The sequence below is a fragment of the Watersipora subatra genome, chromosome 9 (assembly GCF_963576615.1).
Source record: "Watersipora subatra chromosome 9, tzWatSuba1.1, whole genome shotgun sequence".
Lineage (NCBI taxonomy): Eukaryota > Metazoa > Bryozoa > Gymnolaemata > Cheilostomatida > Watersiporidae > Watersipora > Watersipora subatra.
In genome coordinates this window covers 54,723,741-54,795,829 of record NC_088716.1, presented here as the reverse complement: position 1 = coordinate 54,795,829, position 72,089 = coordinate 54,723,741, and the positions used below count along the sequence as shown (strand labels likewise).

The 72,089-nt window shown below is 35.7% G+C and overlaps 2 protein-coding genes and 1 long non-coding RNA gene across 3 annotated transcripts; 1 reads left to right on the top strand and 2 right to left on the bottom strand.

The window, feature by feature from the left end:
• Nucleotides 1-6,276: 6,276 nt before the first annotated feature.
• LOC137403775 (uncharacterized) lies at nt 6,277-15,586 on the bottom strand. Its single transcript, XM_068089813.1, has 5 exons — nt 15,427-15,586; nt 12,721-13,054; nt 10,728-10,906; nt 9,069-9,265; nt 6,277-6,663 (listed from the first exon to the last, which is right to left on the bottom strand). Exons 1-4 carry the CDS (start codon nt 15,533-15,535, stop codon nt 9,084-9,086), a joined length of 804 nt encoding a protein of 267 aa, XP_067945914.1. The 5' UTR covers nt 15,536-15,586; the 3' UTR covers nt 6,277-6,663; nt 9,069-9,083.
• A 9,132-nt stretch (nt 15,587-24,718) lies between these two features.
• On the top strand, nt 24,719-26,547 carry LOC137404556 (uncharacterized). The gene is made up of 3 exons (XR_010979704.1): nt 24,719-24,799; nt 25,255-25,413; nt 26,213-26,547. It is a non-coding gene; the product is annotated as an uncharacterized lncRNA (long non-coding RNA).
• Nucleotides 26,548-31,218: 4,671 nt separating this feature from the next.
• LOC137405231 (uncharacterized) lies at nt 31,219-55,152 on the bottom strand. The gene is made up of 6 exons (XM_068091461.1): nt 54,881-55,152; nt 47,281-47,463; nt 40,028-40,210; nt 35,099-35,325; nt 34,246-34,370; nt 31,219-32,046 (listed from the first exon to the last, which is right to left on the bottom strand). The coding sequence occupies exons 1-6, from the start codon at nt 55,150-55,152 to the stop codon at nt 31,921-31,923; spliced, it is 1,116 nt and encodes a 371-aa protein (XP_067947562.1). The 3' UTR covers nt 31,219-31,920.
• Nucleotides 55,153-72,089: the final 16,937 nt, after the last annotated feature.

The following is a 72,089-nucleotide window of genomic DNA, read 5'->3' as shown; positions in this document are numbered from 1 at the left end:
TGATAACTTGATAAAGAGGCAAGCACATGGCAAATGAGGTAAAACTTTGAAAATGTGTTTATCTTGAGTAGACCATGTTGCTATGGCAACTACATGTACTTTAAACTCTGAGCTAGACATGCTTAGTGAGTTTTGGGTTCAGTCTACCTTAAAGCAACAAAATAGTGATTGGTAGACAAGGCAGCCGCAAGCGTTGCATAGTCCATAACAGTTATTAGCAGACATATGTAGCTACCCATATGGGTCTGTTATTAGCAGACATGGTAGCTACCTACATGGGTCTGTTATTAGCAGTCATGGGTAGCTACCTACATGGGTCTGTTATTAGCAGACATGGTAGCTACCTACATGGGTCTGTTATTAGCAGACATGGTAGCTACCTACATGGGTCTGTTATTAACAGACATGAGTAGCTACCTACATGGGTTTGTTATTAGCGGACATAGTTAGCTACTTACCTGGGTCTGTTATTAGCAGACATAGGTAGCTACCTACATGGGTCTGTTATTAGCAGACATGGTAGCTACCTACATGGGTTTGTTATTAGCAGACATGGTAGCTACCTACATGGGTTTGTTATTTGCAGACATGGTAGCTACCTACATGGGTTTGTTATTTGCAGACATAGGTAGCTACCTGCATGGGTTTGTTATTTGCAGACATAGGTAGCTGCCCAGATGGAACAGTTGTTAGCCTACATAGCTATCTACTTCAGTGGTTCCCAACCTTTTTTTGCTTTTACCCCTTTGCAAAATTTTCAAATACAAATTCCCCCCTGAAAAAAGTGAAGTGTGCACCTATAGGCTTACTATATATTGTATTCACTGAAAGGGCTACACAGGTACATATATGTAGGTCAGCAGCATATATACATATATTTATTTGTTAAATAACTGAGAGTAGCATATATAGTAATAAATCACGTCAACATTATTGTTATTCCGGTACACTCAACGGGTGTGGGGTGAGATTGAGTTTTAACGAGACCGCTTCTGCTGATGCCTTTGTGCAAGTTTTCACAAATCAGGCTTTGTTTTTATAATGCACATCTCAAGTCCCTCTCAAGGTCAAGTCGATTTTTTTTCTCATTTTTAAGGTGCAGCATTGATGGAAATCCTACTACGCGTAGGGTTTTTATCAATGCTGAAGGATTTTTACGTGCAGCTAAATGGCATCAGAATCATTATTGCCTTTTTAGCAATGAGTAAAGAATTTTTTCTCGCTGAGAGCCAAAACTGGTCAATAGACATTGATCTGAGATCATCTTTCAGTGCAGAAATGTTAACCAACTCAACAAACTCCTATTGTAGCTCCTCTAGAATTTCTTCAACAGTGCGTTGAAATGGATTTCATGTGATGTTGAGCATCTTCTTTTTTTCTGAAGGTCAGGGAAGTAGCATCAAAATTCTGTTATGAGATCGAACAGGTGTTCAGTAATGGTTGCCACTAGACTACCAAGAGCAAGTTTTGTGTTCCAATAATTCAGTGAGTGTGGGAAAGGATACCGTGTTCCCAGTGCAGGTTCGTGTATGCCACAGTACCAGCTTTGCGTTGAAAGCATCAATGCTGTCATGAAAGGCAAAGAAATGATGATTGCTCCCTTGTAACTTCAAGTTCAACTTGTTTAGCTAGGCAAATGTATCAACCAGGTATGCAGTCTCAAATACATAGTTATCAGCTTTCATGGCTGCTAAAAGTTCATGCTGGCCTTTCCTTTCAAGAAATTTCATAACCTCGGACATATGTAGCTTAAAGAGCCTGCCTAACATGTTTCCCTTGGACAACCACCTCGCTTCAGTATGAAATAACAAAGTTGTAAACACGACATCACTTTCAGAACATAGTGCTGAGAACAATCTGGTATTTAGTGCTGATGCTTTGATGTAATTCACAACTGTTATGTTCACATCCAAGTTTGATTTCAACGCTTGTGGAAGAGTTTTTGATGCCAATGCTTCACGGTGAATGAAGCAATGCACTCCTTCTATATCAGGGTTCTTCTGCTTGATCTGTTTTACAAAGCCTGATCTACATCCTAACATAGCAGGTGTTCCATCAGTGCATACACTTATTAACTTCTCCCAACATAACTTGGCCTTTTCAAGGAAATTTTCAACTATTTTTAACACATCTCTTGGTGAAGTTGTTCGAAGCAAGGGCTGACAAAACAGAAACTCCTCTTCAATGGATGTGTCATGCACATATCTACCATCCACCAGTAGATGGGAAAGACTGGCAACATCAGTTGACTCATCAAGTTGTATGGCTCAAAATAGGGATGCTTTAATCTTAGCAACTAATTCCTCTTCAATACTTGCTGCAATATCATCAATGCATCGCTTCACAGTGTTGTTGGATGGTGGGATGTCTTGAAATTTTTGCCCAGCTAGTTTTCAAAGTACTATTGATGCGCAGTCTAACATACATGGCTTGATCAAGGTCTCTCCTATTGTATGTGCCTCTTTACACTGAGCAATACGGTAGGAAACAGCGTATGAAGCTGTAATAAGTGCATTACTATGAGCATAGAGATCTCCACTTGCATCAAGTCAACTTCTCTTTACTTGCCGCTTTTTGGACTAAAAGTAATTCCGGTCGTTCTCAGCTAGTGTGGAGTAATTTTTTTGCGAGTTTTGCTTCCACTGAAAGGATTTCATGGAATTATTTGAGAAAGTTTTCAGGCATATCACACATTGCGGAGGCCAACGACCGTTTTTCATAAGATACGAAAACCCATAATCTAAGTAACTCTCAGTGTAGGTTCGTTCCTTTGCCTTTGACATCTTGTACTAATTAGTAGTTATAAAAATAAAGTGGCGGCTAAAAATTATTATAAACGACCTAGTATCTGTTTGTACAATAATAATCATCTGGACTGTATTAATATTCTTTAATTTTATCTACTACTATAATAGATACATGATTATGTGACTTATTTGCAGAAAAGCAAGTAAGACAACATGAGTGATAATAGGAAACAATAATGTGAGCTTAGATATAATTACACTTGTACAAATAATCTTACAGATTTTTTTCTTTTACATGTGATGCAGTAGTTGACAAGTGAGTGTGTCCTTGTGTCAAATACATGTGTACTGTGAGCAGCACAATTTCAAACTAAGCCTTAGTTTGATCTTAGTTACTAAGGTCATTAATTAAGGTCAAGCTGGCTTATTGGAATTTTTCCAAATTGTTGGCAAAGATTATTACATTTACAGCACCTACATGCAGGCTGTATTACAATGAATGTACAGTAAAAGGTACTTGGTCTATTACCCCAGCCAGAATATACATGTAATAGAAGAGGAATGAGAACAGAAAACACATCTAGGATTTTGTTAAGGCTTAAAAGCGCGTTCGTAAAATGTGAAATTATAAAAACTAAAATTCTCCTTTAAAATGCGAAATTCTCTCCTAGGGGGGAATTCCCCCCAGGTTGGGAACCACTGATCTACTTGTAAGGATAGTTATCCATGTGAGATACTGACCATGTATATTGCATACATCAGACAATTATTGGAACACATGCTAGCTACATGTGCCATTACTCAACAAATTTTGCAACAATTCTATCTGTGACTTTGTAAGAAACGTAAGTTCAAGTTATTTAGCACTGTCGAATTGATTGATCGAGAAAGGAGAGTTCAATGTCATATCAGTGAACATCTGTCTCTATATGATCACTCTATTCATAGGACTTCCTATCTTATCCCCGATCTTCAAGACTGAGCAGTCATAATCTAAAGATGAGATAAGTTTCCTTTTGCTCTCAATTCCTAGTAACCCGCTTGACTGATCCTTTGGGACGAATACCATATCAACAACTTCAAGGTTGATAAAATACAGGTTATTTGTACAGCTGGCTAGTTCCTGTTGCAAGATTAATTACTAAAATATTGAGGTAGCTGTGGAGTACTCACAATATATATAGCCTGGCAAAGGCTGTATGCCATAGACATCTTTTAAGTTTGGTCACACTTACATGTATTTGCTGTGATGTCTACAAAGTTAGGTGCAGGCTTAATTTTACCAAGCAGAATGTTCCGCTACCACATGTTTTATGTTTTAGAGTTTGAATATTTTTGTCTGGGTTGTGCATCTCCTAGAAGCAAATCGTAATGCAGGGCCTTCATTTAGTTTTCATCTAAACCTCTTATATATATCTCAGACTGTTTAAACACATTCACCAGCTTATTGACTAAATGAAGAGTTGTCTTCCTTTAAGAATGCAGACAAGTTCTTCTAATGTAAATTGATTGCATGTTATTTGTTAATTTATGCATTTGAGCTATTATTAACTTCATCAGATGTTTTGAGCAAGGTTTACACTAAAACTGTATCAATCATTTGATTAATAAACAGAATTAATAAATATCAAATTACCGAAAGTTGTTAGTTATTTCAATACTTGATCACCATGCATTACACAAACAAAATACATTAGGTGAGCTAGATTTATGAAGACTTCATTGAGTAAGCAACTCCAAATGCATAAGATTTCATTGAGTAAGCAGTTTTTAATTCGAAAACCTTTATTGAGTAAGCAACTCCAATGTATGAGATTTTGATAAACTAGCAACTAGTCATGAGTAGTACCTTGGTTTTGATAAACTAGCAACTAGTCATGAGTAGTACCTTGGTGAGTTATCAGTCATGAGGAGTACCTTGGTGAGTTATCAGTCATGAGTGGTGCCTTGATAAGCTGTCAGTCATTAGTGGTGTCTTGATAAGCTGTCATTCATTAGAGGTGCCTTGATAAGATATCTGTCATAAGTGGTGCCTTGATAAGATATCTGTCATGAGTGGTGCCTTGATAAGATATCTGTCATGAGCGGTGCCTTGATGAGATATCTGATATGAGTTATGCCTTGATAAGATATCAGTCATTAGTGGTGCCTTGATAAGATATCTGTCATGAGTGGTGCCTTGATAAGATATCTGTCATGAGTGGTGCCTTGATGAGATATCTGTCATGAGTGGTGCCTTGATAAGATATGTCATGAGCGGTGTCTTGATAAGATATCTGTCATGATTGGTACCTTGATAAGATATCTGTCATGAGTAGTACCTTGATAAGAAATCTGTCATGAGCGGTGCCTTGATAAGACACCTGTCATGAGTAGTGCCTTGGTAAGTTATTTCATGAGCGGTGCCTTGATAAGATATCTGTCATGATTGGTGCCTTGATAAGATATCTGTCATGATTGATGCCTTGATAAGATATCTGTCATGAGTGGTGCCTTGATAAGATATCTGTCATGAGTGGTGCCTTGATAAGATATCTGTCATGAGTGGTGCCTTGATAAGATATCTGTCATGAGTGGTGCCTTGATGAGATATCTGTCATGAGTGGTGCCTTGATAAGATATGTCATGAGTGGTGCCTTGATAAGATATCTGTCATGATTGGTACCTTGATAAGATATCTGTCATGAGTAGTGCCTTGATAAGAAATCTGTCATGAGTGGTGCCTTAATAAGACACCTGTCATGAGTAGTGCCTTGATAAGTTATGTCATGAGCGGTGCCTTGATAAGATATCTGTCATGATTGGTGCCTTGGTAAGATATCTGTCATGATTGGTGCTTTGATAAGATATCTGTCATGAGTGGTGCCTTGATAAGCTATCTGTCACGAATGCTGCTAAAGCTACATTTCAGGATTTTGAAGTCTGCAAAAGTTAGCAATTGCAACATACGATTTCTTTCTATATAAACTATTGACTTATTTTTCCACTATCTGTAGTACTAGTTTTTAACCGTGTATGCGACGTTCTAGCATTTTTCTTTCTGCCCCATAGTCAGTTTTGTAAGTTGTGTGTTCTCCTTGCTGAAATATAATGTGAGCAAAATAATGGAGCAAAATCAGTCTGAAATTATTTATTAATTTTGATAAATGAAATTTGGCAAAATCAAATTTTGCTCATGCGAGAGGTTGATAATAAAATTAAAACATTGAGAATGGGTAAATGTTCTTTCATTATCAAAGGCGTTGGCAAGCTTTCCAAGTCCTTACACCTATTGAACAAGAACAAGTTACTGGTGGTTACCTTCTTGGAAAACTTATAAAAACAGACACTAGAATTATGATTGGCTCACTACTCGCGTTTAGAAAGTGAACAATTCATGTGTTGCTATGTGGTCCTAGGCAGACAACTTTAAGTCATAGTAACACCTTGAAGCGTGTTACTATGACTGTCTTTGTATTACCTTAAAGAGTCAGGGCAGTATTTGGCTCTAAGGTGGGCTAACTGATAGCCAATAATATAGACCAAGAGGTGAAAAGCTTTTCTCATTTATTGCAGACGATAACAAAGAAAGGAAATACTGTGACACAGAACATACATGTATACCGAACTACTAAGTGTACTATATTTACAACACAAATGTTTGCATGAAACATTGCAACGTAGTTATAGATTAGGTAATGCATCTGCCTTCAAAGACGGTTAATCCTAGCTACAGATATAAAACTAGGAATAAAACTCAAGTCTTATCCATTTCTTAAAAATTTTGTGCCAGCACTAAAATGATCATACATGCGTATAATTTGATAAAATGATAACGCAAAACATTGATAGTACTAAAGCTCATTGTTTGTACAAGAAAATGTACAGAGGTTTAAGACATCTTTGTACCAGATTTTCTGCAGCCACCTCCAGATTGCTAAAACAGAACAGTAGCTAATTATCAAGCAGAAAAAGACCATAGCTTCTTTTGACACAATTATTATATTCGGACAACAGATCAAGTTTACACTTTTTCTTTATGATAACAACAACCTTAATAAAAATATAGCGATGAGAGATAGTCAATTTTCTGATTTACATGTAGCATATGAAAATGCTTGCCAGCGATGACAGAATCTATCTAATAGGTTATCAACTTAGTTTCTGAATAAGTTACCAACCTACCAACTTTCAAGTACCAATTGATATTTTGACCTGATTTTACCAACTTTTTTATGCCTCACCTCAGCTTAGCAAGAATAGGCAACTCTTAATTCAAGAGTTTGATGAGAAATTTACTGTTTAATATTATTATATTTGTGTCTTCAAATGCACAGAACGTGTAAAATGGTTAGACGTATACTGTAGCCTAGCCTGTCTTGACAAGCTGTTGTTTTTGCGTAGTTGTCCCCCCGTCGAGCGGCGAGCAACAACAGCTTGTCACAAGACGTACTGCACCTGATGCATCAGCTGCACTTATAAGGAGTTGTTCTCTTCCGTCTATGCGGCTTGGCCGCGATGTTATGTCGGTCGCTTCGTTGGTAACCATAACGGATTTCACGCAAAAATTTATGTAGAAAAAAAACAAGATTACAACGTTTAACCAAAGACCAGTTTCTGTGATAAACTTTAGTAGAACTTACGAATAAAATAAACTCCAAATAAAATCCATAAGAGCAAATAAAACTGACTGATACAAAAATAGAAATAAAACTGACTGAGCGCACAAATAACGACATGTTTAGTCGCTGTTGTTGCCTAAGTTCTCAAATTCTAATAAAGTTTACTGCAGAGAGGGGTCGCCAGTTAAACGTTCTTATCTTAATTTTTCTACATAAATTTTTGCGTGAAATCCGTTATGATTACCAATGGAGCGACCGAAATAACATCGCAGCCATGCTGCGTAGACGGAAGAGAACAACTCCTTATAAATGCAGCTGATGCATCAGGTGCAGTACGTCTTGTGACAAGCTGTTGTTGCTCGCCGCTCGACGGGGGACAACTACGCAAAAACAACAACTTGTCAAGACAGGCTAACTGTAGCCAAATGCTTACAATCGTACTGCACATCAAATAAACAGGTAATCCTGAAATGTTTTTTCATAAACATGACAAAACAGGTGACTTTCAGCAATGAATATTGTTGTTAGAGTTTTGCCAAGTTGTCCAGCAGTGATTACATCAAGTGTTAATCAATTGAACGTACATAATCCTGCTGTAACAAAAAACTTGAAACAATTACACTAGAAAAGGGTAGTTGCTACAAGTACTCTCTGCCTTTGACAGTGTTTTTGGCATGAAGTAATTTTTGTTTGTATTGCTTATCTGTCAATTTCATTTCATAAAAGCTTCCTCCAACCCCTCAGTGCCGCGCCATGTCAAAAAATTTGATTATCTCACATCTATTAGTTATGGTAAGAGTTCAATATCAGTTGAACTAAGAACTAAAGTTTAAAACACTTCAGAGCCAAATATGAGAAAGTTATGCTTAATATGCTCGTTACAGCAATTACACTGAACATATATAAACACACTGCTGCAGCGCATGATATACTAGGTTCAATTTTACTCGTAACTGTTAACACTCTCCAACATGTTCTGTCTGACCTAAATGCATTTACTTGACTTTTATGTTTATAATGTTTACAATGTAGTAAAAGGTAGAATCCTAAAAGCTCAAGGCAGATATAGACATATCGAGTAGGAGCGTTCTATAAACAATTAATCGAGATAACAGTCAGTTTGATAAAATAATATATATGTATAAACAAAATAGTCCCATAATATAAACTGAATGCTACATGCATGCATATGAACACTAAAAATAAGCAGGTTTTCAGTAGGACAACAATACAACTTTTAGAGAAAAAAACATGCTGTTTGGATGTTTGAGATTTTTTCTAATAGCGATATCTCAACAAACTTTACACTCTTTATCAACAAACTTTATCTCAACAAAGTTTAGTACTACAGTTTTGCAAACGATTTTCTAACAGTAAAATACTAATAAAGAGGCAAGCCCATGGCAAATGATGTAAAACTTTGAAAATGTGTTTGTCTTAGACAAAGCAACCAAAGTTTGCAAAGAATAAAAAAACACATCGGAACTGTTTTCCGTCTTACGATTTCAATATTTGCAACCATCTATCTCGAATAAATAAGTTATTTATGAAGAAATCGTATGAAAATTGAAAGTTTCTGTTGCATCTCTCTTAACCAAACTGAACATCTGTTACTTTGCTGTTTCTTCCAACTGACGTTTTCAACGACAGCAGCCTCGCCTTAGCGACCAGTTGAAAGAAGCACCAGAAAGGTTCAGGGTGAAATGTATAGTTTACTGACCTATAAAAGATAAGCTTATATATGCTGGACCACTGTTGGATTGGCTGTAGGGTAAGAGGCACTGTCCTGCTCAACATCTTCGTAAGAAGGTGGTTTTGTGGGTGAAGCTGGCTCTGATGGTCCCGGACTCGCAGGCTGAAGGCTAACAAACATATATCTGATACGCAGAAACAAAGATCTCCCTCTCCTCGGTCTCGCTGAAAAGGTAACAACACGTGAGGTTGCTAATAACAGCTTTCCAACTTTAGTGTCAACCTAATGGGTAGTTTGTGAGAAAGCTAGAAAAAGGTATATACAGGTAACGCTAGAAAGGTTTAGCTACTGAAAATATCTGAATATAGTTTATTATTGTTTGGGTTGGCGCCTGATCAGACTTCTAGAACTGACCTTATCATAACTACTGCTTCGTCTAGTAACATTGACCAATAATTTGAGTGGCACGGAGTAAGGGTAACTACGTTAGAATTGATTTTAGTAACACTGAGTGAGGGTAATTGTTAAATTGAATTAAAATTCGGTAAGAATAAGTAGAACTGATTGGATTAAAATACTAACATGCCTTGAGAAGAAAATTTTTTTTGGGCGTTTTTTCCTATCACAATTGAAAAAAAAGAAATAGGTTTTTAAAAAATTATGATTTATTTGAATTGTGGGAATTCAACTTTCACTATCAAGAAAGACACATGAAACATTGGAGTATCATTATACCATAAAAAAGGTAAGCAGCATTACAAAATACTCGTTATTAATATTTTCCACTCCAAAGTTACAAATATTTTAATCTAGATGGAGTAACTTTTAAAAGAATATTTTAGACTAAGACAAGATAACTCTCTAAGACTGATATGTTCACCCCTACAAGCTAAACGGATTTGATCTTATCAAACGAATAAACCTCGGGTAAAACTAATCATAATATTTGATATTATTCTAACATAACATAACCATTTCAGTGCATATATTAGATATTATTGGCCTCCATTCTTTCACGAATCACGATGCATGCACATCAAGACCAGCTGACAGAGGTTTTATGAACTATTGTCTCTTGGCCTAGCTATGTAAAACTTTGCCAATTGTAGTAAACATGATGTCATCGGTTTACTACACAAAAGTATCTGCTCCGCTTAACAATAGCAGTAGAGGTCTTTGTTTACATTTGCTCAAATAACCTTGATTATCAAGAAAGTGGTATTTAACTCAGAGTCAGTAACCCGAGACCATTGAGGCAAGCCGTAGACTGTAGACCTTGATATACAGCATGTTTCTAACCATGCTGTATATTAAGTAAACAGACCATCACATGTCAAAATAAATTCCAAGTGACGTTTTAGCTATAAATATCTTTTTATTGTTTTGAAAAGTAGTCCAGCTAATTGGTTTTTTCAGGCTTCAATCAATGGCCCACATATAAATGCAAGTCGACAAGGAACTAAAAGGAAAATGTGCGAGTTGTTGTTAAAACGATGTCTCCCACCGCTGACAGAGAAATTTATTTATGAAATCGCTTTACCTATTGCCAAGAGATCAAGAAACTGTCATTAAACACACTTTATTAACCGTTTCATCTTCAATCTAATAGTCATCAAAATCATTTGGTCGTTTTTATCAGTTTACTTAATTGAGAAAGTAAACGGTTTCTCGCTATTAAGCACTCACTGTTGAGAATAGTACGGCGAGGTGGTGTTGGCAAGTCATCTGGGCCTATGAGAGAGTCAAGGTCATCAGGTCGGTTTTTGCAGCACGTGGAGCAGTTGCAGCAGCATATGATTCCACCTCCTATCAGCAAGACACCCGCTAGCACTGTCACTATGATGATGATAGGACTCACTGACACTCTGCAATCAGACAACGCTTCTCACTCAATGGTCAATTCATGATAAACTACACTTGGTCATTTTTAGTGCATTCAAATAAACAACCAATTTCACTATGCCTGCTTATAACTTTCATTTGTCTTTGATCGCATGATTAGCCAGTTGTTTGTTATTATTGTGGGGGCAGGTCTCAAGGGCTTCAACCTTAGCAACTATTGGTTAGACACTATCTCTCACAGAACTGCAACTATTGGCTAACTACTCAATAAGTTACTCCCCATCAATCCAGAGATAAACTGGAAAGAAGAAAAAGGATTTTCCTTAACTATCGTTGCTTCTTTTATCAGTTTCTGTGCAGTTTTATAATCAGCTAAGTAATTGATGCATTTTTTGTCGCTCTCATGGAGCTAAGGCTATGTGGTTGCTCCAGCGGAAACAATCTATAAATCTAATGTTAATTACAATACCCGGCAAGGTGATCGACATTACGCAGAGTTAGTAGTTATCATCTCCTCGGCCATGAAGAAGATATAATGCTTGCTGATTAGGAATTGGCTTGCCTAAAAACCCTCAAACGAGCTGACTATATGAGTGACACTCAGTTTCAAAATTCTTCTACAGAATTATTTAGCTCCCTTCACATAGATCTGTTGTTGAAGTTAATCATAGCCCTAGATGCACAGGCTATACTTCACCGATAAGGATAATTAAAGGAGCATTGGTCATCATGCAGCAGTATAAGCTAGTGTTTGATAGAAAACGTTGCAGTGAAATTCCCTACGGACAACACAGCCATTAAAGTGTTTGCCTAGTTCATAAATGTCAGCTAGTAAAAATGTGTCTATCCACGGTCATAAAAAGTCATAAGAGAACTTGAAGAGCTGTTAAACATGACTTCAATGAAAATGGCTTCTTTGAAAGAACTCTGTTTTATGTTAGTCATTGCAAACAGTTTTAATGCTGAGAAAATCTGTAAATGCCCTACAATTTGGTTCAAAAACTGTTGATTTCTTACTACAGTCAGAATTTTATTGCCTGTACTTTAAAATAAAAATTGGCTTGTTGCACTTATCAAGTTGTAACATCAATAAACTAGAGTTAAAAGGGGCTGTAGGGGGCAAGGCGTTAGCTGCTTAATGGTTTCTATATTATATATGATGACAGTTAGGTTTTATTATATAAAACTGTAGGTTGCAGGTAAAACTGGTGCACACTGAAAAGTTGATGTGAGTATTGCTAGGCATTCAATTCTTCAGTCAAACTGAATTTATGAGTTTCACTCAACGACCAATGCTTTCACCATTTGCTGCTAAATATTAATATGCTTATTGGCTAATAACAACTGCTACGAATGTTTACTGTGATAAGAATTGTGTTCATCTGTCCGTTCGTCTGTTCGTCGAAAGCCATGGTAGGATTTTGACAAAAAAATTCATTGTATGCAATTCGAACCCTCTACATCTAGCTTGGGGACGCTAATACCTGTAGGCTATCAATCGACCAACATCTAGCAATTTGGATTAATTGTGCTGATGGTCTATACACCTGACAACCCCTCACATCTGAGAATCTACCTCAACCTCAATGGCTAATACTAACCACTCAAGCTAGGTTAGGATATGTTATTGCAGAATCACTCGCTGATGTGGTGCAATATGATTACACTGAGTTTGGTACTGGCAAACAAGGAACTAAAAAGATAGTATGCAATACGTCATCGCATGTCATGTGCCAGGTTGTTTTCAACCACTGCCATGGATGAGCAAAGCTTACTAACGAGACCCAATTTAGCTGTTAGAACTACTGCTGCTACAAAGGAATTTATGCTGACTCACTTGCTGTCATCAGGTTCATCATAGCCTATCGTTATGATATCTTTAGGAGGAATAGTCGTTTCATCATAGCCTCTCGTTATGATATCTTTAGGAGGAATAGTCGGTTCCAGGAATGGGTTAACAGGCTCATCTGTGTTGGCAGGTATATATTCTCCTCCGTCATGACAATCTCGTCCTTCGTGAGCGCAAGTTAGTCGTAAGCCTGCGTCATCGTGATGCAGGCAGCAACCGAAGCTGTAGTCGAGAGTCTCGGTCTCCATTAGGCAGCCGTCAACCTCAACCCATGGTTCCGCCGGCATCCAGCATTTGTATGTCACTTCCCATTCCCCTTGATCTACGATTGAAGTATTCAAGACATGATGCCTTTGCCATCGTACTCCAGCATGGTATCATGACAAACAAAACTTACATCAGTTTTTGAATCAAGAAAATATTTGTAAGACCGGTCTAAGACATTGGAACACAAATGAGAATGTTTGATTGGAGAGTAGCGACTGTGTGAGCATGCTACACTCAATTCACCTATACAGCTACGGTATGCTAAACCATCACACGTCCATTTCCTTAATGCTTTTAGAAACCTAATAATCATTGCCGGACTGTAGAACAGCTTTGATGAGATGCGTAGCTGATCTGTAGCCTAGATATTTGCTATGGCTACACACATGATTCTACAATGCTATGCATTAATAATACATTGACCAATGAGAAATGTCATCAATTGTGTAAAGTCCTAAAATCTTTTCCAGCGTGATGGGTGTTGTCAGCTATTCATAGCTAAATATAGAACATCAATGATCCTTGATAACAATATTTCGGTGACAAGTGAGAATAGCTTTATCCGTGAATAATTATTTGTGTAAAGCCCCGTTGTCAGTGCCGTTCCAAAAATAATTCAACTCTAAGTCAGCATGTGCTAGAGGTGAATAAATTGGGATGCAGGTTATGCTCATAGGGAATTAACTCTTTTGTTCAATAACAGATGCATTCATTTTGTTCTATCAAAATAGATAACCAGGCTCCTTTTAAAACGAAGCATCGATTACCCATTGAGTCATCGACAGCGCAGTTACATTACGATATAAATGACCCATTTTATCGGTGTGCATAGCTAATCATTTGCTCTGTTCTGTTACAATGTACAACAATCAATGCAAGTACAATAACATTTACTGTTCGTATATGGCCTAGCAGGAGGCGAGCCAGATTTGCGTAACGAACTGTGGTTGCCATATAAAAACACTTTTCGTGAGCATTCCAGGATTGAGCTGGCTGAATCAGATCAGCTAGACTGCTAACAAGCTGCTCTATACAAAAATAAATAGGTGAAACGCAACAATGCTCTTTAGTTGGTAAGCAAATCTGTTCGACGATCGCTTGCGATTCACAGTTAGGAAGACAAAATCGCTGAAAGAGTAAAAGTCTACAGAAAGAGTAAAATTATGGACGATATGTTTTTAGGATAGAAAACCAAGTAAGAAGTATCTCTAACCATTACACCTGACATTTACCCTCAAAGCAGCTCCATGTAATTGACACAGCTTGCTAAAAATTTATTACAGGCTCACGCCAGATAAGAATTCACTAAGTAATGGGTCGATCAGGCATCTTCTGGCCGCGACAACCCGGAGAGCATCTTGTAAAACAGTAGTGAGCAGGCTGGAGCTGGTTATTGTTTTTCTAGAGAGAAGTAAACATCGCTAAAAGCAGAAGTAAAGCTGTCAATGCTATTTTAAGTGGCAGTTTGGCCTGGCTGTAGAAATGATTACTCACCCCCATCTATAATCATATGCTGCTAATAACACTGGAGCTGCTTCATCAAGCATACAAAATGGCGTCGAAAGAAGGGTGAACAAAGAAATACAAGGAAGTTAAAGAAGGAAGAAGGGTGGCTAAGCCAGCTCATGATAAAAACATGAATCTAAGACCACAAAATCTATAAAAGTTGTTAGCGAGTCAACAGATTACATCATTGAAAACACTTTGAAGGCGATTGTGGTGCAAGAGTTTTACAGTCAAGTCATCTGCTTATTCATGTGAATTTGTTTACATTTGACGTTGAGTAATACAGCTCATTAAAAAACAGCCATTTGCCAAAAGAAAGTAATGCTGGACACGTACAGTTTTTACTAAAAGTTAATGATTAGAGTGCCAAAATATGCATGAACAAAATGGCTACCAGGTCTCACTGATAGGAAAGTGTAATCGTGATATCATTGATCAACTGATTGTATCAAGTTATTTTCCCTCAACACAGACAGACTGCCAGTCATTATGGCAGATACAGCCAGCACAACATATGATTTTACTAGCAGATGATTCAAAGGTGCAAAATCATTCAGTCCGAACATATCTTAACCTTTATCCAAAAACTGGCATTCTACAAAAATATGGAAAGAATTTTAAGATATTTTGTTTTGATGCTTGTAGCCATTTGTAATTAACTTTGAGCCCAACTCTTCTCCATTGCCTTTTTTTCATGTAGATAACATTTAGTTAGTTTCAGATGTTGTTTATTTTTGTCCAAGCAGTATCTTACCTCTCTGAATCCTAAACGAAGATAGAGAAGATGTATTTCTATACACTTAAAAAGAGTTGTCAAGGCAAAAGTCTTCTCCTACGAAGAAAAGAAACGATTTGGTTTGCTCATAATTTCTATGTCACATATATAGAACAGCCAAGCAAATTCTACAAAACTTTACTTACAGTTAGGATCTATGTTGTAGTAGGGGTGATATTCATACGAGTCGTCACCGGTAGCAGCTGAAAGGCCGCAGAGCGCAAAGATTGCTACTAAGAATCCTATCTTTTCCATTTTTGCTCTCAGCACTCGTCGTGGCTGTCACAATTTTAGGAATGAGCTATCTTTCAAGCAGTAGTGCTTATTATGAGCACTTGCGCAAGCAGTGATAAGCGTCCAATCATACCGATAGAGAGCTCTTCAGAGGCGCATAATAACTGTTATGACGTGTGAACTTGATGCTATCTTGTTGACAATACAAGCCTAGTAATGCCTAACACGGTTGTAGAACTTGTCATACCAGGTTATAAAGTTCGAGACTTGAATTTCCTGTCACAGTGCTAGTTTACAGACATGAAGACAACAACATAGTGTTTAGGTGCAAGCGATGGTAACTGCAGGTTGTTTGCTCTCTGATGAGTAAACACTCTGTAAAAAGGTTTGGTTTAAATAAACAGCAAAGAAATATGGCTAAACCCTACAAAATGCATAAAACCGGTTTTTTTTATTCACATTACAAGGCTCAGTCTTATCAAATTCTTAAGCACTGCTTTTGACATTTTTAGTCATATTTGTAAAATGGACATTATGGAAATTCTGACCAATTTGCTGAATTCCCTAGTTTTATGGCTTTAAAATTTTTGCTTACGCCAGCAGTTTAAACGTTACATGACTGCATTTTACAATTGTAGTTATTTATAAGACTACTAGGTGAATGCCTGGCATTGCACAAGTAATAAAATAATTACCCAAAAAATTTGAGTAACATAGGCTAGTAACTTAAACCATAACTGCCACGTACAACTTTTATCGCATTTACTAGATAAAGCAGACACGCTGATTCCGATTTTGTACTCAAAATAAAGATTAGTCCACTAACTTTCAGAGTAATGAAGGCTTTTTTACAGCGTTTTAATATCGGTCTCGAAAACAACACGATCGGCACAACAAGCTCCGCCCATAAATACGTGACGTAACCTAGCTTTTTAGGAACAGAAGTTACGTAGAGATGTTTAGACCGACTTAGAATAATAGAGATGGGTGTTTTAAAATCCATTAATATCTAAATTCAGCCTTAAAAATAATATCAGTCTTTTCTGAAAGGTAGATAAGCTATTTAACATTGCATATTTAAAAAAGCGCGATAACAACGCTAGCTTGTGATAAAACCGCGCTTTTTGAGCTCATTTTTCTCGGCGTTCAGCCCATTTAAACATCATATTACAAGCTACGAGCAATTTTAAATAGTTTATATACCTTTCATAAAAGACTGAGATTATTTTACAGGCTGGATTTAAATAATAATGGGTTTAAGACACCCATCTCTATTATCCTAAATCGGACTAAACATTCCTTACTTCCGTTCCTCAAAAAGCTAGGTTTCGTCACATATTTATGGGCGGAGCTTGTAATGCCGATTGTGTTGTTTTCGAAACGGATATTGAAACGCTTTAAAAAGCCTAAATGACTGAAGGCTAGTGGACCAATCTTTATTTTGAGCACAAAATCGGAATCAGCGTGGCTGATTTACCTAAAAAATACGATAAAAGTTGTACGTGACAGTTATGGTTTAAGCTAGTCTAAATCGTTACTATATACAGAGCCTTGTCTAAAACCAGCTTAAAGGTTGACTTGCAACAAAATTCACATTACAGTTATTTGAGATCAAAAGATTCACCATGCTTTAGTCTGTTGTGTCGTAGGTGCCAAATATGTGGGAATGTGATTACAAGCTCTTAAAAGCTAAAAAACGAACAGTTAATCGCTGCCACACTAAACCGCCGTAGTTTGGATTCTCTTTCCAAAATGGCTCAAATGTGATGTAACTGTGAGAGATGGTTTCTGTTTACACTTTCATGCAACCTTTCATGCGACTAAACCAACTAGACATACTTCTGCTGACTCTACTTTCAGGTTCCGCGCCTTGATTAGCCTTGCTATTGCGCACAGGGACCTCATCATCACCTTCCCTGGAGTGACATTTTTTTTTCTATTTCTCTTGTCTTTTTATACTGTTAGAAACACTCTTCATGTTATTTTTTGTGGTTATATTATAGATGAAAATAAACAAACAAACAAACAACCTTATTCGTCGAAATATTTTCACAAATAACTTCACGCATTCAATAAAACCATGTCTATTGTTCTTACGCGTCTGTTTTATCGTCATTGTAAATGCTGTCACTTTTAGCAGTGATATCTTATAACTTGCCGTAAAAATTCATTTAATTTTTTAGCCTTATCTCGAGGGAGTACATATCATTGTCTGAAAATCATAACGAGCCTGTTGGTCACCTGTGATAATCGAAAAGTGCTGCAAAAATTATTTGCGAAGTATTGGGTCACATGATCAGTTTACGACTTGCCAATTAGACCAGGCCGAAACAAAACTGTAAAGTAGCGAGCATCTATATTTGATACGGGTCTTCAGTAAAACCCAAAGTGTTTGTCATAAACTAGTGCTACGATAAGTTTTATATTGAGCTTTTTATTGGCCTTTCAATTCACGTGAGAACATCACGTGACAAGACAATAACCAAATTCCATGGCTACATCATCGAAATAAAGATATTCCAAACTACGGCGGCTTTTCGTTTTTGAGCTTTTAAGAGCTTGTAATCACATTCCTACATATTTGGCACCTACAACACAACAGAGTAAGACATGGTGAATCTTTTGATACCAAATAACTGTAATGTGAATTTTGTTGCAAGTCAACCTTTAATAATCGCTATTTTACGTCTAATGATTTCTCACGCAATCATTATGTTCAAACGTGCTAGTAACTAATAGTATTCTCCTAATGCTTTAAGGGTGTGTATTTTAACCGATGTAACTAGTATGGCTACAATATAGCTATATATATATAGAAATATAGCTGCTTGGCCTAGTGGATAGAATGTCTGCCTGCAGACCTGGAGGTTCTGATCTCAAATCCACTGCAGAGTGAACTTTTTATATCTAATTCTTTATTGCTATAACTGGGCATACGTAGGACCAACAGACCAGCAGACAAATGACAACCACCGAGATTTATATGTGTATATAGTTTATTATTTCTAACAATATAATCATAATATTTCAATTTTCGGCAATCGTTTTGATGTTAAAAGAACAAAACACAGTTTTGGAGAAGCAAAAACACTCGTGATTCAGCTCCAAGCTGTGACACAAAGAGATCACTTGGTTGACAAAACATACATGCAATAATATCAACATTGATGATTAGCCAATGCTTGAATGCGAGACAAAAGCATTTCTGTTGGCCGCCAATTTTATTTATTTCCTCCTACTAGTTGTCAGGCTACGTCGCTCTGCTCTGCTATCCAACCTGGCAGATAATTATAGCGCAAGGTTGAAGCAAATTTTTCTGACAAGGAAAAGGTTTATGTCATATTTATAGTCTTGCATTAGTACTGAAGAGATGGTTATAAAGTTACACCAATCAGATTGTATGTACATCTTGTGAAGGGTGCTAGCAAGCAATTCTTCCTTCACACAAGTAACAACTTAAAAAAATTGTCTGTAAAAATTAGCTATTTTCAGAAGCCATATATTTAAAACTTTTTAATGCATATTCTGCTTTCATAAATAAAAAATTTAGCGGACAATTTAAAAAAATCTAGTTCAAAAAATTGGACAATTTTGATATAGGCCTATCTATACAGCGTTGCAGTTATTTCAGGTTAATATTTTGCAAAGATTACAAATGTTTCTGTCTATTTTCACTGCTTGACAATATAGACAAAACAGGGTAGATCTTATGTAGTTAAATTTACACAAAAATATTATTTAAACTCCAACCTGTAATAATACCTTCTACTGTTAATACAATAATAATTTGTGCTGCCAGGTAATCATTAATCACCTAATAGGCAAAAAGTATTTGTGAGAAGTCTGCTTAGAGAGATCAATTTATTTATTTCTGAAATTAATGTCCTTTGGGATAATCTATTAAGACTATTATATATAGACTAAGATATTGTTTCCTTTATTGCTATGTTGATCGGGTGTATACTTCATATGCGTTCATCTAAGTAATGTTAAAGCGGAAAAAGTCAAGAAATTATACAAATGGCAACCAGTTTGTATTTCCTGATGATTATACAATGTAAGTGTTTTCATAACACCTTTCATAAGTCTCAATAAAAATCAGACTGCTAATAAAAATCACCCATGACAACTTACGTTGCTGCCAAGTTTAGGTAAAGCTGCTACAAGATATCAGTTATGCATGGCTGCAAAACCCTTCAAGTCTCGCAGGTTTGCTATGCAATGCATTGTCATAGTCGATGTGGTACATCTACCAACTACATGTAGTTGCCAATATATGTTTGCTCGTCGTCATAGCTACCTTGCTCTTGGCTAACAATGTGATTTTGTAACATTAATGAAGAGCTGACAAATCAGATAAAAGATCCAAAAAATCACTGAGCCAAATATTAGAAACACACTACTTACTCTCTTTCCACTTTTCACAAAGACTGCCTTTTTGTGTTGAAAAGAAAAACCTAATGTAATGCAATCCATTAGTAGGAATTGCTTGCATTTCTTCAAATTTTTCTCTGTTTGAGTGCTTTTGAAATTTCTTGTAAAACTCTAGAAAAAAAAAATGTAGCATTTTTCCTGTTTGCATGCAAGTGGATAAAGCAGCTTGCATTCAATTACTCTATGTTGACAGCTACTTTGGGCTATCAAAATAGTATTAAAGTGATACCAAACATGGCGTAACTTGCTTTTACATTAGAGATAGTTTAAACCAACGTAATTTATATATTTTGTTGTGATTTTACAATTTGACTTATAACACCCCCATCTTTTTGTACTTTAACTTACAGAATTGTCATGTATTGAAGAAGTTCAGACGTCTTATATTAACCATTTTTTTGTACGCCGAGACAACTATATTTGTTTGTCAAAAAGTTTATATGACTGGACCAAGGTAAGAATACATGTTGAACTCACCTGCTCTGGAGACTTCTGAATAGATGAAACTGCCTTCTTATGTGCCTTACCACAAGAGCCTATTAAACACATGATAGGCTCTGGCTGTAACATCACCAGACACTGATAATGCAGTATTTGTTTGTTAATTTATTGTATATTATATATTATGTTTCGTCCTAGGAAGCAAAAGATATTTTGTCAACATCAGTGTTTGCGTTTAAAATGGAGTTCAAACTGCTGATATCGGGTTGATTTACACATTTGGTTGCGGGCTCTCGTTTCTGTATGCCAACAACCCTAAGCGTGACTATAATATTGCTATATCGTTAGTATTGTTATATTGTTAGTATTGCTATATTGTTAGTATTGTTATATTGTTAGTATTGCTATATTGTTAGTATCGTTATATTGTTAGTGTTGTTATATTGTTAGTATCGTTATATTGTTAGTATCGTTATATTGTTAGTATTGTTATATTGTTAGTATTGCTATATTGTTAGTATTGTTATATTGTTAGTATTGTTATATTGTTAGTATTGCTATATTGTTAGTATTGCTATACTGTTAGTATTGCTATATTGTTAGTATTGCTATATTGTTAGTATGCTATATTGTTAGTGTTGTTATGTTGTTAGTATTGCTATAATTCTAGTCAAATAGGCAACCACTTGCTAAATATCATTACTAGGTGGCTTCCAGTTCAGTATTCAACTCATTTTAGGGGAGCCTTTTGTAACCATAACGAAAGTACCCTGTGTAAATTGATCTACTGAATGGCTGCTTCCTGTGAAGTATTTAAAAATAAGTTGTGCCGGTAGATGTGGTGTGTTTATCAGATCAAACAGTGATGTGCTTGCCTCAAAGGGACACAACCACAATGATTAGTCTTGCTCAATAGTGGTATGAGGAACTTGTGATGATATTATTGCCCCATCTTGGCAAGTGATGGTGTCTCATTTATGAACCGTACTGATATGCTCTCTATTAAGTTATGGAATCAATGGAGCAAGGCTGAACCTGAATGAGACGTTTGAAGTAGGATTCACTAGCAAAGAACTTGTAAAAGTGGTTCGCCATGTCTAAGCAACAGCAATGGATAGATTCATAACAACCGTTGGCTAAACAGAAGTATTTCTAAATATTATAACTATAACGCTTGGAACGATGGAGTTTGAGTGATACACGACTTGTGAAGTATGTACTAAAAAGCTGAGCTGTTATCTGCTAGCAAGCTAAAATCACGACCTTAACCTTATCTGCCAACTAGTTTGGTTTGAAAAAGTTAGGACTCGCAGCTAGCAACAAAGATGTTCGAGTCTTCACCACGACACGAGCGCGCAACTCTCATACAAAGGTGGTGTCGTTGTTTGCACATACAGTCAAACATGGATAACTCGCCCACGGATAGCTCGAACACATGGTTAATTCGAATGATTTCTTTGGTCTGTTCCCACGTAATGATAAATTGCTATAGATACATATGTAACTCGAACTCAACACTGTTAACTCGAACTGTTTTTTGCCCAACGGCTACCGAAATGGTTGTTATCGCTTTAGAAAATCACTTTATTCCAAGCCATAGAGGTAAACCTCAACTTTTCGTAATTCATAAGCGTCGTTATTACCACCATCGACAAAATATTTTTGTCAACGACTTTTCTAAAGGTTTGGTGAAATTTGATTTATACCAAACATCCGCTTATCGATCGCCCTTCGGAAGCAAGGTAAAGTGAGGTAATCTTTGCATAAACTTCAAGAAAAATCGGCAAAATTGATCGTGGGTAAAACGCTCAAAAGAAAAAGATGTCTTTTCTTTTGAGCATTTCAACAACGATCAAGTTTTGCCAATGTCAATCTAAAAAACGTCCTGGCAATAACATCACCTCAAACAACGAACCAATCTCAAGTGATAGAAAAATATCTATACTTTTTGATAAAAACGTTTTAAACTTTACATTAGAAGCATTTAATTTGAAACAAGCCATTTGTGCTTTTGATTTATATTATAGTTTGTATATGTACATACATCTACTAATAAATAAGTAAATACATGGACTTGTGACAGTGCTCTGATAACTTGAACGCTCTGATAATTCGAACACTTTCGCTCGGACCGGTGAAGTTCGAGTTATCCATGTTTGACTGTACTTTGTAATACTAGAAAACGAGCACTAAAGGAATAAACTCTCAATATTAGCAGAAATACTGACTTGTTCAACTGCTGCATGAATGTATAACCAACCAATCAGTATTAATAGAAATGTTTAGGAAGCCATTATGGATTATGGCATACTTCAGGAGTTGAAACGGGAACGTACACTCAGATGAACATGTATGACTATGTATAGAAAATAAATTATTACGAACTTAATGGAAATACTGAAAATACTATTTAGTGATAGAGTCACAAATGAAGCGATATGTAGGAGAACAGGTCTTGCATTCATGACACATATACTCATTGATAGAAACCCAAGGTAGATCGGTAATGTCTACAGATCGTAATCAGACAGGTTACCTTGAAATCATGTCCCCACAGAGCTCTGCTAGGACTCTAAGAATCAGGCATGACATTGACTCCAGTTTAAGGATGTAGCAAAAAAGAATCTAAAGTGGGACATAATTATGGACACTTGACGACAAATTACTAATAGATCAGTCATCGTCAACTCGACAGACTGATAATGACGATGATATATTACGATACACTTATAGATGGTACTCGTGTCCGAACTTTCTGTGCATTACTCATTGATACTGCAACTAACAGCTTAGTTTTGACCCTGAGTTTCCATTGTCATAGTATCCTTGCTAGCTTTAAACATACCAAAAAAGTATTTTCTTTTTCCTTCCCATTTATCGTCTATCCATTACCTACTATTGTATTTCCATTGCAATGCTTTTGTGATCTAAAACTTATCCATCTACTTTCTAACTACCAAACAATTGCTAAATGACAGTTATCAGCAAGTACGTGCGATCAGCGAGCTGGTCTGCTGTAGCGGCTAGCCAAAAGACGAGTTTATCCTATCCCCGCCTCAAGTGCCATGGCACGCCTTCTGAGAAGTCTAAACAGATTCTTTGTTAAGTATTTTACTTCGTTTCAGCAATTTGACCAGACTCACCCTCTCAGCCTAGAGCTGGTGGTACTGGTTTAGTCGCAGCAATCTGACTCATAATGCAAGGTTGTATTAGGGCACGAGGTTGCAAGAGTACAAGTACCTGACCTATATTGTCATCCTCTCTACTACAATCGCCCTGCAGTGGAAGGCAAGCACACTCACTGACCTTTCGTTCTTGAGTATTCTATTTTAGTACATGTACATGGCATATAAACAGCTTTATTACTTGCTTGCTTTGCTTGACACCTCTCCAAGACTGCTGACTGTTCCATATAAAAACAACTAATGAAACATATGGTACAGATGTGCATTGCAATGGCTCTTTACAGCAATCTAGCAAATTGTTTTAACTTGAGCAAGTTACTACAAAAGTTGAAAGAAAATACACAAAAACACACTTGTAGATACACTAGTAGGAATACATAAAAACACTAAATGCAGGTTAATCACCATGTTTTTGTTTTCAAAGTTAAGGCCATTCACAGTACTTTAGTCATGCTTGTTGGGCAAACGATACGTCGATTACTGCCCATATGCAGTATTGCCTTCTACTCCTAACTAGAAAGAGGACAGATGACAAGCGCGATTGAAAAATTTATGTTAAATTTGTTCTACAAAATAACGTACAGATCTTTAGGTATCTTGCTTGGAATTTGTGGCAACTACAAGTATGTCAGAATATTTTTGGTTTCTACCATAATTGTTATACTGGCAATGAATCGACTGCGAGTTGTACACAGTGAAACAAGTTTTACGGTTAAGCCTGATCTACTTTGTATTGTCAAAGTATTGGCGTAGCGATACCTGTTCAATAAGGGCAGGTCTCCTGGTTGGACTCCCTTGACAACAAGCCAGGAAAGTCCTAGCTAAGCTAGGCAATTTTAATAGCTTTAACTTTTTCCAACACGCACCTTCAGCTTTAGTGCTTCAACACCACCAACAACACCTACAACACCTACAACCATTGAACTTAAAACCCCTGGAATGGCAAGAGGTCATTCGCGAGTACGGAAATCCGGTCGACGCCATTATCAGTTAATGTTCAAGTTAATTTCATTGCATTCAATGTGAGAAAGAAATCTAATTTCAGATTTAACAGCTATGGAAGGTCACGAATACACCGCTCAATCAAAGGAACAGACTACTGAGATTGCTACTAATAATTTATGTACGAGAGATAAGGGTGTAGGTGTACAGTGCTATTGCTATTCCATGAACTGCAAAAACCGCAAGAATGGACTTTTAAAGGAAAAGGCATGACATTTCACAAGTGAGTCACTTCTACTACTAGTTCTGTTACTATTGCTCAAGTCTACGACTACTAATTATAGTTGTGCTACTACTAGTTAGTACTGCCACTAGTTAGTTCTACTACACTAGTCACTGGGTGAGTGAGAGTCGATCAGTGTCACTACTGAGTGTACGAGTTTGACTGTATTTTGTTGGTGATTAGATAAATTTATAAGCTAGTGAGTGAAATGTTCTTCCTTCAGAACGAAGGTTTTTTGTTATTTAAATTTTGAATTTTTTTTATATTAATATTTTGGAACTACAACCCATTAGGTTATTTCTAAATATTTATATTTGAAGGAAGTGTTTGTCGTGCTTATAATATTATTTATTGTTGTACCTGGATCTAGCTAGCAGTAAGGAGATAAGAGTAATACTACTATTGTTATTACTACTGTTGCTAACTAACTACTACAGTTTCATTTTAATTTTTAGATTTCCAAACAAAGCAACTGAGAACTCTCGTTATTTACAATGGTATCGCAACCGCAGAAGAGTGAATAAGCCTGATCCTTGAGCACTTATCTGCAACGAACATTTCAATGATCCATGTTTTAACAGCAGGTTAAAACGTTCGACTGAAGCCATTTAAAGGTAATATTTTTCAATGTTGAATGATACTTTTCAATGGTTAAATTTAAAACCATATTGTCAAGCACAGTGCTGCAAGGTTGCTCAACTTAAAGTAGCTATTATCTAAAAAAAATTTAGAAACCTCAAACAGCACCCAAAACAGTGACAGCTGCCACAGCAAGTGCCTATGAATATGTCTGCAGCCTAGCAGTTGTGTGATCTGTTCTCTGTGATTCTTCATCTTCGTTTCTGGGATTTAATGTCCAACGCATAAATTATGCTGTCCTTTTTATCAAATGTTAACTGTGTAAATGTTTTTTTCATTTCCTAGTTGTTGTAATAAAACTACATAATACTCCTGCAAATCATAAATTCCAAATTGATAGCAATAACTTGCAATTTAGAACACAAAACATCTTTTTGAAACAAAAAACAATCAAAAAAATCGATTTAAATAAAAAAATCAAATAAAACAATAGAAATCGATTTTTTTGATTTAAAAAAAATCATCGATTTTTAACAACCCTGCCTACAACACAACAGGGTAAGACATGGTGAATCTTTTCATATCAAATAACGGTAATGTGAATTTTGTTGCAAGTCAACCATTAAGCTTTATGCCTAAGATGGGTGTGAATGACTTCCAGTGAAAATTGTTACATTTTCATTTTACATAGCGATATGGTAGCATTTTGAGCTGTTTTATTTTCATTTATTTTATTACTTGTATGGTTGTTTATTAAGGGTACTATGTTTATGTGAATAAGACATTCATTTTTGTTGATTTTATGTAATTGTTATAATTGATGCTTTTGTTTAGGGGGTTGGAATAATAATCCTACTGTTACTCAGTTTAAGGCTACCTTCGCAAACTTATCATCAAATGTGGTGCAGAATCAGATGCTAGTAAGACAGGTAATGTTACTGCTCAAAACGAGATTCTCATCATACAGGCTACTCCAGAAGTTGATCAGTTTGTGGAACTCAATGATTTCAGATGTCAAATTTCTGTTATAGGTAACAGTATAGTCTATATAGCTGGCTACATTGTGCAAAAGCTAACTAAAGTGCTGTCGTGACATTGGCCGTCAGTTGCTGGTTACCACTAAGTCAAATATCCAGTACTGACATCTCTATACTCTACTCAAGCTACAAAACAATGGAGGATTGGTGCGTCCATCAGACGATGTCATCAGGATCCTGCTAGTATTCATACAAAGCCAGATCCGCTCCATTGTGTGGTGTATTTTATCAGTAGTGTAAGGTCTAGTGATGTGTTATGCTTTGGGAAACACCTTACGGATACGGAAGATGGCATATCCAACCACTGCGTCATTGATGAAAAACTTTATTCAGTCGTTTTATGATTTCCGTCAGCATCATTATGCTAAAATCCTGCACTCAAACTGCAAGGTGCATCTTTGTGGCATACAATACTAAAGTAGTACTTTTTAAAGGCCAGTAACAATATAATCACTGCAATATTCATCTGCAGCTGTTGTTGTGCTGTTATTCCTAATCTAATTTAGTTCTAAAAAACTGATGCACCTTGGCTCAATATCCACTTCTATACAAATCTCCTTTTACACAGTTTCTGTAACGTGTATGTATAAGTTTAATCATCTGATTACACTAATTCCTGCATTTCCTTGTTTGCATTATTTTGATTATTCTCTATTACAACGGTTTTTAATTTCTGTTTAGTTGTTGCAGTAGTTCATTCCATCTTTTACAGATACTGTATTATACATATCATACATTCATAAGCTATTATCACTTAAATCTTGAAAACAGTTTCTGTTTTGGCAGCATACCTATGTGTTGTTTTTATCGAAATACTTCATGTGCTAAGTTTTTCCATATGCATTTATGCATATGTAATATACATTTTAATATAATGGAACAGTTGTTATTTGCCTGAATATATCATTTGCTGGGTTTATGCATTTGTAATACAACAGTTTGTATGAGTAACATGGTCCACGAAAACCTATTATACATCTACTTATCATTTGATATATTCTACTCCATATGTTATAAATAGGTTTTCTTCTACCAGGGCACTCTAAACGTTGTGTAGGAGTAGCTTTCATTAACACCCAGCTGGAAAATAACTATTCAACATGTACATTTCTGTCATTTTTCACCGTTTGTTTACAAACGGAACTAGCATTCGATTAGCTCTCCAATATGGCGCATACGTTTACGTATTATTTTCAACGTAAAAGTCACGTGATTGCCATTCCAGGGGTTTTAAGTTCAATGCCTACAACACCTTCAACAAGTGGGCCATTTTAATAGGTCGAACTACCTGTGGCATGCTAAACCTATCGTAAACCCCACCCCCCCATATATCTAAAGGTTTCAAATCAGTTGTTTTCATAGATTACATTGTACAAGGATATACTATGACCTTCTATCATTTATTTTGTTCCATTATCCCTTTTTGTACTAATTTGTGAATATGGTGTAAGCATGTGGAACTGTGCCCAATAAAAAAAGTAATATTTAAAAAACACAAATAAAAAGGTGAACTAATTCTGCCATCTTTTTATTTAGTGCAAGTTTTTCTGCATTTAAATTGATATATTTCATCATAAAAATATTTTGTTGTAACCGTATCAACTACCTCTAGCTGTTTTCTGTATATTTACTCAAGGATTGAAATTTAAGAGGAAGTGTAGCGATATACTACAAGTGTAGCGATATACTACAAGTGTAGTGATATACTTGCAGTGTAGCGATATATGACAAGTGTAGCGATATACTACAAGTGTAGCGATATACTACCAGTGTAGCGATATACTACCAGTGTAGTGATATACTACCAGTGTAGCGATACACGACAAGTGTAGCGATATACTACAAGTGTAGCGATAAACTACAAGTGTAGCGATATACTACAAGTGTAGCGATATACTACAAGTGTAGCGATATACTACAAGTGTAGTGATATACGACAAGTGTAGCGATATACTACAAGTGTAGCGATATAGGTGTAGCGATATACTACAAGTGTAGCGATATACTACCAGTGTAGCGATATACTATAAGTGTAGTGATATACTACCAGTGTAGCGATATACGACAAGTGTAGCGATATACTACAAGTGTAGCGATAAACTACAAGTGTAGCGATATACTACAAGTGTAGCGATATACTACAAGTGTAGCGATAAACTACAAGTGTAGCGATATACTACAAGTGTAGCGATATACTACAAGTGTAGTGATATACTACAAGTGTAGCGGTATACTACAAGTGTAGCGATATACTACAGGTGTAGCGATATACTACAAGTGTAGTGATATACTACAAGTGTAGCGGTATACTACAAGTGTAGCGATATACTACAGGTGTAGCGATATACTACAAGTGTAGTGATATCCTACAAGTGTAGCGATATACTACAAGTGTAGCGATATACTACAAGTGTAGCGATATACTATAAGTGTAGTGATATACTACCAGTGTAGCGATATACGACAAGTGTAGCGATATACTACAAGTGTAGCGATAAACTACAAGTGTAGCGATATACTACAAGTGTAGCGATATACTACAAGTGTAGCGATAAACTACAAGTGTAGCGATATACTACAAGTGTAGCGATATACTACAAGTGTAGTGATATACTACAAGTGTAGCGGTATACTACAAGTGTAGCGATATACTACAGGTGTAGCGATATACTACAAGTGTAGTGATATCCTACAAGTGTAGCGATATACTACAAGTGTAGCGATATACTACAAGTGTAGCGATAAACTACAAGTGTAGCGATATACTACAAGTGTAGCGATATACTACAAGTGTAGCAATATACTACAGGTGTAGCGATATACTACAAGTGTAGTGATATACTACAAGTGTAGCGGTATACTACAAGTGTAGCGATATACTACAGGTGTAGCGATATACTACAGGTGTAGCGATATACTACAAGTGTAGCGATATACTACAAGTGTAGCGATATACTACAAGTGTAGCGATATACTACAAAGTCTTAAACGTTTTCCCAGAATAGAATAAGCGTGTAGCTCTTCACTCCCTAATCAGGTAGATGAACAGGCTACTAAAAATTCAGGAATAAAAAATCATGTACGTGTCCGGAGGAACATATGCAGTTTATTCATTATGATATCGCCTTGCTTTCGTTTATTATGCACATGTATTGTACTAAATAGGAAAGTTCTTTTCTGTATGACAATTATAGCTTCACATTTATGTTGAAAGGAGAGACGCGCTTACTAAAGTGAGTCAGCCCAAGAGTTCCTATAAACTTAATCAAGCATCAAAGCAAAACGCTTTATTAAAGGTTTATTAAAGGCAACAAAATTCACATTACAGTTATTTGGTATCAAAAGATTCACCATGTCTTACTCTGTCGTGTTGTAGGTGCAAAATATATGGAAATGTGATTACAAGCTCTTAAAAGTTCAAAAACAAACAGTTAATCGCCGCCATCACGAAACTGCTGGAGATTAGAATCTCTTTCCAAAACGGCTCAAACGGGATGTAGTTGAACGAGATGGCATCTGCTTGCACATTCATGCAGCCACATTCGTCAAAATATTTTCACTAATATACTTCACGCATTCAATAAAACCATGTCTATTGTCCATATGCGTCTATTTTATCATCATTGTAATTGCTGTCACTTTCAGAACTGATATCTTATAACCTACCGTGAAAATTCGTTTACTTTTTAACCTTAACTCGAAAGAGTACATATCATTCTCTGATAAACAAGGCGTGTCTGGTGGTCACCTGTGATAATCGAAAAATGCTGCAAAAATTATTCGCGCCGTTTGGCAGGAAGTATGGGTCATATGATCAGATTACGACTAGATGATTAGACCAAGCCGAAACAAAACTCTAAAGTAGCGAGCATCTATATTTGATATGGGCTCTTCGGTAAAACCTGAAGTGTTTGTCATAAACTAGTGCTACAAGGAGTTTTATATTGAGCCTTTTATTGACCTTTCAATTCATGTGAGAACATCACATGTCAAAACAATAACCAAATAGATTGACTACGTCAGATAAAAAACTGATTCCAATCTACGGCGGTTTCGTGATGATGGCGGTTAACTGTTAGTTTTTGAGCTTTTAAGGGCTTGTAATCACATTTCCACATATTTTGCACCTACAACACAGCAGTGTAAGACATGGTGAATCTTTTTATATCAAATAACTGTAATTTGAATATTGTTGCAAGACAACCTTTAAGCATCACTTGGTCTGATAACACAACCTCACTTACAAGAGAACAGGAACATAACTACATGATTAGATATCATAATAAAACGCACCAAGCAAGAGCATAGCAAGTTGTTAATAAATGAGTTGTAAACATTTTGGAATCAAAACTTGGAAAAGAGTATTAAATTTAAAAGTATAATATTGCTTGACTAGCCCTAACGGAAGTCAACAGCTCATGGCGCCGGTATAAATATTCTGTGCAAAGTAAACATGCACAAACATGCAAATCTATTCTGATAACAGGTATGGCTCATTCACTTGCCTCAATTACATCTAGCTCCTTGAGAGCTGAGTAATAGGCAGTTCTCCTTTGGTCTCAAGTCTGCAAAAGCTACTATAAAAATAAGGAAATAGCTGGTCTAAAGATGTGGGAAGGCAACTCCGGGATGAATGAACTGCCAGTTGTTCAAACAAATAAATAGCTAGTCCCATCACAAGATGATTGATATATTGCTGTAATAAAACAGCTTATAGATTAAGCTAACTTTGCGCTATACTATCTAATAAATAAATTTTATGCTTTGTTTATCTATTTATTAAATAGTCATAGCTAATGGTTGTATAAACAGTTGTATTACAGAATTAGAGAGTGAATAAACCACATTTGCTATAGCTTGTGTTATTATTCATACAGAAATGTAACAATAATATAAAGTTACTGCTATTCATAGCAGTAACTTTATTTAAAAATTGAGGCGAAACAAACAATGCTGAAGCAAAGCCAAAACATCAAACTTGTTAAAACTCTTGCATTACATAATTCTGTCTCTTGATGTCATTGACCTATTGACCTATTGACCTATTATACAAATAAAATAATATAAATACTAAATATACTTGCATTGAAAGATTATTATTATTCATCTAATAAGCAATAAAGCAATATCTATTATTGCCTTATTTGGAAGCGCTATTAAACCACTCTCACAGTGAAATGCAGGTGTATCGAGTTTTACAAAAAACAAGAGTATGTTTCGAATAAATAAAAATATGTAATTAAATATATTTAAAAATATAACTTGATATATGATAAATATCCGTGCAGGCCTAATCATGATATCCAGAAAACTTCTTGATTGATAATAAACGGTTCAATATTTGTAGTGGAATAGAAAGTTTGATGATTGCAACAGATCTGTGAGTAAACGAGTTATTATATTATAATATGTAATTAGATGTTTTCAAATTGAAAAGAGTATAATTATAATATATTCAGCTAAGAGGCTACATATACATTTATATACTATAATAATGGAGGGTACTTAGACTATGGAAGAGATGTTCATGAGCCCTTGTTGCATAACGGTGCTGTACGATGGGAGCTGATCATCTGATGTTTCACTTTGCATATTATTAACTGGAGTCACATGACTTGAAGTGTCTACAACCTGAATATATATCATAATGTAATTGCATACCTGATGAAGTTTAACGTTTATTCCTGGCTCTACAAGCTGAACAATTTCATAAAGCGTGAGAAGACAACTCTTTAACATTTAAGTTTGATGGCATAACTTGCATACAAAATGATAAAAGTACAAAAGCGAATGGTGGCCATCAATAATGTTTGCAAAAAACTATAGCTTGATGACATTGTGAGGAACCTATACTGTGTTAAGGAACGTGAAATGAGAAAACCAGAGTGAATGCAGTTAGTTGCCATACTTTTTGGACTATTAGCCGCTACTTTTTTTGATGTTTTGAGCCATGCGGCTTTTATAAGGGTGCGGCTATTCTGTGGCTTTTTCTTTGACCGCTAGGGTGCATTTACCAAAATCTCCGGTTAGCACGCCTTTAGCGGTGAAAGAAAATATGAAACAATGCCTAATGGTGCTGTTCCGTTAGGGGCTGGGTTAAAAAGCATTGGTTAATACGGAGCAGTACCTAACAGCACTGTTCCGCGTTAATTAGCAAAGTTGCTGCTGTGTTAAAAAACACCCTCTTGAGTTCTGCAGCCTATACAAAGGTGCGGCCTATGTATTGTTTTATTATCATTTTTTGAAAAATAAAGCAGATGCGGCTTATAGTCCGAAAAGTACAGTATACATTCTTTGTACCGTACCAAGTATGTAAATATTGTAAATTTGCATAAATATTTATGCTTTATTACCTGTGGTTTGAAAGTAAAATGGCAATGTAAATTTAAGAGCTGCATGCATATATTAAACTGATGAAAAATTGTTAAATTTAAGTATTATTAAATGTCAAAGACTATTAAATAAACATGACGTTTTTAGAGCCTACAAAAATGAAATTTCATCAGAGTTTGAGATTTTAGACAACAAAAATGACATGTCGCTATTTGACAGCATCAGCATTTCCATTTAGCCTTAAGAAACCCAAAAAACCTAATAGCCAAGGATTCTGCACAGTGAATGAAAGTATATAGAAATGACAACTCCCAATTATGGTTTCCATACAATAGCAGTTATAGGAATCAAAGTTTGCTAATATTCCGAGATGATAACTCCCAATTGAGTTGAGGGTAACCATTACACAGTACCATTACACAAGCATTGTAGAACATATATTTAATATATTCAGCAAAAACTATTTATGTTTCACTGAATGCTGCTGTTTGACAACTTTGTGAGTGCTGTTGCAGAGGAGTATATGAGCCCGCATGACTGTATCGAGATAATTGTCCTTTGCTATCGTTGTAGCAAAAGGGAGCTTCAAACACATGCTTGTTGGCTCAGTCTTCAGTGTTGCCACATATTCATTTGTATTTGTGAATTAGCCTTGAAGTGGTGCTCATGAATAAATTTATTATCAGTAAAATATTACAACTGAGGGACAGTACTACACGTGGTTATCAAGAAACTATGAGCTTCTTTTAAGATATTTTTTAATGAAGTGGTTGTAAATTGAAGAAAAAGAAATCAAAGAATGGTTTGTTTTATTAGACAAAAATTCACTTCTTTTTTTGGTAGCATAATATCTAAAAAAAATGACACAGGTTTATTATAGATAACTTTGTGACACTTGTGACAAGAGAAACAAACTTACTTTGACTGTCAATATCTTTATGATTATCGTATATTGTATCGAAGCTTTGTGTAGTATGAAGTAGTTTATACTAATGCGCAAAAATTACAACAAAACAAAAGAAATGTCCTGTTAGAATGCTGCAACTTATTAGGGTAGCAACTCCTGAAATCTTCCAAGTGAATGCAGTAAAATTATTTACTTTTATTTGAATGAATTTGCACCTAAAAATGGCACATAGATGTAGCATAAGAACGTTTGTGACATCTATTAACAAGTGATTATATATGCTCTATTCGGTGATGAGGACAATAAACAATAAAAACTCTAAAAGTTGAGTATATTAAAACAAGAAGACTTTTATCCCTAAAATACTTTTTGGCAGTTATAATGTTGCTTCACACCAAACTAGAAGTTACTAACAATCTGTTTCACGCAACAGTTTACTTCAGGTGACAATCGGTGAATGATTTAATATTTTTGTTAGTATAAATGACTGAAATAGGCTCAAAAATTAAAATCTTATTTTCAGTGTCGAGTATCTTTAGTTAGCAGTTTATATATACCTGTACGTGTATATATAGGTAGGTTGGACATACCTCATTATAAGAGGGAGGCTCAGCATGATTATGCGGAGCGTCAGCACCTAAAGGCATCAGATGGATTTCTACTGAGCTGTCATCATGTCCGGCAGCGTCTAATAGTTCTATGGATAGTCTTCTCTCTGTAAAGAGTTTCAAATTGTAATGAGTATGTAGCCTATTATTTGTAAAGTAATAGGCCTACATAGCTGTAGCAGCTATAATGAATTACGCAGCCGAGAGGCAGCAACCTAATGAAATGTTAGTTAGTGATTAGCTACATTAACTAACCAATTATTGAGTCATACCTGACTCGTTCTCCTCTGAACCCTTGACTCAATAGCTAATGCTATTAATACATAGATGTGCACAACATAACTTACTGCTATAGATACATGTACGTGTACAACACAACCTACTGCTATAGATACATGTACGTGTACAACACAACCCACTGCTATAGATATATGTATGTATATAGATAGCCATTCCTATCAATATTATAAATCTTATTATTATCCTATTCATCTTTTCTGCAGCTCATGAACACAACCTGAAACCTACTGTTTATATTATTGTTGCTCTGAACAAATAAAGAAATAGAGTACATTTTAAATCTGCCTTACAGCAGAACTACAAGTATGTCCACTGCAAATCCTACAACATCATTACTGAGTAATAGTTAACATTTTCAAATACATATGATATTAGCCAACACTTATCTGGTGCTTCAAGAGTAACCACTGATACTGCTAGTTCTGAGTACTCTCTACCGTTTGATAACTCTATGTTCACAGTGTTTTTTTTTTCATTCACCTCAATTTCTGTTTTATTTCTGAAGCGATCTTTCCAATAATAAACATACATTTACCTGATATCATTCTAGGACTGCTGTGTCTTCTTCCTTCATATTGTCGTCTGTTTGAGACACGATTATTACCTTCGCAGCGCAAATCGTTTGTAGTATGCGTCGGTCGATTCTTCAATGGACAGTTGCACTTTTTGTAGCAGACTACTGCAGCCCCGAGAATGCTTAATATTACGACTATCGTTACGGCGAAAGGCACAAAAACGACAGCATAGGTTTTCCAGTCCTCCCTGAAATATACAGTTAAAGCAAAGGTACTAACGCAATATTTACACATGCATTCCATTATAGCATGAAGTATTGGTGAAAGACTGAGTTTCATAATTTTTGTATTGCTGGTAGGGTGCCTCACTATACACCCAAAGGCTTAGCAAACTCTGAAGCTATGGCTGTAAAGCCCACGTGTTGCTAATAAGCAATAAGGTTACTTGTTCAACAAATTATTATTAGAATAATGAGTCATACACGTGGTAATGTAAACTAGATAAACAACAATAGAATAAAAGTTTACAATATGGAGAGTTATTGGCTTTTTTAAATTAAAACTATATAACATTAAATAATTAACACTATATAACATTAAAACACTAATTTAACATTTAGATAACCATTATAGAACTCGAAGATCATTTTTCTCAATAATGTCAATAATAATCCACAAAACAAAATTCAATTTTGATGAGGAGACAATTTTACACATCCTGTTGTTTCAGTCATAATAAGCATTTATTCACAATATGGTAAGTTTAACAATTCCCTCAACAGCTGTGTATACTTTTACAAGGTCTTCATCAATCATTCTTTGAACAGATGAGAAATATCCTTTGAAATGCTTAATTGGCTTGATACTCGCACATTTCCTGATTCTTTGTCTTGGATGAGTGAATATCACAGGCTACCTATCACAATGCCTAATTCCAAGATCACAGGCTACCTATCACAATGCTTAATTCCAAGATCACAGGCTACCTATCACAATGCTTAATTCCAAGATCACAGGCTACCTATCACAATGCCTAATTCCAAGATCACAGGCTACCTATCACAATGCCTAATTCCAAGTCCTACTCATAACACCGCTCGAAAAGTCAAGTTTTGTGCCTCGGGGATATTCTTAATAAATCTCTTTTTTTTCCACCCATAAATTGTTGGCCGAAGCCATGTAATCGACTCGAGTTTCTTCTGGAACAGCGTATGGTTGACAGTAAAATAAAGTAAGGAGTAATAATGAATTAGAATTAGTTGTCTTTTGGATGAAGGAGCTTCTGGGTGTCACCGATGAAAAGGATAAATGTTTAATTGTCAGAATGCGCTTGTCAGCCATAAATAGTTTAAGATGAATAAAAACTAAGTTAGAGAAGTTGACAAAATAAAATGCAGAATTATTTGCCGTTTCTTAAGTATAAACTTGCGTAAATCTTAAGCAAATTTTGTCAGAAAGTATGAGTATTTTTTATCAGTTGTCATCATTTTTGATGTTTGAGGTGATCTGATTGACAGGATGTTTCAAGATTAAGAGCGACAAGAATTTATCTCGGCTAAAATGCTCAGATCAAGTGAAAGTGTGAATACGATGTCTAAAGTTGAAAAGAGGCTGAAAGAATAGAGACGTCTAACGCTGCAACTCGAACACAATAGCACTTATCAACTATAGCAACTAGTGATGTCATTTCGCACGTATTTACCTTGGAGTGTTTTAACTGCAATCAAGTTTTGTCAATTATAATTTTGAAACATTGTGGCATTCAGATCGCCTCAAACTTCAAAAACAACCTCAGATGAAGAAAAAATGATGATACTTTCTGTTAAAATCTATTAAGATTTTGTGTAAGTCAATTTATAATGCTAAGTAGATCAATTCAAAGTTGTTAAGACACGGAAGAACAAACGCCAATCATATGACTGATAATTAACCAATCATATGACTGATAATTAACAAGACACAATTATCTAAACAACATTTCAGTTGTCCTTCAGAACAACTGAAATGTACAGTATCACTCATGATGCTTTTTTCAATCTAAAATGCTGCAAGTTACAGTACATTTTGTGTTTTTGTTTTAAACAGTTTGTAATGCAATGTACGATGCTCTGAAGAGAGAAACTTATAAAAAACTTTACGAGAAATTCAAAAAATAGTCGAGGTAGCAAAGATATGGTTGTGAATCATGACTTCATTTCGTAAGCGACAGCAGCACTAATATAGTTGTTTCCTTTGATTGTCATAGATAAGCATGGGGTTTATCTTGTCAGGCAGGCATGGGAATAAAAACCGACCAATCTGGTAACTAATATTCTTTGCTGACACGCTGTAATCACAACCAAAATCATATAACTAGAGATTATTGTTAATTATTATTATATCTACCAGCTATCTTTCATGATTGAGAAACAATCATGTCAATAGACTAATCAGTTATGTCAAACATCATGAAAACTGCAACTTTATTGTTGGGTGGCTTTGGCTTTCATAACGCCAATCTTACGGTGATTCTGAGAGAGTCTATTTGAACGTAGTCTCTGATCATTAAAAGCTGCTTCACTTAGAGAAAAGTTTATCTTGCGACGGCTGAAAAGGTGTATACAAAGGTTAGACATACAGTACATAGGTGAGTGTCTTGGAGTACACTATAGTTAGACATACAGTACATAGGTGAGAGTCTTGGAGTACACTATGGTTAGACATACAGTACATAGGTGAGTGTCTTACAGTACACTATGGTTAGACATACAGTACATAGGTGAGAGTCTTACAGTACACTATGGTTAGACATACAGTACATAGGTGAGAGTCTTGGAGTACACTATGGTTAGACATACAGTACATAGGTGAGTGTCTTGGGATACACTATGTCGAGGCATACAGTACATAGGTGAGAGTCTTGGAGTACACTATGGTTAGACATACAGTACATTGGTGAGAGTCTTGGAATACACTATGGTTAGACATACAGTACATAGGTGAGTGTCTTGGAGTACACTATGGCGAGACATACAGTACATAGGTGAGAGTCTTGGAGTACACTATGGTTAGACATACAGTACATAGGTGAGAGTCTTGGAGTACACTATGGTTAGACATACAGTACATAGGTGAGAGTCTTGGAGTACACTATGGTTAGACATACAGTACATAGGTGAGTGTCTTACAGTACACTATGGTTAGACATACAGTACATAGGTGAGAGTCTTACAGTACACTATGGTTAGACATACAGTACATAGGTGAGAGTCTTGGAGTACACTATGGTTAGACATACAGTACATAGGTGAGTGTCTTGGGATACACTATGTCGAGGCATACAGTACATAGGTGAGTGTCTTGGAGTACACTATGGTTAGACATACAGTACATAGGTGAGAGTCTTGGAGTACACTATGGCGAGACATACAGTACATAGGTGAGTGTCTTGGAGTACACTATGGTTAGACATACAGTACATAGGTGAGTGTCTTGGAGTACACTATGGCGAGACATACAGTACATAGGTGAGTGTCTTGGAGTACACTATGGCGAGGCATACAGTACATAGGTGAGTGTCTTGGAGTACACTATGGTTAGTCATACAGTACATAGGTGAGAGTCTTGGAGTACACTATGGTTAGACATACAGTACATAGGTGAGAGTCTTGGAGTACACTATGGTTAGACATACAGTACATAGGCGAGAGTCTTGGAGTACACTATGGTTAGACATACAGTACATAGGTGAGAGTCTTGGAGTACACTATGGCGAGACATACAGTACATAGGTGAGAGTCTTGGAGTACACTATGGTTAGACATACAGTACATAGGTGAGAGTCTTGGAGCACACTATGGTTAGTCATACAGTACATAGGTGAGTGTCTTGGAGTACACTATGGTTAGACATACAGTACATAGGTGAGTGTCTTGGAGTACACTATGGCGAGACATACAGTACATATGTGAGTGTCTTGGAGTACACTATGGTTAGACATACAGTACATAGGTGAGTGTCTTGGAGTACACTATGGCGAGACATACAGTACATAGGTGAGAATCTTGGAGTACACTATGGTTAGACATACATTACATAGGTGAGAGTCTTGGAGTACACTATGGCGAGACATACAGTACATAGGTGAGTGTCTTGGAGTACACTATGGTTAGACATACAGTACATAGGTGAGAGTCTTGGAGTACACTATGGTTAGACATACAGTACATAGGTGAGTGTCTTACAGTACACTATGGTTAGACATACAGTACATAGGTGAGTGTCTTGGAGTTCACTATGGTTAGACATACAGTACATAGGTGAGAGTCTTGGAGTACACTATGGTTAGACATACAGTACATAGGTGAGTGTCTTGGAGTACACTATGGCGAGGCATACAGTACATAGGTGAGTGTCTTGGAGTACACTATGGTTAGTCAAACAGTGCATAGGTGAGAGTCTTGGAGTACACTATGGTTAGACACACAGTACATAGGTGAGAGTCTTGGAGTACACTATGGTTAGACATACAGTACATAGGTGAGAGTCTTGGAGTACACTATGGCGAGACATACAGTACATAGGTGAGAGTCTTGGAGTACACTATGGTTAGACATACAGTACATAGGTGAGAGTCTTGGAGCACACTATGGTTAGTCATACAGTACATAGGTGAGTGTCTTGGAGTACACTATGGTTAGACATACAGTACATAGGTGAGTGTCTTGGAGTACACTATGGCGAGACATACAGTAGATAGGTGAGAGTCTTGGAGTACACTATGGTTAGACATACAGTACATAGGTGAGTGTCTTGGAGTACACTATGGTTAGACATACAGTACATAGGTGAGTGTCTTGGAGTACACTATGGTTAGACATACAGTACATAGGTGAGTGTCTTACAGTACACTATGGTTAGTCATACAGCACATAGGTGAGTGTCTCAGAGTAAATAGTGGTGTGACTTACGGTACAAAGGTAGTTGTCTCAGAGTAAAGTGGTCCAACGAGAAGAACTTCACCACCTTTGCAGACGGTTAGACCACATTGCAGTAGGAAGGTATCATAGTTGTAACAGCAATCTCCTTGAGATTTTGCCTGCTTGAAGCAGATCTCTTCAGGGAAACAAATACTCGCCACTTCGAAGTTTAATCTGTCAAGAGAATATATGAATCACTACATTTTAAATGACAGATTTTTCAAACTGCACACCAGATAGAGCGAAAGATCAACAAGCTGTATAGTAAAAAGCACATAGTTTGTAGCATATACTGTGTGTTTAGGAAAATGGGGGTGTACTAGCAATACCGGTAGTTAGCAACACCATTAAGCAACTGGTATTAACATAAAGCAACTGGTACTAACATAAAGTGGCTGGCACTAACATTAAGCAACTGGTACTAACATAAAGCAACTGGTACTAACATAAAGCAACTGGTACTAACATAAAGTAACTGGTACTAACATAAAGCAACTGGTACTAACATAAAGTCACTGGTACTTGTATTAAACTATACAGTTCGGTACTTCTAATAAATGATAGCTGACCTACCAGAGCTGAAAGAAAGTTAAGTAAGTACGCTCACTACGCCTGGCCTCGCTGCGAGCTAATGAATCACACTCGTACGGCAGTGTGGTTAACACCAGCTTATTCCATTGCGTAGAGAGATCAATGTTTCTCAATCGTATCATATGCTATAGTCCCCATTCAGACAATTGTAAGCAATTACACACTTGGTGTATAAATAGTAAAAACAACACTGCCTGTGTTCCACCTCTACTCTTACAACAGCTTGCAAGTGCAAACAAAGGTTTACGTCAACCACGGATTACTCTTAACAAACTGTATCTGAAATATTTTAAAACACAGTGTAGCCAGAGCAAAGCTAAGAATAACTTATATCCACACAAAAAGAAAGATATAAATGAACTTGTTTACCGCGAGCTAAAAATATAGATGATGATAAATCAGAGGGCACATATAAATTGCCATAGAACTATTGTATTTAGTTATATCAATACCAACTATACGTACGTTTGCTAAAAGGAAAATATGTTAGACATTCAAAGTCGTCATAAGTTATAGTTAACTTTAATTTCATCTAAATATAGAGCTGACGAAGAATGGCTTGTTCCTTTTTTAGCTTACACATTTTTGACAGCTATTAGAATGTTGTAGTTAGCATAAGGATTAGCACGGGTTAATGCTCACTTTCACAGATTATGTATGAACAGCGGTATCGCTTACTAATAAAATAGCCTGTGGTCCTGAGGATGATAGCCAATGGTCCTGAGGATGATAAATAGCCCATTTAACACTCGTACTGCTCCAACTGGTCTTCACTTACTGGTTCAAAATAGGGTCTTTTAAGTTGATTCTTAACAAATCACTTCAAATATTAAAATTTTTAAATTACCATTTTTAAATTTCGATGTAAAAGACCCTCATTTATACTAAATTGTGGAAATTATTATTATATCCGTAATGTTACTCCAAGCCAGTTACCGGCATGCATGTATAATCTTTGATTACCAGCTATAATAATTTCCCCTTTTTTATCTTATTGCTAGACAAAGCAGCCACAAGTGTTACCTACGAGCAGCTTGATGCCTTCATGTGCACTACCAGTAAGCTATTCTGTGACCTTGGTAAACTTTACCTGCGCTGGCCAGCAATTGCTATAAATTTTACCTGCAAGCTAGCCTAAAACCTTCAGCAAACTTCATTCATTGTAAGTGTGTACGTCCAAAGGTTGTTCATTATTTACTAATTGCCACTTGGTAGTAAAGGCTCGACCAGCTATACTATAATATAGAGTGTGGACCAGAGAAGTTGTTTTAGAAATCTGTAGCGTACAAATTCCATTCTTCTATAGAAGCACTATACTTCTATCTAGATTTCTATAAAGGTATATCTGGTAGCAGTAAGACTTAATATACCTGTTAGCAAACTATTTATTTTTTATAAATTTAATGCCTCACGAAACTCCAAATATTTTGTTTCGTTTATTTGCTATTTATACCTATACTGCACCAATACTGCTTACTGTACATTAGAGAATAATTGTATTGCATGTATACTGTGTACTGCGCAGTAAACATGCAATATTTCAACTGCATATATATGCACCTTTTCTACTGCGTACTGCGCAGTAGAAAAATTAGGCATACTGCATGGCTGTGACATGCTTACTACTGTTTGCTAGTCATCGGAAAGCAACATAAATGAATTTCAAATCATAGAAGCGCTGTCATCTTCATGTAAGCATATACATGTAATATGTCATTAGAGTTCTGTCTCCGTATATATGAACATGTCATGTCATTCTAACGCTGTCATGAATATATGTTTTATAACATATGGTATATGTTACATGGTACATATGGTATATGTTTTGTAATATGACTATAGTCATGTTCACAAATTTAAGTTGTGTCGTATATATAAATAAATATATATATAAATATATAAATAAATAAATATATATATATATATTAGACTGTCTGAATGCCCAGCGTTGCTCGGGTAATAAAGTCTCTGCACAGAAAATTTACTTTTATTTAACATAATTATAACAAAAGTTACCATTCTAACTTCCAAGCTTCATAACTTCAAAAAGTGTTTTGTGCAGTTTAAATAAACTAAGAGAAGAAATAAAAACAACTGTAAAGGTTTGCAAACTTTGTCAAACAACTATAACTTTTAAACTTAATACCACGAGAAAAGCGTTTTGTGCAGGTCAAATAAATTAAGAAACAAACTGAAACAACTATAAAAGTGTTTAAATGTAAATGCGAAATTATTAGCAAGTAATAGCTAAATTATGTCTGTTTTGCTACAGTTACGATAAAAAGATGATTTGGTAATGACACAATTAATATGAACTGAGAAAACAAAATAAAAAACCTGAATGTGCTGAATTAATAATAGCAATTCTTGCATAGAACTGTATGTATGTGTATAAAAAGGTTACTGTTCCAGCAGAAGATATCCATCAAAACTTTGAATACGATGATACTGGTACAAATGTAAAAATGAGATAATGGACTATCTTTGTCCGGTACTTTGTCTGACTGAACGGAGAGAATGTAGAGGCTATTCCTACTTGAGATAATACAATTGTCCGTGTGAAAAGTATTAGCCTTTACCAATTTAGCCATCGAATCTTATGAAAAACTAGAAATTGAGGTGTAACACACGTTTAAAATTGAAACGGTAAATTTAAAAACTACCAATTAGAAAAATAAGTAGTAGCAAAAAATTAGTTTTTAAACACTTTCAAAAAATAATAAATGCAAAAGGTAATATTAGTTCATCATCAAAAGCTCACATTTGGCGGGCACTTTTGCTCTGTATGCGTGTGCATACGGTATATGATAAAAGCGATAGAATGGTAAGGGCTGTATAGATCAGCGGTTAAACACGTGGTTTGAAATATGCAGTCTCAAACTTCATGAGTTTGAGTCCAGCACTATGCGATCTTATAACTTTAGGATTTTAATAGATATAGCTGGACAAACTGAACTATGGACTTTGAGATTTATATACATGTATATATAGATAAATGTCTGGTGTTGTTCAGGTAATAAAAAAGTTTTTGCACGGAAAATTTATTTGTATTTAGCGTATGATAATAGCTTTTAACTTTCAAACTTCCTATCTTGAGACAAGTGTTTTGTGATGTTCAAATAAATTTTACCTCTTGGTAAAAATCATCAAAATATAAAATTTTGATGATCACTTACGTACTGTACATATTACAAATTAATAATAACATATGTTAACCTTAGTAACTATAGTTACCTACAGTAACTTTAGTGTATTTAGTGGTTATGTTCTGCAAGAGAATGTATAACATTACAATGTAGTATGTGCAGTACGTACTATGGGAATTCTTACCTTCTAGACAGATGTATAACATAGATGTTGAATTTAACTTAAATGAATATAGTTTAAAAAGCTTTATACTTGAAGCTAAAAGTTGAAACAAATTTTGTCCATGTATGGCGAGGACAAAAAAATTGTGTTCGATATTGTGAGATGAAAAAACTTATATATATATATATATAGCTCATGCTACGGCTGTAGGCTCATATAAATATATATATTTCTCAAAAGTTTGCATGCCATTCCAGCTATAGCTATTAAAATTTTGAATTAGAGAATCTGTATCTCAAAAGATTTGATCTCCGACCCTTCGGTTCACCAGTCCCACACCCTACCAATTCAACCACACAACTGGATGCATTCAGGCAAAATATATTGCTATATGAGAAGAAATACGCTAGCGCTTTCAGTCACGACGCAAAGTGATGGCGTAACATCACAGAGAAGGTTCTTATTAGTAAGCTTACTCAAATTATCTATTGACAATGTGCCAGGCTAATAGCAAGTGGCAGGCAACTCTCATTACCTCTCATTGTTTATAAGCTGATTTTAAAACCCGGGCAACGCCGGGTAGCACAGCTAGGATATACATATGTATAGATATATATACATGTATATATATACATACAGATATAGGTATATACACACATATATAGGTAGATATACATATATGTGTATATATTTACATACATACACACAAGTTTGGAGCACATTGCATATAGCTTGTATATGTTTACAATATGGAACTGTGCTTTCTCATGCCATATAAAGAACCAAGGTAGACAATTTCAAATGATGCCGTGATGTTATGCTGACACTGCCTCCTCTAGACTCACTCAAACAGAAGTATTTTGGTATAAAAATTAGATAGAGCTTGAAATCACTCATCAGGCTTACAGAGTACTAGAATAAGTTTGCTAGAGTTGAACAGAAAATATCTGATATACCTACACATACACATATGTCTGTACCTCTGGGCAGGCTGTACATGGTGTAAGCAAACTTAAAAACAATGTTTATCTTTGTGTAGGAACCCATTTAAATGAGCAATGTTTAGAATTTTTAGCAAACAACTTAAAATAGCAGAGTTTTTACAAAAAGATACTTCAAATTTCACAAATTCAAAGTTCAAATTTTCATCTTATTCTACTCAACATTTTATGCATTGTCAAGTCAAATCAATTAATTATATAACTTTATTACATTGTATTATATTATATCTTTTAGTGAAGTATACCTATTTTAATTGGCTTAATTGGCTAAAGCTTGATACTCGCACATTTCCTGAATCTTTGTCTTGGATAAGTGAATAATATCACAGGCTACCTATCACAATGCCTAATTACAAGGCCTACTCATAAGTCATAACACCGCTCGAAAAGTCAAGTTTTGTGCCTCGGGGATATTCTTAATTAATCTCTTCTTTTTCTACCCATAAATTGTTGGCCAAAGCCATGTAATCGACTCAAGTTTCTTCTGGAACAGCGTATGGTTGACAGTAAAATAAAGTAAGGAGTAATAATGAATTAGAATTAGTTGTCTTTTGGATGAAGGAGCTTCTGGGCGCAACCAATGAAAAGGATAAATGTTTTAATTGTCAGAATGCGCTTGTCAGCCATAAATAGTTTTAGATGAATAAAAACTAAGTTAGAGGAGTTGAAAAAATAAAATACAGAATTATTTGCCGTTTCTTAAATATAAACTTGCGTAAATCTTAAGAAAATTTTGTCAGAAAGTATCAATATATTTTATCAGTTGTCATCATTTTTGATGTTTGAGGTGATCTGATTGACAGGATGTTTCAAGATTAAAATCGACAAAAATGTATCTCGGCTAAAATGCTCAGATCAAGTGAAAGTGTGAATACGATGTCTAAAGTTGAAAAGAGGCTGAACGAATAGAGATACCTAACGCTGCAACCCAAACACAATAGCAGATATCAACTATAGCGACTAGTGATGTCATTTCACATGTATTTTCCTTGGAGTGTTTTAACTGCAATCAAGTTTTGTCAATTATAATTTTGAAACATTGTGGCATTCAGATCACCTCAAACTTCAAAAACAACCTCAGATGAAGAAAAAATGATGATACTTTCTGTTAAAATCTATTAAGATTTTGTGTAAGTCAATTTATAATGCTAAGTAGATCAATTCAAAGTTGTTAAGACGCGGAAGAACAAACGCCAATCATATGACTGATAATTAACCAATCGTATGACTGATAATTAACAAGACACAATTATCTAAACAACATTTCAGTTGTCCTTCAGAACAACTGAAATGTACAGTATCACTCATGATGCTTTTTTCAATCTAAAATGCTGCAAGTTACAGTACATTTTGTGTTTTTGTTTTAAACATTTTGTGATGCAATGTACGATGCTCTGAAGAGAGAAACTTATAAAAAACTTTACGAGAAATTCAAAAAATAGTCGAGGTAGCAAAGATATGGTTGTGAATCATGACTTCATTTCGTAAGTGACAGCAGCACTAATATAGTTGTTTCCTTTGATTGTCATAGATAAACATGGGGTTTATCTTGTCAGGCAGGCATGGGAATAAAAACCGACCAATCTGGTAACTAATATTCTTTGCTGACACGCTGTAATCACAACCAAAATCATATAACTAGAGATTATTGTTAATTATTATTATATCTACCAGCTATCTTTCATGATTGAGAAACAATCATGTCAATAGACTAATCAGTTATGTCAAACATCATGAAAACTGCAACTTTATTGTTGGGTGGCTTTGGCTTTCATAACGCCAATCTTACGGTGATTCTGAGAGAGTCTATTTGAACGTAGTCTCTGATCATTAAAAGCTGCTTCACTTAGAGAAAGGTTTATCTTGCGACGGCTGAGAAGGTGTATACAAAGGTTAGACATACAGTACATAGGTGAGTGTCTTGGAGTACACTATAGTTAGACATACAGTACATAGGTGAGAGTCTTGGAGTACACTATGGTTAGACATACAGTACATAGGTGAGTGTCTTACAGTACACTATAGTTAGACATACAGTACATAGGTGAGAGTCTTGGAGTACACTATGGTTAGGCATACAGTACATAGGTGAGTGTCTTGGAGTACACTATGGTTAGACATACAGTACATAGGTGAGTGTCTTGGAGTACACTATGGCGAGACATACAGTACATAGGTGAGAGTCTTGGAGTACACTATGGTTAGACATACAGTACATAGGTGAGAGTCTTGGAGTACACTATGGCGAGACATACAGTACATAATTGAGTGTCTTGGAGTACACTATGGTTAGACATACAGTACATAGGTGAGTGTCTCAGAGTAAATAGTGGTGTGACTTACGGTACAAAGGTAGTTGTCTCGGAGTAAATTGGTCCAATGAGAAGAACTTCACCACCTCTGCAGACGGTTAGACCACATTGCAGTAAGAAGGTATCATAGTTGTAACAGCAATCTCCTTGAGATTTTGCCTGCTTGAAGCAGATCTCTTCAGGGAAACAAATACTCGCCACTTCGAAGTTTAATCTGTCAAGAGAATATACGAATCACTACATTTTAAATGACAGATTTTTCAAACTGCACACCAGATAGAGCGAAAGATCAACAAGCTGTATAGTAAAAAGCACATATTTTGTAGCATATACTGTGTGTTTAGGAAAATGGGGATGTACTAGCAATACCGGTAGTTAGCAACACCATTAAGCAACTGGTATTAACATAAAGCAACTGGTATTAACATAAAGCAACTGGTACTAACATAAAGCAACTGGTACTAACATAAAGTGACTGGTACTAACATAAAGTAACTGGTACTAACATAAAGCAACTGGTACTAACATAAAGCAACTGGTACTAACATAAAGCAACTGGTACTAACATAAAGCAACTGGTACTAACATAAAGCAACTGGTACTAACATAAAGCAACTGGTACTAACATAAAGCAACTGGGACTAACATAAAGCAACTGGTACTAACATAAAGCAACTGGTACTAACATAAAGCAACTGGTATTAACATAAAGCAACTGGTACTAACATAAAGCAACTGGTACTAACATAAAGCAACTGGTACTAACATAAAGCAACTGGTACTAACATAAAGCAACTGGTATTAACATAAAGCAACTGGTACTAACATAAAGCAACTGGTACTAACATAAAGCAACTGGTACTAACATAAAGCAACTGGTACTAACATAAAGCAACTGGTACTAACATAAAGCAACTGGTACTAACATAAAGCAACTGGTACTAACATAAAGCAACTGGTACTAACATAAAGCAACTGGTACTAACATAAAGCAACTGGTACTAACATAAAGCAACTGGTATTAACATAAAGCAACTGGTATTAACATAAAGCAACTGGTACTAACATAAAGCAACTGGTACTAACATAAAGCAACTGGTACTAACATAAAGCAACTGGTACTAACATAAATTCACTGGTACTAACATAAAGCAACTGGTACTAACATAAAGCAACTGGTACTAACATAAAGCAACTGGTACTAACATAAAGCAACTGGTACTAACATAAATTCACTGGTACTAACATAAAGCAACTGGTATTAACATAAAGCAACTGGTACTAACATAAAGCAACTGGTACTAACATAAAGCAACTGGTACTAACATAAATTCACTGGTACTAACATAAAGCAACTGGTACTAACATAAAGCAACTGGTACTAACATAAAGCAACTGGTACTAACATAAAGCAACTGGTACTAACATAAATTCACTGGTACTAACATAAAGCAACTGGTACTAACATAAATTCACTGGTACTAACATAAAGCAACTGGTATTAACATAAAGCAACTGGTACTAACATAAAGCAACTGGTACTAACATAAAGCAACTGGTACTAACATAAAGTAACTGGTACTAACATAAAGCAACTGGTACTAACATAAAGTAACTGGTACTTGTATTAAACTATATAGTTCGGTACTTCTAATACATGATAGCTGACCTACCAGAGCTGAAAGAAAGTTAAGTAAGTACGCTCACTACGCCTGGCCTCGCTGCGAGCTAATGAATCACACTCGTACGGCAGTATGATTAACACCAGCTTATTCCATTGCGTAGAGAGATCAATGTTTCTCAATCGTATCATATGCTATAGTCCCCATTCAAACAATTGTAAGCAATTACACACTTGGTGTATAAATAGTAAAAACAACATTGCCTGTGTTCCACCTCTACTCTTACAACAGCTTGCAAGTGCAAACAAAGGTTTACGTCAAACACGGATTACTCTTAACAAACTGCATCTGAAATATTTTAAAACACCGGGTAATCACAGCAAAGCTAAGAATAACTTATATCCACACGAGAAAGATATAAATGAACTTGTTTACCGCGAGCTAAAAAGATAGATGATGATAAATCAGAGGGCACATATAAACTGCCATAGAACTATTGTATTTAGTTATATCAATACCAACTCTACGTACATTTGCTAAAAGGAAAATATGTTAGACGTTCAAAGTCGTCATAAGTTATAGTTAACTTTAATTTCATCTAAATATAGAGCTGACGAAGAATGGCTTGTTCCTTTTTTAGCTTACACATTTTCGACAGCTATTAGAATGTTGTAGTAAGCATAAGGATTAGCATGGGTTAATGCTCACTTTTACAGATTATGCATGAACAGTGGTGTTGCTTACTACTAAAATAACCTGTGGTCCTGAGGATGATAGCCAGTGGTCCTGAAGATGATAAATAGCCCAATTAATACTAGTACTGCACCAACTGGTCTTCACTTAAGTTACTGGTTCAAAATAGGGTCTTTTAAGTTGATTCTTAACAAATCACTTCAAATATTAAAATTTTTAAATTACCATTTTTAAATTTCGATGTAAAAGACCCTCATTTATACTAAATTGTGGAAATTATTATTATATCCGTAATGTTACTCCAAGCCAGTTACCGATATGTATAATCTTTGATTACCAGCTATAATATTTGCCCCTTTTTTATCTTATTGCTAGACAGAGCAGCCACAAGTGTTACCTACGAACAGCCTGATGCCTTCACAAGCACTACCAGTAAACCATCCTGTGACCTTGGTAAACGTTACCTGCGCTGGCCAGCAATTGCTATAAATTTTACCCGCAAGCTAGCCTAAAACCTTCAGCAGACGACTTTCTTCATTGTAAGTGTGTACGTCTAAAGGTTGTTAATTATTTACTAATTGCCACTTGGTAGTAAAGGCTCGACCAGCTATACTATAATATAGAGTGTGGACCAGAGAAGTTGTTTTAGAAATCTGTAGCTTACAAATTCCATTCTTCTATAGAAGCACTATACTTCTATCTAGATTTCTATAAAGGTATATCTGGTAGCAGTAAGACTTAATATACCTGTTAGCAAATTATTTATTTTTTATAAATTTAATGCCTCACGAAACTCCAAATATTTTGTTTCGTTTATTTGCTATTTATATCTATACTGCACCAATACTGTTTACTGTACATTAGAGAATAATTGTATTGCATGTATACTGTGTACTGTGCAGTAAACATGCAATATTTCAACTGCATATATATGCACCTTTTCTACTGCGTACTGCGCAGTAGAAAAATTAGGCATACTGCATGGCTGTGACATGCTTACTACTGTTTGCTAGTCATCGGAAAGCAACATAAATGAATTTCAAATCATAGAAGCGCTGTCATCTTCATGTAAGCATATACATGTAATATGTCATTAGAGTTCTGTCTCTGTATATATGAACATGTCATGTCATACTAACGCTGTCATGAATATATGTTTTATAACATATGGTATATGTTACATGGTACATATGGTATATGTTTTGTAATATGACTATAGTCATGTTCACAAATTTAAGTTGTGTCGTATATATAAATAAATATATATATAAATATATAAATAAATATATATATATATATATATATATATATATTAGACTGTCTGAATGCTCAGCGTTGCTCGGGTAATAAAGTCTCTGCACAGAAAATTTACTTTTATTTAACATAATTATAACAAAAGTTACCGTTCTAACTTCCGAGCTTCATAACTTCAAAAAGTGTTTTGTGCAGTTTAAATAAACTAAGAGAAGAAATAAAAACAACTGTAAAGGTTTGCAAACTTTGTCAAACAACTATAGCTTTTAAACTTAATACCACAAGGAAAATGTTTTGTGCAGGTCAAATAAATTAAGAAACAAACTGAAACAACTATAAAAGTGTTTAAATGTAAATGCGAAATTATTAGCAAGTAATAGCTAAATTATGTCTGTTTTGCTATAGTTACGATAAAAAGATGAGTTGGTAATGACACAATTAATATGAACTGAGAAAACAAAATAAAAAACCTGAATATGCTGAATTAATAATAGCAATTCTTGCATAGAACTGTATGTATGTGTATAAAAAGGTTACTGTTCCAGCAGAAGATATCCATCAAAACTTTGAATACGATGATACTGGTACAAATGTAAAAATGAGATAATGGACTATCTTTGTCTGGTACTTTGTCTGACTGAACGGAGAGAATGTAGAGGCTATTCCTACTTGAGATAATACAATTGTCCATGTGAAAAGTATTGGCCTTTACCAATTTAGCCATCGAATCTTATGAAAAACTAGAAATTGAGGTGTAACACACGTTTAAAATTGAAACGGTAAATTTAAAAACTATCAATTAGAAAAATAAGTAGTAGCAAAAAATTAGTTTTTAAACACTTTCAAAAAATAATAAATGCAAAAAGGTAATATTAGTTCATCATCAAAAGCTCACATTTGGCGTGCACTTTTGCTCTGTATGCATGTGCATACATACGGTATATGATAAAAGCGATAGAATGGTAAGGACTGTATAGATCAGCGGTTAAACACGTGGTTTGAAATATGCAGTCTCAAACTTCATGAGTTTGAGTCCAGCACTATGCGATCTTATAACTTTAGGATTTTAATAGATATAGCTGGACAAACTGAACTATGGACTTTGAGATTTATATACATGTATATATAGATAAATGTCTGGTGTTGTTCAGGTAATAAAAAAGTTTTTGCACGGAAAATTTATTTGTATTTAGCATATGATAATAGCTTTTAACTTTCAAACTTCCTATCTTGAGACAAGTGTTTTGTGATGTTCAAATAAATTTTACCTCTTGGTAAAAATCATCAAAATATAAAATTTTGATGATCACTCACGTACTGTACATATTACAAATTAATAATAACATATGTTAACCTTAGTAACTATAGTTACCTACAGTAACTTTAGTGTATTTAGTGTATTTAGTGGTTATGTTCTGCAAGAGAATGTAACATTACAGTGTACTATGTGCAGTACGTACTATGGGAATTCTTACCTTCTAGACAGATGTATAACATAGATGTTGAATTTAACTTAAATGAATATAGTTTAAAAAGCTTTATACTTGAAGCTAAAAGTTGAAACAAATTTTGTCTATGTATGGCGAGGACAAAAAAAATTGTGTTCGATATTGTGAGATGAAGAAAATTGTATATAATTGTCCTATATATATATATATAAAATTGTTTCCTCTTCCCGGATACCCCGTATGGGTGGTAAATTCTGCTCTAACTTGGGTCTACTACCAGAGACCTGGGAGTTTGAGCACTCGCCTCAAGATCTTAGCTGTTCCCAATAGCGCACTTTTCTGCAACTCACCTGAGTTGATTGTTGTTGGTATTTGGGCAAGCCAAATTTTATGCGCCGGTGTTATTGCGCCCAGTGCCCCAATGACTACTGGGATTACAGTTGTTCTTACATTCCAGCATTTTTCAATTTCTTCTCCAAGAGGGAGATATTTCTCTACCTTTTCTTTTACTTTGCTGGCTATATTGTAGTCATTGCGTACTGCTATATCTATTATAGTAGCCCTCTTGTTCTCCTTGTCTACCACCACTATATCTGGTTGGTTTTCTAGGACATGCTTGTCAGTTCGGATGTAGAAGTCCCAGAGGATCTTAGCGCTGTCATTTTCATTCACCTTATCCGGAGCTTCCCACCAGTGTTGTGGTTTATTAAGGCCATACTCATCACATAGACTTCTATACACAATACCTGCGACATGATTATGCCGCTCAGTGTATGCGTTCCCTGCTAGCTGCCTGCATCCACTGATGATGTGTTGGATGGTCTCAGGTGCATCTTTGCACAGTCTGCATCTAGGATCGTCTCTAGTGTGATAGATTTTCGTTTGGAGTTGCCTTGTTGGGAGCACTTGCTCCTGGGCTGTCATGATTAGCGACTCTGTATTGGCCGTTAGGTTTCCTTTGTTCAGCCACATATATGTCTGGTGAAGATCGCCAACCTTAGATATTTGTTGGTGGTAAGCACCATGAAGAGGTTTCGTGTGCCAGTCAATTTCCTCATCATCAGGGCGTAGGTCTGTTGTAAGAGCAGCCGATTGAAATTCAGCTAGCAACTTATCTGAGATGGCCATGGAAGCTGCATATGCTTTGATGCTTTGCTCCTCCTCTTTCACTGTCTGCTGAACACTTTTGAGTCCCCTACCGCCATCTTTCCTATCAAGATACAATCTAGTAGTATCAGATTTTGGGTGGAGTGCTCCATGCATGGTCAGCAGTTTACGAGTTGCTATATCTGTTTCCTTGATGGCTTCCTCAGTCCACTCTATTATGCCTGCTGGATATCTTATTACTGGCAGCGCGTAGGTATTTATTGCCATGATTTGGTTCTTGGCATTGAGCTGGCTCCGTAAGACCTGCCGAAGGCGTTTCTTGTATTCGGTAATGGCTTTGTGACGTACCTCGGCTTCGTGGTTGATGTTGCTTTGCATAATCCCCAAGTACTTGCACTCTTCTTCTATATCTTTGATGGTACCATTTGGCATTCTTAGGCCATCTGTGAGCATAGAATGGCCTTTCTTAAGAATTAGCCTTCCACATTTCTCAATACCGAAGGTCATTTCGATGTCCTTGCTGTATACCTGAGTGAGGTGTATTAGTGAATCAATGTCCCTTTCTTTGTTAGCGTACAGCTTGATGTCATCCATGTAGAAGAGGTGGTTTATCTTGGTGCCACTTTTAAACTGGTACCCATATTGAGTCTCCTCCAGCATATTGCTTAGAGGGTTTAGGCATATGCAGAAGAGCAGCGGTGATAAGGAGTCACCTTGATAGACGCCTTGCTTAATTTGTACACTCGCCAGCTTTTTGCCATTAGTTTCCAGTTTCGTCTTCCATTTGGTCATTGACATCTTGATGAATGCCACAAGAGCAGGGTGAACATTGTACATACTGAGGCACTCAAGTATCCAACTATGGGGAATTGAGTCATAGGCCTTTTTGTAGTCAATCCAAGCCATGGCAAGATTGGTTTGCCTTCTCCCGCTGTCTTGACAGACCGTTCGATCCACCAGTAACTGATGTTTAGCTCCTCGGGTGTTGCGCCCAATTCCTTTCTGAGCACTGGTCATATAGTGACTCATGTGCTCTTCCAGTTTGTCTGCAACTATTCCTGAGAGCAGTTTCCAAGTGGTGGGCAAGCACGTTATTGGTCGATAGTTTTTGGGAATCGGCCCCTGCTTTGGATCTTTTATCAGAAGTACAGTTCGTCCTTTGGTCAGCCATTCTGGATGGTCACCTTGTTCTATTAGGTATTCCATCTGCTTAGCCATTCTAGTGTGGAGTGATGTCAATTTCTTTAACCAGAAGGCTTGAATCATGTCATGGCCAGGTGCTGCCCAGTTCTTCATACGCTGCACTCTGCACTTGATGTCCTCTTTGCTGATGGTGAGTCCTTGCTGAGCCACAGTGTGTTGATGGTTCTCTTTAAGCCTCTTCAGCCAATTTGCAGTGGTGTTATGAGTAGTCTCTTTCTCCCAGATGTCCTTCCAGAACTTTGAAGTGCTAGATCGGGGAGGCTCAGACATTGGCCTCTGCAGTTCACCTTTGAACTGGGAATACACTCTAGATGGATTATTGATGAACAGTTTGTTCATTCTCTTGTTATCCCGCTTTTTGGTGTACCACTTCAGTCGTGCCGAGAGTGCTACTAGCTGCTGTTTGGCAGATTCTAGAGCTTCTATTGTGGCTTCCCTTTTTGGACGCTCCAAACTGTGGTTAGATCTCTCACTGAGCCTACTAACTTGCTTGCGCAAGTTCTTGATCTTATTTTGTAGCCTCAGCTGCCAGGATGGAATGGCTTGAAGCCTTGTTGGCATTGGCTTAATATCCATCTCCTCCAAGATGACGGTTGCTGTACTGTAGATTAAGGCATTAGTCTCACTGATTGATCCAGTTGAGATCGACTCCAGTGCCATGTTAATGTCTTCCAACAGCTTCTTAGGTATGGCCTTGCTAACTCTTCGTAGTGGTACCCTGCTTCCATAATCATTAGCAGCTGGCATCTTGTTGATGATATTTTTCGCAAGCTCTCTCACCCTTGGGTCAAGGTCCAAGTGCATGTCTTCTTCAACCCGTGAGTCAACACATGATCGTGTATGCGTGACAGTGTGTGTTGATATGCACTCCTAGTTGGTTGAGGTTACTTGGGTGAACTGTTCCCTAATTTCATCTACATGTACCTCAAGTTCCGATATAAGGTGCCGCTTGATTATGTTACTCCTCTCAGCTACAAGTTGCTTAGCGGTTAGTGGCAGTTCAGGGCACATGTTTATCTACAGTTGCCGCATCCTTCCCATATAGCCCCACTTTTGAGGTTCACTCATAAAGTATATATATATATATATATACATATATATATATATATATATATATATATATATATATATATATATATATATATATATATATAGGCTAGGTAAATAGACTAATATCATGCTGAACTAAACATGACTATATATGATGAGTATGCAAGTATGTCTTAAGTCAAAATTGAAACAGAATGATTATTTTACAGCTGGCTATGTAGCTGGCTAGGTCACCAAAGCTGAAATGTAATGATTGTATCACTAGCATCATAGATGTTACCAACTATGATGTAAACCAAGCAACGAATTCCTTAATCACAGTTAAGAATCGTGGTGGCTTGACTTTGTCTTCGCGTGTGGTGATTGAGGTTTGCAACCACAGTGAGAAAGCGACGAGAGTGTTGCTTAGTAGTACTGGATTGGTGAAAAACTTTCCCAGGCTAGCACTAAGTGCTACCATGGAGAAGTTGCTGAGGTTCAACATCATGCTATTGTTTAAAGGTTGACTTGCAATAAAATTAACATTACAGTTATTTGGTATCAAAAGATTCACCATGTCTTACTCTGTTGTGTTGTAGGTGCCAAATATGTGGAAATGTGATTACAAGCTCTTAAAATTTAAAAAACGAACAGTTAATCGCAGCCACACGAGACCGCCGTAGTTTGGATTCGCTTTCCCAAACGGCTCAAATAGGACGTACATGTAGTTGTTACAGGATGGTTTCTGTTTACACTTTAATACTACAACTACAAATACACTACAAACTGTAATGTCTACGTCATTGAAATAAAGAGATTCCAATCTACGGCGGCTTTTCGTTTTTGAACTTTTAAATGCTTGTAATCATCTTTCCACGTACATGTATTTGGCACCTACAACACAACAGCGTAAACATGGTGAATATTTTGATACCAAATAACTGTAATGTGAATTTTGTTGCAAGTCAATCTTTAAGCTACAAAGAACGATCCACCTCAATACTATTGAGGCATTTACAATGAGGGCATTCTGGGGAATTTAAAAGCGCGTCTAAGAACCTTCAATCCAGCAAATTTATTTTATTTTTAGTGTTTTTCACTAATACCAGAAGTTTTAGGGAAGTGATGGACTTTTGTTTTCCACTATGCCGGGTTATCTATTTCTATATTTGTAAAGTATTTCTTAACTAATCTCTTGTTGATTATAATAGCAGTTGAAAATAAAATTTGTAATAAAAACACTAGCCAAATCATGCCATTAATCTATCGCCCATTGAATAGCATTGATCCACCAATGTCTAGCCATAAATTGTAGATTGCATCTATAAACCAAGCCACAAAATATAATGATTGGTGTGATAAGGGTTTCTTCTATCTCAGTTTATTGATGTAACAACATTAGGCTGTAATAGAACTATCTCTTAACCTTAAATGAATAAAAATCGTGCTGACCCGGTCCGACCCGATCTTGGCCCTGCAAGATATAGGGTCGGACCCTATATCTTGCAGACCCCGAGGCTGGTCCGACCCTGCATTCCTTGGTCTCGTTCCAGCTCTAGCTAAGAAAGCCGTTGGTTCCATTTCCCTGATCAGATCAAAACTTCACAGGCTCATCATATTTCATCGTGTTTAGTTCAACATGATATTAGTCTATTCACCTAGCCAGGGTCTAGATCTTTGAGTGGGTGGGCTATTTGCCCCCTCTCTCTTTTCCCTTTCTCACTTCTTCTTCGGAGAAGGGGAAAAGAGAGAATGGGGATAGGAGAGGGTGGCAAATAAAGCCCTGATGGCTCATGATTTGTTCGCAACATTTCATAGCTTTTATAGTTTTAATCTAAGGTGGTTATCAGATATTATCACAGAATTGCTTTAGTTTACTGGATTATGTATCCAAGAAGGTTATTATGTGAAAATAAATGTAATTTTGTCAAATTCTCCTCATAAGCTTCATTGTTACCAGCAGTGCAGTCAAGCGTGAGGTACAATACAATGACGTTACGTCATGCTATTTAAGTCTGACAGGCTTTTTCCCTATTGGCCAATCTAGGTATATATATCTATGCTAGGAACCCATTTAAATGGGCAGTGTTTAGAATTTTTAGCAAACAACTTAAAATAACAAAGTTTTTACAAAAAGATACTTCAAATTTCACAAATTCGATGTTCAAATTTTCAGCTTATTCTACTCAACATGTTATGCATTGTCAAGTCAAATCAGTTAATTATATAATTTTATTACATTGTATTATATTATATCTTTTAGTGAAGTATACCTATTTTACAGATTACAAAGTCTTCAGCCATCTCAAAACCTGTAAAGTGTGTTGAGCAAAGAAATAATTGGGCATTCCAAGTGTGGGAATGTCAGCTATGTTTGAGTGGCAGAACTGTGATTCATTGATGATTGACCCGATGAGTAGTCAGAATCTTGAGAAGCGTTTAACACGCGTTAATAGTGCTCCTTGTGGTACTGAACGTTATAAAGTACCAACCAGCTTTCTCAAGCCTGAAGAAAGTCAGCAGAAGTATTGTAACTCCTTACAGTCCTCCAACAGTACTACTACTACTAGTATAAGAGACATCATTGGTTCACTGAAGAGCTCAGACTCTACAACCCACTATCAACCAATTCCTCATGGTCTCCGCGAGATTGTCAACAGGTTAGCATTGCTACGGAAACCTTAGTTTTATAATATTATGGTTTTCACTTTGAATTGGTAAATAAATAAAGAACATTCGAGTTACTTCAAAAATAGAGGTGCATGTTTCCAATGTTTAATATAGACTGAGATTTTATCTAAATTTGAGTTCTTGTAAACTTCCACTGTTTGTTTCCAAAGAATAAGTCTGTACAAAAAGTATACAATCAGTTTATGCAAAGCAGAACTGAGTATTCTCCTTTTATTTAACTAAAAATAAGAGTACTGAAACATAAACCGGAAAATAATTGAACAAAACTGATTTATGAGAGACTAAATAATGTTACAAAATGATATTCACAGGCTTTGCAAAAAGAATAAAATTACTGATGCTGTGTGGACTCAGTCACCAAGCAACGCAAAAGAGATTCGTATTCGAGGTCAAGGTGTTACCAAAATAAAGAAGTTGCTAATGAAAGAAGCAGAGTTGCAGTTTCCAAAGTTCACATTTGTAACAACAGATAGTGGACCATTGCATGGAGAGCAGCTTTGCAGAGAAATTCAGATTGTTCAAAGAAGGGCTGATCCTGATGTCGATATGAATCCTGATGTGAATGTTGAACCACACTCAAATGCATGGCAGGAGGCAGCAACTTCTAAATGTCAGCTGATTGTCACAGCCACTGACAGATCTCATCCTACTTCAGATAACAGGAGGAAGGCCTTTCTGCTTACTGCGGCTCATTTAGTTTTAAAGGATGACCAATGTCATCGTCTCCTAAGCAGAACTCGTCTAGAGGAAACAGAAAAGGTTCGACGAGAGCTTAGTTCACAACTCTTCGATACTGACTACATGGCTCGCGTTGTACAAGGCATCAACTATATCACCCCGAATATCCAACTAGAAGAACGTATGATGATGGCATATCGATACAATCACAAAAATGCCAATATTCAACCCACATGCAGCGAAGGTTACCGATGCTCGGAAGGGAAGTGCACCAGCCAGATGCAGGCAAATTGTCCACATATCTTTGCCAACGACTTGGTTGTGTTTCCTATAAGTTGGAATGAGATGCAGAGGCTGATCCAGAACATAGCAATGATTGATGTCTTTAATTTCGATGAAATACTGCGTTTAACTGCTAAAGACTTGAACGAGCTCCATCAAAAGTCATGTCCAGCATTTATTGACGAGCAATGCTGTCATCTTGTTCCACGGTATGAGACGGTCAATGAGGAAGCTGAGACAGTATTAGCTGATTATGTAGCTTTCAACTTTACCACCTATACAAGGTAAGGAGGAACAATATTTATATGTTCTTGCTGTCGATACTGCATACACCAAATTGTATAATAAAATTCCAGTTTCTTCACAAATCAAACATTTGAGTGTCTTTGATTATCAGCAATATAGAAACTTGAAATGAACTTGCTACAAGTGCATATACTCACTTAATTTTACAAAGTGTGTAAACTGAATCTTTCCTATTCTGTTATGCAGAGAGCCTCTGGTTGAAGGAGACAGCGGGTCAATTTTATACATAAAATATGCTAACAGGAAGCTTGCTGTTGCTATGGTTACACAAAGGATAGATCCTGACCACTATAAGGCCATTTTACTAGCACCTGCTCTGCAAGAAATTGAATTAGACTACCGACATCATGTTGCTGACTTTCACCCTTACCAGTTTCCGACTGGCCCTAGACCACCACAACAATTTTAAGTAATTCTCACATGATAGCGCATTATCTTTTATAAAATAACATATTATGACTTCTAACCTGATAATTTTATAAGCAGTGTGATTTCCATTACTTGACCTATACATAATTTGGGCTCCACACATTAGACCAGAATACAAAACAAAAATTCTCCTTGCACTAGATAATGATAGTGCCTCACAAACTATATATTTTCACATTGACTGTGATTTCATCTAGTGTCTATTATTATGGTTTATACTGGCAGATAGATACTGCTCTATGTTGTGTTTATATAAGAATGGTTAACTGATGAGGTAACGTGCATCAGTCAGAACAGCTTGTTGGTGTTTATTGCTTGTCTGAAGCCTGTATTGATGACATATGTCGCTCAGTGCTTGGTGGTTCTACTATATTCTTATATCCTAGAGTACTTTACTCCTATTTATGGTAATAATCCTAGAGAGATTATTTTTGCCAACATTGATGAGTTGCTAATACAAAAACTGTGTGATAAAATGTCATGTTTGTTCCTTTGATTATAATGAGAATAGAAAATAAAGACCTTGTTGAAAATGCACAAATGGGCACAAAGGTTTAAAACATCTGGGAACCTTTTAAAACTACTTGATTAAAAAAAAAACTGCTGGTATTACTACCACTACGGACATCACTACCACTACTACCACTACTATCACACTGCCATCACTACCACTACTACCATACTGCCATCACTACCACTACTAGCATACCGCCATCACTACCACTACTACTATACCATCATCACTACCACTACTACTATACCGTCATCACTACCACTACTACTATAGTGCCATCACTACCACACTGCCATCACTACCACTACTACCACACTGCCATCACTGCCACTACTACTACACTGCCATCACTACCACTACTAGCATAGTGCCATCACTACCACTACTACCACACTGCCATCACTGCCACTACTACTACACTGCCATCACTACCACTACTAGCATAGTGCCATCACTACCACTACTACCATACTGCTATTACTACCATTACTACCATATTGCCATCACTACCACCATACTGCCATCACTACCACCATATTGCCATCACTACCACTACTAACATACTGCTACTACTGCTAATAGGCCATCACGACCAACTATGCTCAGAAAGGTAAATCATCCAGATAAAATGTTTACCTGCTTTATAAATTTTTGGTGATTGGTTTGGACATACATATAACTGTTCTAGTATCTGGTTGGGGTATAATGATGGCGACAACGAATAGAGTTCAAATATAGATTTTGTTTATTCACTTTATTCGTTTAATTGTGCCCTGTATATATGCATATAAACACAAAAAGAATGTGTACAAATGTTAAAAAGAATATACATGGTGATTAGTAAAAAACAGGCAAATGCATTAACTGAGTTGAACATATGGTATTAACATTTACCATAGTTAGGAGGGATCCTCTAAACACTAGTAAGTCTTGCCCCAGTTTAAGCAGTTGAGATATAATAAAGACTAGCTGTTGTGAATCATATGGCCAGTAAAGATAGTATTCTGGAATATAACCATTAAGTACATTTTAATACATGAGCAAAAAGACATTAAAAAGTGCAAAATTACATGTAGTTATAGTAGAAAAAATAAACTTACTGTTAATTCGGATGTTCCTTATGATGAGAAGTAGAAAAACTGGCACACTTTCAAGTAATCCTTCGAAGTGGCTTTTCAAAGCAGCTAGTGACTACTGTTGGCAGCTATAGAGTGTTTATATAAGCTGAAGTCATAGATAATCTCAATGCTTGTAACGAAAAGTTAGGCTTGTTAGTTTTATGAAAGATAATAATATTACTTGCAGCAAACCTGAAAAACTATATCTTAAAGAGATGCATTGATAATAACAAGTAAAAATAACGTGAACAGCTTTTAGTAACAACCAAAAATCTGCTAATACTGAAAAGTTTAATCAAATGTCGTGTGAATCGTGATCAAGAGTCTATGCCTATAACCTTTTCACTGCCATATGTTAGTTTATGTGAATTTTATATCGCATTCAATTTATATTCTATGAATTACTGTGGTTGCGTGGTAACTGAATATTAATGATTTGTGACAACATAACCAATGATCATTACTATTTCCAAAGCGTTAAACGTGTTGCCTGAATAATTTTCTAAAACATTAGCCTATTTTCACGAAACAAATTATACTCTTTGATCAGAAAATTCCAAGTTCAAAACAAACTTCTTTTCTGGCAATCAAACTTTCCAGTTGTAATATGGCTTCTGCAAGCACCTCCCATGTTAGAAACAGAATAACTTTTGTTGATGATGTTATAGCCGATTTAGATTTAGAATTAATTAAATACTCAGACAATGAAAGTGACAGCACTGACTCTGACGATGGTGAAATTAATGGTTTTGTAAGAGTGAGGAACATTGTAGAGGATCATTATAGTTTCGTAGCTTCACATAGCTTCAACATAGCTTTAACAACCCACATAGTATAAATATATCGAATTTTTTGCATAGCTTTGTTTGTTAACATGATGGCAATGTAAAGTAGAGAACAAGAATGTTTTGGATAAAATTTGAAAATGAAAAAATTGTAAACATATCATCCAGTAAAATTGGCAAATTTCAGTAAAATAACTGGCAGTAGGCCGAAAGCTAAATTTGTACATGGATGGCAATGAAAGGGTTAGTGTCTTGATAAAAAGCTTACATTGTCTGATGGAGGGGAAGTATTGTAGCTGTCAAAGCAGTCATTAACATAATATTGCAAACTGAAACACTGATCACCAAACCATCTTCATATCTTATGTGATAATCCAGCTATTTATTTAGCTCTGGGTTCACTTTATGTCAGCATCAAACTGAGTCCCAACTTTATTGCTTGTCTCCTTTACCCTTGACCTGAGATACTTTGTCTCTCCTATGTTTGCCTTTTATTATAGGTGTTTTGACCGCCCGAGTTTGTTCAAACTGTTATTGCTAGCTAAGTTCTGCCTGAAAAGAGGTGCTATGCATCTTTTGTGCTGACACCAAACTAGCACCATCCAAAAAGAAACATTAGTTTTAGTAATTGATCAAGATCGAATGTGTGAGCAATTCTAGCAATACAAGAAAAAGCTAACCAATAGATAAACAAGACAGAAAAGATGACGTTAGCGTGAGAAATTGTTTATTCAATTATCGCAATGCTGCCTCAAGCCTGGTTCACACTATATCACCATATGTTGTCGACCACAACCTGTACAATGTGCACCATTTTGGCCATTGTTATTTGTGGTCGTGGATAGGGTGATTTATCTCCATTTTTGGTAGTTCCTGCAAAACTGGAATTTGATTCAAGGGAGCAAAAACAAAAAGGTTTTTTTGCAACAAAGAAAAAGAAAAATGAGAACACTACATCACGGAGTATTCGCTGATGCAAACATTGATGGTTTTGTGATAGTGTGAACATTGCATATATCGACGATCACCTAAGTATTGTTGTAATAGTCTTTCGTAAGAATACCCTTGATGGCTTTGACAGTAATGCACCACGCATGCGAACTTGACTAGTGGTCTAGCAGTACTGAAATCGATATACATGCAGCTCGCTTTGTACATATTCTACAATTAACTTTATACAACTAGTTACAAGTTATGGTATGGCGCTGTGAGTAGAGTGGATTCAATAAGGAAACCTCTGTGTTTATTGCTCTAGAACAGTATTTTGTTCCTGCACGAAATCTTTTGAGCAGTAGTCCTACCGGTAGTGAACGTACATTTGGAGAGAAGGTTTAATTGCCAGAATGAGTAACATTAAGCTGCCTCAAAACATGGACTTTAATAATAGCGCTTCTGCATTGCCAGCATGGGTTGAGCCGTTCAATATATTTAGAATTGTGCCCGGTTTAGACGAAAATCTCTGAAAAGTCAAGTTACATGCTTATCTATTCTATAAGCAAGGAATCAGAACAAATAGAGACTCAGTTAGTTGTTTTTCCACGTACAGAAGGTGTATATCATACTACATCTGAGGATGCAGATGAAACTTTTTATGACAGAACCATAGAGGCATTTAATCAGTAATTCAATTCTAGAAACAACTATCTGCACTCTTTGCTCTTTGGTTCTAGTGTCTAGCAAGCGGATTCAAGTGCTTCATGTTCTTGCTAGCAACTGTCAATGGAATGCGGCACTGAAGCAGGACATGCTTCGTAATAGGCATGTCTGACAAAGTTTTTCTCAGGAGTTGCAAATTGATGCCGATGTGACATTTGTTGACAATAGGCTCAATATGCGCGCTAAAGAAATTACTCTCAGTAATCAAAAAGCTGAGATTAATGACGAACTTCGCAGTTCCAGTAGCTACACTGTAGCTTTTATAGCTCAAAGGCAAGGCCAGTATGACATGGATTCGACTAGCACAAAGTCCAGAGTAAGGAGTGTTTCAGTGACCGAAGCAAATGATAAAGGCAGAAGTGGTTATAGCAAGAGACAACAGACTACTGATAGGCAATAAAAAGTGCAGCTAAGTTTAACTATATAACGAACTGTGACTATTGTGGTTCATCAAATGCCGCAGGAAACTGCAGGGCTTATAACAAACACTGCCATAACTGTAATCGCCTTGGGCATTATTAATCTAGGTGTGGTAAACTGAAATGCAACGCTAGTAAGGTTAGCGAAGTAGTGATAGACTTAGTTTACTTAGATGATCTTGAGGATCAGTTTGCATGTAGTAGTATTTATGGTAATCGTGGCAAAAAAGTAGATGTTTATTCCTCTGATAGTGTGAAGAGATGCGACCAGTGGGTCATTGACATTGATATCTGTGGTCAAACCATGCCAGTTAAGATAGACACAGTTGCCAAAGTAAGTGTGATGTCATAGAAGACATTTTTATCTTTTGGCTGGAACAAGGTGGCAGGGTCTAGATTGACAGGGTCTAGGTGGCAGGGTCATCGGATCCCTGTTGTGGGAAAAAGACCGTCTGTGGTCGTTGCAGGCGGATTCACTATATCAACTGCTTTCTATATCATTGATCGGAATGATGTAGCAACATTATCAGGGATGCTTACCATTCAGTCATTGGGTATCATTTCAGGCTTTGCCAAAGATGTTAGTCAAAGTTAATTTTTTTGCTATCAAAGGTCAATGTAAGACCAGCTTAGGTATAGCTTCTCAGTATGGTAAAGTCTTCTCAGTATGAAGCAGATTGATATCAAGGAAAGATCAACTAGTAAAACTCTGTCAAGATCCCACAGCGAGCAGCAAAGAGCAAGTGAAGAGTTCATTTCAAAACCAGTTATTTCCATATTTTGTTAAATTCAATATTTTTCTCAGATAGAATTGTCTAATCTTAGGTTTTAGCATCAAGTATTTTAGTTCAAAGCAAGTTATTTCCTATATAAAGTTCAATATGTAAGTATTGTGATGGATTTACTAAGCTGAGCTTTTCTATTTACCATATACGTTCAACTACTTTCGAATTACCTTTGTAATTCAGAAGCCATCAGAAGCATGCATAGCTTATTTTAGTAACGACTAGTACTTTGGCAGTCTTGTACGTCATGAACGATCATCAGGTGTCATAAGCATATGTACAATTGTTGTGGGGTGCTGGTGGATAGCTGATTGGAGCAGATGTTAGAGTATCAACAACTGCACATGGACTAACACCCAGCACCCGCTACATAAGCGAAGGTCCTCTAGTCTTAAGGGGAGAGAACAAAGAGCACAGAGCAAGGAATATAGTCTACGAGTGACAAAATTACAAGACTGAGAATTACATTCCTAATCATCATTAAGAACGGCGTGGTAACATTAACTTACCTCTGTGCAGCTTTGTGTATACATGTACATAGATATCTTCACATTCTTACATTTACAAGTGTAACTGTTTAAGTATTTATTATTTGTAAACTCATTTCAGCATTGCGCTTGATTGCATTGTATCTAATTGTTCTATCTTCTCGTGTTCATAGAGCTTGTGTAATAAAGAACCATACTCATTCACCAGTAACCCTGCTTGCAACAATTACAGTTGCGGCATGAGAGCAATTATCATTCGGTATAAGGCAGCTTGTACGCAGAGCCTACTTGCGAGTGGCTAGTCAGCGCTGACTTCCACAACACTTGTAAATGGCTAGTCAGCACTGACTTCCACAACAATATAAATGGTTCCAAATCCAGTTATTTCTATGGCGATTTTTTAATACCAAGTCAGTGTTTCTAGCAAATCATTTTAATGGTCGAAAATAAACAGGTAGTGGCTCTCATCGATTAAATCTTTTGCTACAGAATTTACTCATTCTGACAAAATAATGCCAAAAATTTCTGTCATAAAAGTTTATTTTAACCAGTTTGTAATCTGCAAAGTGTTCTACCCAAGAATCAATGCTTTTACAAACAAAAACAATATTTATTAATTCATTAGACTTGTGAATCAGACTGAAAAATAAAAGCGTTATCGTTTTTGCAGTTTGTCCAAAACACAAACACCCACTTTTTAACATAAAAATATAATTATCACAAATATCTAGGCCCCATTCTGAAAAATTAGGCAAGTGAAAATGCGTTTGGGCTCCCGTTAGCAATTTTTTGTATCTTAAACAGAAAATACAAAAATTGGAAACTGTATTATTATGCCATGAAAAAATAATAACCCAATATTCTAAATTTATTGTGACAAAACTTGGGGTGGATTTGTTACCTATGTAATCTATAATCGACATCTTTGCACAAGTACTGAGGCGAGCGGTTGTAAAGGTTTCCAGTAGAATGAAACACATATGCTAGCCCAGTACCATGTATGAGAAAGTTACGCGACTAATGAGACTTTATATGAACACTGTTAGGTTCCAAACAAACAAACATCACCTATTATTTTTCATATGATCTTTAATGGAAAGACATCAACGTCGACTACAAAAATAACTCCTATTTGCAGTAGCTCCAAATTTATTTTTGTATTATACACCATTTTACAAAGGAAAAATTATTTACAGGTTGATGCTAACATTTTTTTTAAATTTAAAACAATATAACTTTTTCAAAGCTTAAGTCAGAGGGCGTCATAGCTAAATTTGCATATATCTCAAATTCTAATAGATTTTGTATCTGCAATCAGTTTCTGGTTTGTGTTTACGGGTGAATTATATGTCTCAATGTCTGTGTAAAAATCTTAGGGTGTTGCTGCTGAACAGTCAACAGGTATAACAACATAGTGGCTGACGGCAATATCCATTTGAATACTGTATGTAAATGCCTTTCCTTCAACTGTCCGTCTTACAAGCGTGAGAGGCGCTACTTATCTCCTGCAAGACCACAGCATCAATTACTATTAAAACATTATCTTAAAAAAAGCTTAGAGTATATTTTGCGATGCAATTTGATTACAACAGATAGAAACGTACAGCACAGTGCTTGAATTGTAAATACAAAAACATGCTTTCATTGCATAACTCTATTTTCTAACTGAAAACAAACGTTTGATAAAGTTTTTTCACATATGGTATGCAGTTTTACAGACAGAGTAAAAAATGAAGTATTGTGGTAGAATGTGCAAGCCATGCCAAGCCAAGCTGAGCCAAGTCGAGCTGAGCCAAGTCGAGCCGAGCGAAGTCCAGCCAAGTGAAACAGGAGGGGTGGGGGGGGGGGGTGCTCCTGCTATATAAAAGCGCGCATTCAGATGAGAAGGCAGAGCTGTTCTGCGCTTGTTCTACTTGTTGCATGCCATTTCTTGTAACTATTCATGAACAAACAGAACAAGTATATGTATGAACTCTTGAACTGAGTCTTGTACTTTGGAGCAGTAAAGGTAGCGCACAAAACCTTCACATTATTAAAAACATTACTGCTTACAACCGTCAGTCATTAAGCATATTATTTATATATTCACATGAATATTGGCGCCAGCCTTTATGTTGTTATCAAGGTTGAGGCGGCAGCAGAAATTGAAATTAAATTCGTGTTAATTGGAAGTTTAAAATCACATTAAATTTTACATTAATTAATTTAGGGTATGTGAACTTGCATTAACAACTGATTTAACAAACAACTTTCAGTTTAAATTTAATTAAGCATGAAATTACCAAATTAGTTTGAAGATTGCCTGTGCTAATAATTAAATTAACAAATCAGCTGTGGTATAATTCACAGTTAGATATTAAGTACTAAATTTCTGTAACAAATAAACACATTGATAATAAAATATTTAAATAATTTTTGCATAAAATCGAATTATGCATAAAATTATCAAAATAGTTTATAAGAAATAATTGCATCAGTAATTGAAACAATTAATTTATTTGTGTAGAAACCACATAATGAATTGCATTACCAAATTAGTTTGTCTGCAATAATAATAAAATTAGGAAATTCGTTTTTTCGAAATAAAGTTATGAATTATGAATGTTTGGAAACTAGAATATTTGGTCTGGTGCTTCTACCAGCGCAATTCACTTCTATAATGACAGTTAATGTCATTTTTATATTGAACATCTGCTGATGAGTGTAAAAGCGAAAACGGTTGATAGACATAACTCAACTCACTTATCCTGATGTTTGGTGTTGTTCAGCTTTCTCATGTTCAATAAAAGTCCTGAAATGTTTCTATTCAATGAATAAGCCAGCTCAGAGAATGTTCTCTGAGATAACAGTACATATTACATATATAACTATCATAGAGAGTCTTCTATGAGACAACAGTATATATTACCTATACAACTATCTTGTTTACTCAGATGTACCAACCAGCTCATATATTTTACCTTTTAGGTTTTTACTCATTGTCATTCAGCCTTTTTTTGGATAGTTCCATTTTATCATGAAACCATTGTTTTTGTAATCACGAAGCTGTACAACTCATTCATTGTATTGTCATAATCATTGCCATAATGTTTATCTAGCTAGTAACTCTATTGTCCTTGACTACTGAAAGGACAATTTTTCAAAAACAACAAAAAACTAATAATCTTGTTGTAAGGAAGGCTTGTAGGTAACATATACCAGCTACGATTCTCTGTCAGTCTTCAGTCTTTCCAACATTAAATTAGTACAAGCAGAGACCATTAAACCATATTCATAGAAAAGCACCTTAAAAGCATCGTTACCCTTCTACTAACATAGATCAACAAGACTACTACTTGTATACAAAACATTTTTTCACTGAAGATGTCAATGTTTAGGAGGGCCCAGCAACTCAGTCATACCTTTCTCTGCTAGATTGAAATCAAGTATACCATTATATTCATTTAAATAAAGGTTTTTTGACAGTTCACTATAATTTTAACATTAAAATATGTAAAGGATTTACACTAGAGGTCCCTGTTAATTCAATTAACTTATGTCAATTGATTTTCTACTAATGTTCTGTAGAGATTTGTGTCAGCTAGACTACGTGAGTATATGTATGTGCAGTTACTGTAGAGATCTCTGTTAGTTATTCCCTGGCAAGTCTCTATTAGTTTGAGAAATTGAATACATTCATCTACAGAAATAGTTTTTTCAAGTAACTGATTTTATTAGTTTTACTATAAAAGGTCCTTGGTAGGAGAAATACACCTATTAAATATACACCAAACAAATGATAATCATTTGTACTTATTTTCTATGTACAATTTTTTACTGAAATATCTGTGGAAGTTAGGCAAAAATAATAAAAGTATTTTCTTAATTTCTTCTTTTTTTGCTACAAAAACTGTAACTCTGCTCGTTATAATTAGATAAAAAGCCGCAAGTTACTTTTACAAACTCACCATATCAAAACTAGTCTAACTATATAAACAATGTTAATTATGCTATTATTAATTAATCCATCATAATGTCTGTCTCTTATAATAAATGTGTAACATTATCAATTCTGTATAAAACCTGTATAATAATACAAAATATTGACAAGTACTCAAGAATCAGTAAAATATATGTATCTAATTGGCTTTGTTATAGCCACATTATAAGGATGTAAGTTAATGGCCTATTGAAGTGAAGTTAAGAGTTGTCTCTCTTTGATAGGGTTGAGTAAGATAACTCCATATTTTGTTATCTGCATGTAATAAAATTGCTAAACAAGCTATGTATATTGGACAAGAAGTAATATACATCGTAATGCTTTATATACATAGTCTTAATAAAGTTATAAGTAACATGTAGTAACTCTCATGTCAAAAGAGATGTCTAGGAAAACTAAGATAGACTAGACTGATGGCATCAAACATCTACACTATATATAAATTTCAAAGTGTGTGTACGTGCGTGTGTGTGCTCTGTGTTACAGCCCTGCATGACGGCACCACATCATTTTATGCTTGCTCTCATGGATCTTATTAATAGGTTCAGCAATACAGATGCTGGCTTGCTCAAATTAGCCAATCGCCATTGGCAATGTGCCATACTAATGGCACATTGTCAATGCTAGAGGCAGGTAATGTAGTTGTCTGCCACTGTTTTATAAGCTGTTTTTAACACCCGTGCAACGCTGGACGTTCAGTTAGTTATTAATATACTGTAGATACCAACAAATTCTCGAAATGTTGAAAAGATCTTTACCAGTGGCCTATGTACTGTGTACTCATTTTCTTCTGTCAAGCAGCATGCACATTGACTTATAACCTGATCATTTTATTAGCAATGCATTTCCTTTGTTTACACTAAAAATAATGTGTGCTTCACACATTAGACCAGAATACAAAACATAAGTTCATCAAGCAACATACAGTGATACTGCCTAACAAACTATATATTTTCATTTTGACTGTGATTTCATCTTGTGTCTATTATTATGGTTCTATACTGGCAGATAGATACTGCTCTATGTTGTGTTATATGGGAATGGTTAATTGATGAGAAAACATGCATCAGTCAGACCAGCTTGTTGGTGTTTATTGCTTGTCTGAAGCCTGTATTGATGACATATGTCGCTCAGTGCTTGGTGGTTCTACTATATTCTTATATAGTAAAGTTTTTACTCCTATTTATGGTAATAATTCTAAAGGATTTGTTTTTAGTGAACACTTATGATAGAATAATAGATGAGCTGTGAGATTTACATGTAAATATCTTGGAGTTGTTTGTTCTTTGGTAATCATGTAGTCTATAAAGAACTTTCTCAAAATCAGCCAATGAAGTTTATAAGCTTGTACTTTGCGAGCAACACACCTAACTGGTTTGCTAATCAATAATCAAAATTATGAATGCACTGACCAGTCACCCGCAAGCACACATGTGAACAAGTCGAAATTTTGTTTAAATGTTGAAGAATTATAGAAAACACATTTTTTTGATCTCTTTCTCAGAGTAAGTGTTCATTTCAATTACATTATTTTTAAAACTATTTTAAAACTAAAGTTTTGAATTTTTTAGAGTTGATTGAGTTTCAACAAAACAAAGTACGTATAAGAAATAATAATATTTGTTTTCATTTTGATAAAGTATCTTGTAATGCTGTTTATTTTTTATTCAAACCTAGTTTCAAAATCTTTAAAAAAAAAGGTTTGAGATTTAACTTCTACTGTTTGGTTTTCATCCAAAGGCATGTTTACATGCAGCCACTAGTCTAAATATGTGGGTAGTGCTAACAGTGGTAATAAATTTACTCAGTAGTATTTGTGATCAACTTATAATATCTCACTAGGGGTATTTAATGTTTGTAATATTTTATATGTTCATTGTATGAGTTGTTCCAGTCTCTCTTACTTGGCTCCACCAGTTGAACACCAGGTGGCTAATATAACTGTTTATTTTATATTCTATTTTCAATCTGAGCTTTAAAGATGCAGCAGGACCAGTTAATTTAATATTCTTTACTGATTTTTATAAGACAGTCAAATTTTTGTTGATAAATTTTCAACACAGTTTCCTATAATTGTGGAAATAAGACAAATGAGAATCGAGAGGGCACTTGTAAGTAAAAAAAATTGTGGTATTCAAAATGTGTTTGTCTAAAAAACTGATTTTATTACCTCAGGTATGTTTGAGCCATTTTAATATATTATTCAGTAAGACTGTTACAGTGAAGCCTCAAAGAATAAGATTAAAAATACCTTGAAATAAATCACAAAACAGTTTTTAAATAATTTAAGTGCATCGATGATTATAAAGTTACAAAATATATGTACAGCATAGATGTTTAAAACTAATGTTCAT

What these genes read in the sequence shown, in the direction of transcription:
- LOC137403775 (XM_068089813.1), bottom strand. Translation starts at nt 15,535, where the DNA reads ATGGAAAAGATAGGATTCTTAGTAGCAATCTTTGCGCTCTGCGGCCTT. An exon ending in CTACAACATAGATCCTAACT is followed by an intron (nt 13,055 to 15,426) that starts GTAAGTAAAGTT and finishes CTTCAATCGTAG; the next exon opens with ATCAAGGGGAATGGGAAGTG. An exon ending in TCGCCGTACTATTCTCAACA is followed by an intron (nt 9,266 to 10,727) that starts GTGAGTGCTTAA and finishes TTACCTTTTCAG; the next exon opens with CGAGACCGAGGAGAGGGAGA.
- LOC137405231 (XM_068091461.1), bottom strand. Translation starts at nt 55,152, where the DNA reads ATGGATATTAAGCCAATGCCAACAAGGCTTCAAGCCATTCCATCCTGG. An exon ending in ATCAATAATCCATCTAGAGT is followed by an intron (nt 47,464 to 54,880) that starts GTATTCCCAGTT and finishes TTCTCTTGACAG; the next exon opens with ATTAAACTTCGAAGTGGCGA. An exon ending in AGCCTCCCTCTTATAATGAG is followed by an intron (nt 32,047 to 34,245) that starts GTATGTCCAACC and finishes ATATATATTCAG; the next exon opens with GTTGTAGACACTTCAAGTCA.